This window comes from Balaenoptera physalus, assembly GCF_965194825.1.
Source record: "Balaenoptera physalus genome assembly, chromosome: 5".
NCBI lineage: Eukaryota > Metazoa > Chordata > Mammalia > Artiodactyla > Balaenopteridae > Balaenoptera > Balaenoptera physalus.
Window position 1 is genome coordinate 30207101 of NC_138884.1, and position 72089 is coordinate 30279189.

The following is a 72089-nucleotide window of genomic DNA, read 5'->3' on the forward strand; positions in this document are numbered from 1 at the left end:
ACATACACTTGCTCTTATGTAAGATGATGAACTTCGTACCTAAGGCAAATATCAGACTTAAAAAAATAGTCTCAGGAAATGATTTGAGGTTTAATATTTAATTTAAATGTCCTCCATCCGTTATCCAAGATTTTAATTTTTTTCTCTCTTTTTTTTTTTAGAGATGGAGGATGCAGGGGGAAGTGGGTTGCTAAAAACAAGACAATAAGGTTGCTGAAAATGATTCCATGTAGCTTTAAACTGTGATCATTCTATCCTCTGGTGTTTTAACAACCCTTTTCCATCTTCCAGGACATCTGTGGCTGTGTTTAAGTTCATAAGGACTTAACGACATTTTGCACCATTTTGAAACCCACAACCTATGTGTTTTTTGAGGCGATACACCTCCACAAATTTACCTTCAGAGAGGGGTCCACCCAAGTGAGTAGATAGTTGTAAATGTAAGTAAACAGTGCAGTTAAAAAAAAAAATCCAGATTTCTCTAAAGAATTCTAGAACCCTTTGGGTAGCTTCTCATAATCTATGTGAACCTCAAATAGTTTCCTGACTTTGCTTTTGAACACCAGCAGTAAGTTTTGGTTTTCTAATAATGAGATATTGAGAGTATTTGGCTGTCCTCTCTTCCCAAATCTGGGATTTCTGTCCAGCAGATGTTTCCAGTTGTGTTACTGGTGTTGAGTTGTGCATGGGGTATGATGATGTAGAAACCCAGAGAATAGTTTGAGACCAGGACAAACATTGTTGCTTGTTGCTTATTACAGGCCAAATTTGAACTCATGCTTCCAAAGATTCAGAAGTTAGCATGTTTGCTCTTCCTGGAAAATACAGACTCCAGAATAATAAATCACTCTCAAAAGAAAATTCAGTCATTTTTGTACATCACTTCATTACTACATGAGCCCACTCTCTTTTAAAAGTGGAAAGATGCTCAATGTATTAATCCTCCAAAACTCAGGAACCAAGTTCCTCTTGCAGACTGAAGAAAATATGTCCTAATGAGGCAATATCTTAAAAACACTGTCAGTGTAAAATCCACAGTCAAGAGACCTGGTAACGCATCCAGTATCTACAGGGAAGATGAAAAAAAATGTTGAGCCAAATGGTATCATATTTCTTCTGGGGTTTTCCTCTTTCCTGGTGTGGATGCGAGCTTGAGGTTTTATCATAAAGGGATAAAATGGCAAGAAATCATTTACTGGCCTGCAGTCATGGAGAAAAGACATTCACATCTGTTTCTGGTATTCTGTTGAAGAATCTCTCCAGTTGATAATTTGGATTGGAAGCAAACTGGTTTGTTTTCATAGGTCCTTTTCTTCCAAGCTCAGATAAAACAAACCTATCCTGTGGGTCCAAGGGTTTGCATTCTAAATTCTTGGTTTACGTGGCACAAAATCCCTCTATTATATTGCTAACACATTATCCATCTTAAAGAGAACAAAACTAGATGAGTTTTAGCAGGATTTATATTACATAAGCTTGCGTGACTGACAATACACTGTGTGTGTATGTATGTGAAATTAGAATTCTTATGGATTTTAAATGTAATTCTGTCTTTTAATTTATATTTGCTTTAAAATAGCTTGCACCTGTAATAGTTACTGTGACTTCTTGTTTGGAAGACTACCCCAACATTAACCTAGCAAGGAAAAAGAAAGGATGTTACCAAGTGATTAAAGGTGATGGTAAAGTTTCTTGTGATAAGGTGGGTGGCCTTTTCCTTGCTTGACTTCTGCTAGTTGAAGAATATGGAGTATTTTTTTTTCTTTTTAAATCAATTAGTAAGGGAAGTAGAGAACACCATATATAGACAAGTTTTTAAGCTGAAATTTTTAAGGTCAAGGAAAGATGAAGTCCCTTTTCTTCACAGAGTATAAAATACATGAAAAGAGGACAGACAGAGAAGTAAATAAAGAAAAAGTGAAAAAAGGATGTGAATGTGTAAACACAGAAAAACATGTAAACACAGAAAAACACATATACACATGTTGAATACGGCTGTTTATTAGGTTTGGTGATAGGCTAAAATGACCGGATCCAAGGAGAAGCAAACTAGGAAGATAATAGGAAGGTATTAGAAAAAAAAAAACATCTGTATCACAGGAAGAGAGAGCAATATCTTAGATGAAAGATGCTTTAATAAGTAATTAATCAGAAAAATTACTTGTCCATGATTTCACTTTATTTCTGCTGGAATTCTGCTATAGTTTTCTCCTGAAACAAGTGTAGAATATTTTCTGAAATTATTATGAAATTAAGTGAAACTCTCCAATATGGCTTTGGTTCTTTCAACTAGATTTCTTAAAAGAGATTCAAATTGGGTTAACGACTATTCTTTTGAAGTGACGGAACTTTTAAAAATATTTACAAAGGTAATTTTTAGGGAGTTATAATATGAAACTGAAAAAAGTGAAATTGTTTTAGAAAAGATGTTGTCTCTGTCTTTTCCTAAGGCACAGCAATATAAACAAGTAGCAGATTTCCTGTAAAGCCTAATGAGACGTAAACACAGATAGTAAAAGAGAAATGAACACCAGAACACAGTGTTTAAAAAAATTTTTGAAACTGGTGACATTCATAGATTTATTGAGACATATTGTTTGGATTTTCTAGTTAAAAAGAAATGTTAAACTGCCTCAGCCAGAAGCAACCTGGTTGACGGACTCCATTTTTTTTTTCTTTCTTTAAAAATTTTATTGAAATATAGTTGATTTACAACGTTGTGTTAATTTCTTCTGTACAGCAAAGTGACTCAGTTATACATATTTTTCATATTCTTTTCTATTATGGTTTGTCACAGGATATGAAAATAGTTCCCTGTGCTATACAGTAGGACCTTGTTTTTTTTTTTTTTTTTTTAACATCTTTACTGGAGTATAATTGCTTTACGATGGTGTGTTAGTTTCTGCTTTATAACAAAGTGAATCAGTTATACATATACATATGTTCCCATATCTCTTCCCTCTTGCGTCTCCCTCCCACCCTCCCTATCCCACCCCTCCTGGTGGTCAAAAAGTATAGAGCTGATCTCCCTGTGCTATGCGGCTGCTTCCCACTAGCTATCTATTTTACGTTTGGTAGTGTATATATGTCCATGCCACTCTCTCACTTTGTCACATCTTACCCTTCCCCCTCCCCACTCCATTTTGAAGCTGGTTACCATCTCATCAGCCACGTGATGCCTCGGTCTGAGCTGTCCCCATAACCTCTCTCTTTCCTGTATTACATATCTCAGCGGAATGTATTCTTCATTCTATTGCAAAAATTCATCCTCCATTGGAAATACATAATTTTGCTTTTAGATCTCTTAAACTTTGGAGTCTAAAGAACTGAAAAGATACAAAACCAGTTAAAAAAAATAAGGATATTATTTTTATATAGTCTTTTGACAGACGCCTACCTCTGGGCAGAACTTACCAATTCCACTTTTCGTAAAATAAATAAATAAATAAACGAAATAAAAAAATTAAAAAAAACCCAACAAACTAACCAACTAAAGCCTAAATGGACCAAAGAGTTATACCATGATTTAAAACCCAACATTTCTGGGTTGAAATAAAAGCGGTTGGTGCTTTAAACAAATTTTATAATATTTCTGCCTTTTCCCACTCCCTGTCCTCAGCTCATGTGAATTATTTTATTATTTAATATGCTTTAAAAGTTGATCGTTGAGTCTGGAACCTTGAGTAATTATTTTTCATCACTTGGCATTTCAGAGAAAGAGGCAAATCATAGACAACAAGCTGACATCGGGAATTTATTAGATAAAAATGACAAATTCAAAATATTCCCTGGATTTAGTAAAATCATAGTATGCAAGGGCCGGAAGTAATCACAAAAAAAAGAGAATCTCCCCTGAAGTGAACAGGCTTTGCACTTGGACAAACTTGGGTGAAAATTCCAACTCCACCACTCACTTGCTGTGTAGCCACCTTTTAGTTATTTAATCTACTGCTTTAAAAGTATAAAAATGTTATTAGAAATTTGTAAATAAAATCAAAACATTACAGATTTTTTAGAAATAGGAAGGACTTTGGACAGCAAATAGATACTCTGAAGTCTCAAGTTATAGGTTTATCTCTGTGTTGCCTTGATCTGAGGAGGAGGGGAATTAAGTAGGGAGAGTATCTTCACTGTCTCCAAGGCTGAGACCCAAGAGTTACATCCAGGTGGACCCCACCTTCCTCAAGTGCAATCATAAGGTCCCTTACAGAGGAAGGGATCCACTGTGAAAGCCACAGTGTGTGTGCTTTATCTTCTGAAAATGATCTTATAATTTAAAAACGTATGATAAGACATATGATAAAACTATGCTAAAACAAAACTGTCCCCAGATCCATCATTTTTGTTATTAGAAGTGGCATTGCAATAATTACTAATAAGACAATTTCAAAAGGTCAAAAAGTCAGAGGGAGGGTAATTGTCAGTGTTCAGACAGGTCATACTCTTCCAAATTATTTCTGCTCTTAGGTATAAAATTTAATGCTGAAATTCTTAAATTTATAAAATATTTATTAAAATTATGTTCTTATATTTCAAAAAATAGAAAATATTATGAAATTAGAGGACATTTTCAGAAGAAATTAAGAAAGCCTAAGGAAGAGACTACTTGTGTTTTTTTATTCTTTACTTTTTCTCCAGAGTGATATCCATAAAAGACAGTAAGCGGTATTTCCATCATTTCTTCAATTACCGTGATAGAGTAATACTTACCAAATTTTAAAAATTATTTTAAAGCTTTGGATATTTGTTTCAAAATGATGCATTGAAGTGAATTTGCCACGGAATAGGCCTATTTGCTTCAGCATTATTTTACCTGCAGTCGAGCAGTCCTTGGCACATTGGGAAGAATAAAGGCTTTGGGGTCATGCAGACCTCAGCTTGTGGTCCAGCTGCTTCCCTCCCTGGTTATGGGAGTTTAGGCAAGTTGTTTAACTTCAAATACTGGCTTTGAACATCAGTATTTCTATCTGTAAAATGGGAATAAGTAGAAAGTTAGGGTGTTATGAGGAGAGTTATTCTATGTTCAGTGTCTGGCTTTTGATATATGCAGAATTTTTTTAATTGTGTAAAAAATATTATCCACTCACTATTTTTTATGGAGTGCATAAAAGGTGGTCAACAAATATGTCAAAATTCTAACACATAAGGATGTAATTTCAAAGTCAAACAAATGTCTTTAAATGAAGTCTCTAACCCAATAGGTTTTAAACATATAAGAATATTAAAGTAAAAAAAATTTCCTCCAAAGTGATTTTGACAAGCTTTCTCTCATGCTCTAGATTTCTAAGAGAACTGAACACAATGCATGATTCACATTCCTATAAAGAGAGCAGATTGTAGTAATGAAGAATTTCAAAATTGATTTAGGAAACTCCTGCACATTTAGAAGAGATACACTTTTCCTTCCTGTCTGAGGTCAGTTGTTTCATATTTTTATTACTTTTCCCCTGTCAAGACCAAGGGTACATTTTAACCATTAAGAAGCATATCTCTAGGAGGTATGTATAGCTGATTCACTTTGTTATAAAGCAGAAACTAACACACCATTGTGAAGCAATTATACTCCAATAAGGATGTTTAAAAAAAAAGAAAAAAAAAGTAAAAACTAAAGAAAAAATAAAGAACACCTGAAAAATAAATAAATAAAATAAAAAGCATAACATCAAATTAAAAAAATGTAGTAAAACTACCCTGAATATTGTTGAAGTTTACAACCTGAGTCACTCAGAAGAGTGAAGATGGGTTTTGAAAGTTAAAAAAAGTGGTATTACAAATCCAAAATATTTGGGAAATGTTCCAGATTATGAAATATTCATGTATTATAACAATATACGTGAGGCGTGAAACAATTTTTGAAAATGACTGTACACAAAAATACATGTAAAGTGAATCCTTACTGCTGTTACTGACAGATACATTTATTTGTTCACATAACCAATGTGCACCTCCTTCACCAGGGGAGAAACTATCTTTGCGACTTTGTAGAGATAAGTGATGCTTCCATGGTGGCAGCATCTCTAATGAATGGGATGGTGTTCTCTCTGGGGGGTCTGCAGTACAGTAATATTTTATCCCTAATTAGAGTACAGGGAGGGTCCTGGGCAATATCACTTTTTATAGTTCTTTTAAAATGTTTGACTCATAAGTAAATTAGCCTGTGGCAGAAAAAGCCCCACCCTTCTCATTCCTCCCGTAAAGATAACGGTGGTAATAATAATCACAATAATAATGAGGAGGGGGAGAAGAAGAAAGGAGGAAAAAGAGAAAGAGGAGAAGGATGGAAGAGATGGCCAAGGGTCAGCCTACGCACTCACTTTCAAGGGTCACCTTGAGGATAAAATCTCAAGATTTATGCTGCATGAGAATTGCCTGGGAGCTATATTTTTGAAAGGCAGATTTCTGGGTTCCACCCCAAGATATTCTGATTCAACGTGTCTGAAGTAAGGGCTAGGAATCTTCAGCTAAAGTGTAAGTCCCCAGGTCTGTAGACAGCCCCTTGAGAAATGCCGCTCTGTGTGTTTTAGGAATGAAAGAGTGTCTCTGGTGAGCTCTTGGAAGCAGCGACTGACAGCTGTCTATGGTTCTGGCTCTGCTCACCTTGTCGCCATGGACCACCTGGCCATCCTGCCACTCGTTCCCTATGTGACATCCATGCAAGGGTGGGCGTGGAGCGGTCCACGCATTCCCTTGCTGCCACTCTTGCATTTTTACTCCTTTGTCACCCAATGCTAATGTAGGAGCAGTCTCAGACTTCAGTGAAGGGCTGGGGTCCCAAAACAGTTGTAGGTGCAGAATGATGAATTTGTGGCTCTTCAGCGCATGCGCACACACCACAGACACCACGCAAGCTCAAGCACACACGGCTCACAAAGAAACATGTTAATTCATACAGACGTCACAGTCTAGATTCTAGATCCCAAGTAAGAAAAAAAAAATTCCATAAGTAATATGATCTGCACAAGATGGCAGTGCACAGTAAACATGACACATGGGGACTTGCCGATAGGGTAATACGAGTCGCCTCTTAGATTAGGCTTTATTAGGGGCCGATCAGCATTGGAAGTTCACAAGAAATGGCGCTCATTACCTAGCCATCTGCTTACAGACACTAACACACAAATCCAGGGGAAACTAAAATTATCCATCACGGCACATCTCTGGGTTTGTTGCGAGTTGGAGGAGATGCAATATGAAGACTTGTGATCTTCCCATAGGAAGCAGTCCCCCAGGGGTTGAAGTCTGGCTGGAGGTGTTTAGTTTATACTTCCAGTGCTAGTTATAAACATTTTACATTTCTTTATTGTTTTAAATTTTATTATTTTTGTTGTCTTACTATTATTTTTAAATCAATGTGCAGTAAAATTGAACTTTATTTTCGGTGTAGAGCTCTATGAATTTTAACATATGTATAGATTTGTGTAATCATTAGCTGAATCAGGATACAGAGCAGTTCCATCACCCCAAAAATCTACCTCATGCTAAGGCTTTATAGTCACACCCTCCTCCTAACCCAATCCCAAGCACCACTGAACTATTTTCTGTGATATAGTTTCGTCATTTTGAAAATGTCATATGAATGGAATGATGCAGTATGTACTCTTTTGAGACTGGCTCTTTCACTCACATAATGCCTTTGAGATTCATCCAAATTTTTGAAGGGATCAGTAGTTTGCTTTTTTACAGCTGAATAGTATTCCATTATGGACATACCACTGTTTATCCATTCATCCATGAAGGATATTTTGATCATTTCCACATTTTAGCTGTTATGAATAGAGCTGCTACAAATATTCGTGTATAGGTTTTTGTTTGAACACGAGTTTTAGGGAAATACACGAGAATAGGATTGTGAGGTCATATTAGAAGCATATGTTTAAATGTATAAGAAACTGCCAAACTGTTTGCCACAATGGCTGTACCATCTTGCAATTTCACCAGCAAGGTATGAGAGTTCCATACTCTCCTTGTCATCTCTAGGTATTGTCAGTATTCTTTTTTTTTTAACATCTTTATTGGAGTATAATTGCTTTACAATGGTGTGTTAGTTTCTGCTTTATAACAAAGTGAATCAGCTATACATATACATATATCCCCATATCTCCTCCCTTTTGCGTCTCCCTCCAACCCTCCCTATCTCACCCTTCTAGGTGGTCACAAAGCACCGAGCTGATCTCCCTGAGTATTCTTTATTTTAGCCATTTTGATAGGTATATAGTGATACCTCATCATCATTTTAATCTGCATTTCCCTAGTGGCAGTAGATACAGTTCTTTTCTTCTATAGTATTTTTGAATATATCTTTCATTGCAAATCTTGCATTGTCCATTTCAGGGATACCACTCAAGAATGAGTGAGGCACTGGGCACAGAAGGATGAATAAGACACAGTTCCCGTCCTGGGGAAACTCACAATACGGTGGTAAGTACAAATGCTGATCATGATGGCGTACAGATATGTACACAATGTAAATTAAAAACAAAATTATTAAAAGATGACTACATAATTCTAAAGTTTTTTCTATAGAGTTAAAAAATATTGACCCTTCTCTCTGTTGTCCACACATATGTTTAATTATTATTATTTATAGATAATTGAAAATGAGAGAGAGAGAGAGAGAATTTTTCCCCAAGTTTAAAAAGCACATGGAATTATATTTTCATTAAATTATAAATTATTTGCAAATAATTTTAGGAAAAATTCTATTGAATATAAAACCTCAGCCATTAAAATTGGCTGAGTTTTAAGCCCAAAAGAAATAGACTCATTTTAAAAGATACCAACCATGTCCAAGCCATGTGACCTAATGCCAATCAGTGTCTGAGAGCTGTTCTGTTGTGTATAAAAAGAGAAAAATGAAAATATTAGAAACATTTGTTGTCACCTGTCTATACAAGAATACCTTGACTTATGAACGCTACGTTAGAATCACCACGTACATATATCACATACACGTACAGGTATTTCCATGTATATACCCCAGCTAAGGGCTCACTTTCCCATTGGTGTCCCAGTGGTGACTCCTGTGATACTTCTTCTCTACCTGCCATTCTTGCTCTCATATCTCCTCTTCCTCTTGGCCTGTTAACCTTGCCAGGAACTCTATTGATCATTGCCAGCCCTGCCCCAGAAATAGGCCCATGGCCAAGGTTGGTCCCACTAATACAACTCTCAAGTTTCTGCCCTGGACTCAATACTGTTCCTATTTGTCCAGTCCCTGTTGTGCCTTACTCTGAAAGCTTGGGAAAGATATTTAAAATATGGGAAATAACAATAGAAAAATAGAGGGAAGGGAAGGAGAAATCTCAGGCCACTACCTATTATTATAATTTCTTCCCCTTATCCTGTTTCTCAACTTGTAAATCTTGCCCCTTATCACTCCTCTTTCCCCATCAGAATACCTAACCTGACTCTCCACCCCACAGCTCCCATCAGAGCACCAATCCTGACTCTTATCACAACGCAGCGTTAGTTGTCTGCGTAATGTGCAGTGTTGGATAGTGTTGACTTGGAGTGGTGGTAGGTTACGGGAATGGATGAAGACAAGAAAGAAAAAACATAAGAGAAAGAAAAGCTCATTCTTTCATAATCTCCTTGGATTTGTTTCAATTTATATATTTTAACTTATTCTTTCAGACCCTACCTCCATTCTTCTCTAGACTCATAGAGATTAACAGTCCCATGTTCACAGCTTGTAAACCAGCTACCCAAGCCTTCTTGTTCTAAATTATATGTCCCTAGATATCATTTATCACTACATCCTGAACATCTAACAGAATGCCTGACATGTGACTGCTTGGTGGACAACTGAATGAGCCAAGACTTGAGATCCCTGAGTTCTTACTTTACCTGCTTACCAAGAGTATCTGACCACACTGTGGGATTGCTGTCTGGGTGGGTTGTCCCTGAAATCCTCAGTTGGAGTTATGACCCCGTTTGTCCAGAGAAATCTTATGGTTCTTGGAAGACACGCTTTGAAAAGGGCAGACTTACTCAAGACATGTAAGATCAATGCTTTTGAGACTGAGATTACAGGAAGTCATAGGATGGTGATGGTGATGGTGACCATCATGAAGCTTCTGCTGTTGATGAATTCTCTGCCAAGACAAAATTGTTTATCAGGCAAAGTTAATTTTGGAGGGAATTTTACCCTCTTCCATTTCCATTCCATGCTGCTCTTTGACAAAGTTGGCGAGACCTCATGCCAAAGAATCTCCTTATCTTCTCTTCTGCCCATCAGCATTTTAACAATATTGATCCTATGATCTCAGAGCTCATATTCTTAGGTTTCATTGAAGCCAGAGTCTAGTAGGAAACAATGCTGTGTTCATGTGTTCCAGAAACTATTCTGCCTAAGGTCATTAATGACCTTTTATAAGATCAGAATCATTTTAAGTTATTTATCAAGCCTTTATTTTTTAAACTAAGGTATAATTTACCTACAATGAAGTGTACAGATCTTAATAGCTGGATCAAATTTGATACATCAAGAGTAACCTATATCCTATTTCCATCACTCCAGAAAGTTCCATCGTGCCCCTTTCAGTCAATCTCCCTTGCAGAAGGAAGCAAGGTTATTTACTATTATTATTGTTGTTGTTGTTATCATTGATTATTTTCTATTACATGTTTTAGAACTTCTTATAAATGGAATCATATACTACATATATTTTTTGTGTCTGACTTCTTTTACTCAGTATTCTATGTTTGAGATTTAATATTCATTGAATACTCAGTAGTCTGTTCTTTTTTGTTACTAAGTAATATTCCATAATATGAATACTCCCTAGTTTGTTTATCGATTCTCCTGTTGATGGATACCTGGGCATAAAGTTTTTGACAGTTACGAATAAAATTGGTATGAAAATTTATTCAGAACGTTTTCTATAGACACATGTGTTCATTTTTCTTCATAAACAACCAGGAGTGGAATGCTGGTTCACAGGATAGATGTATGTTTTACTGCTCAGGAAACTGGCAAACAATTTTACAAAACAGTTTTAACATTTTATTCCTATACCAGCAGTATAAAAGAGTTCCAGATGATCTGCATCTTCACTAGAATTTAGTACTGTCAGTCTTTTAAACTTGCTATTACTTGATGTAAAATGCTTTTGTCATTTTAATTTACAGTTTTCTGACAAAAATGATGCTGAACCCATTTTCATACACTTATTAGATATATGTATTTCTTTTTTGCTGTCTTTCCTTTTGTCCTTTTTTCTTTTTAAAAAAAGACTATTTTTTCCTCATTTTTTAAAAAAATAAGGTTTTTTTGGTCTTTTTATTATTGATTTTAGGAGTTCTTTATATATGATGGATACAGGTCTTGTCAGATGTGTATTGGGAATATTTTCTCCCACTCAGTAATTTTTGTGGTTTCATTTAATAACCAAAAGTCTTAAATTTTGATGAAGTCCAATTTAACAACTTTATTTTGTATATTTAGTGCTTTCTATATCTTTTCTAAGAAATTATCATTGATCCCCAAGGCTGTGAAGATAAACTCCTTTACAGTTCTAGCTCTTACATTTAAGTTTATGATCTACTTTGAATTAATTTTGTGTATGATGTGAGAAAGGGATAAAGTTATTTTTTCCATATAAATATCCAGTTGTTTCAGCACTATTTGTTGAAAAATTTGCTTTTCCAGATTGAATTGCTTTGATATTCTTATGAAAAATAATTTCACCCAAAATGTATTGTATACTTTTCTGTGTACTCCGTTCTCTTTTAATGGCCTACTTGTCTGTTCTTTTACCAATACCACACACTCTTGATTACTGCAGCTTTACACTAGGTCTAAAAATCATGAAGTATAGATCTTCTGGCTCTATTATTTTTCAATATTGTTTTGTGAATTCTAGTTACTTTGCAGTTGTATATTAAATTCAAGTTGTCACTTTCTAAAAAAAAAGTGTCTACTTGGATTTTGATTGGGATTGCATGAGATCTATAGGTCAATTTAGGGGGAATTGCATCTTAACAATACTGACTCTTCCATTCCCCTCAATTGTGTCCCTCCAAAAGATATATTGGAGTCCTAACCCCCAGCACCTCAGAATATAAAGTTATTTGGAAACAGGGTCATTGCAGATGTAATTAGTTAGGAGAGATCATACTGGAGTAGAGAGATCCCTTAATCCACTATACATCTGGTGTCCTTATAAGAAGAGACAGACACGTGAGGTGCTGTGTGATGACAGAGGGAGAGAATGAAGTGCTGCTGCTACAAGCCAAGGATTTTTGGCAACCCCCTAGAAGTTATAGGGAGGGAGACTGTTCTGTGATCTTTCCACCATCTTGAAACCAAAAGACCATTTCTAAACTCTCTAAATTTGGAAAAACATTGTCACCTAAGTGGAAAACTTAGAGGTCATCCAAAAAGAGAAGCATTAAAGATCTTTTTATTTGGGGGCAAAAATTTTAGCAAACAATAGTTTTGTTCCATGAGCACTTCTAAGGTATGAATGTAAATTGATCAAAGTACTTTATAACCTGGAGAAAATCAAGATATTATAATAATGTTCAGCATATAAAAATTGCTTTATAATTATATGTATATAAATATTATATAATAGCATGTTAATGAATGCAAATTAATCATTTCTTTCCAAGGGATAATGCATAAGACAGCTTATAAAATAAAAATTCTAAATTTAAAGATTTTCTATATTAGTGATGATGAGAATTTAAGCCCTTATTTCCATAAAGAATAAATAGGACAAAGTTAATTGATGCCTGATCTACTCTCAGTTTATTTTTTCTAGTGCTTTCTTTGATGACTTTTAACCAACATACTCCTTTTAATTCCTTCCTTTCTGATAGTTTAGCTTGCCATTTTGTAGTACCTTCATTCAACTTTCTTTTCATGTAGATCCTGTCATATGACATTTATCTATCATGATCAGTTACTACTCATTGAGTGCTTACTGTTTAGAACAATACAGCCCAATAGTAATAATGATGATAATAATAGCAACTTTATTTATTGAATGTTGACTGTGTAATAGCTACTGCACTAAGTACTTCACATGTGACATCTGATTGAAATCTCACAAAGGTTCTTCACCTATGACCGAAAAGGAACCTAAGGCTAAGAGGGTTTAAATGACTTGCCTAAAGTTATAGAGACAGTAATGGCGGAAAAAGATTTGAACCTGAAACTTTTTGACTCCAGAGCCTTGCATATAGCAGATGTTTAATAATTTTTTTTTATTTCTTATTACTTTTTCTTTCTTTATCATCTAAGTTCCATTTTAGTTCAAAATGTCTGCAATCATCTTCATATACTTTTCAATTTTGTGTTTTCTTCCTGGACAAATTTCATTCCAAGAAGCATATATACCTGACAAAATTTCGAATGAAACACTTTTGTGAACAATCATGCTAACAAAACTTCAAGTTATACCCTAGATTATCTTTCCAGTTCTTCAAGGGATAAGACTTAATCCTCTAGGCTAAAATTACACATCTATGAAAAAGCTCATGGGTTGCTCTTAGGGCAAAGTTTCTTGGTGAAAATAATAGTCATATTGTTTTTAATACACTTTCATTTATATTCTCTCTTCTCTTACAACCAGACTGTGTAATGATTGAAGAGATTAAACAACCTGTCCAGGAGCAGGGAGTAGTAAGTGATAGACCCAAGAGGGGGCCTCAGGTCTTCCTACTTTTGTCCTAGTTTCCAGTTCTTTCCAGTGTGTCATCGTCACTGTGATCCCAAGGCTCATGTTGGGCACATTGATTTGTCTTCTTTGAATCATCTCAGAGCCCAGAGATAAAAGCCCATTTTGAAATGAAAACACTACTTTACTCATGTCATAATTCATCTCCATCTTCTTTTTGATGAAAAATACATGCTTAGTCTATGTTCTGTGCTGTTAGTAGTTCCAAACAGCACCAAAAGTGTGTCCAATATATATGTCCTGCTGACTATTATTTTCAAACTTAAAGGATATATTTGGTATGTTTGATATCAATGTTCTCAGTGTTCCACAGACTGTTGAAGAGCTTATATTACTCTGTATACTTCCCTCCATATAAGGCAGACATTCCTTCGGGGAAATGAGAGGGAGGGGGCACTTTTCCATACTCTCTGGAAATAATAGGTACAATTGCCTGTGAAACATACTTTATCAAACAGTGCTGGACTAAGGTGAAAGCACATTTTGCTTACAGTTAAATTTCTGGTTCAGTGCTTTCTACAAACTAATTCATAATGGAAAACAAATGTGTTTTAAATGGAAAACAAAGGGGACGTTACAAACTCTTCTCCTAATTAAAGAATGGTTATCAAACATGTGCTGTTTTTCATTGTAAATAAATCTAGAAGATACCTTACTGAGTTGCATTTGTTTGGCCCTGCAGATCTTGGGCGAATTTTTGACAGATAACGAAAAATTATGTATATGACTAAAGCGAGACACTAGTTTTTTCTTTTTTTTACACAATGATAATCATGATCTTTTCTCATTAACATTCCTACAAACTTCAAACATACAGTGAGATTCTGTTCCACTTCATCAGAGTTTTTCTACACATGAAAAGGTCTTTGAAGTTAATTGGAGCCCTCCATGTTGAAGCAAGATGAGGGTAAATGTGGAAGCCAGCCCTGGCATCCACCATGGAACTTGTGATAACCTCCATTGGAGAACCAGACCATTCTAACCACTGTAGAGAGAGCCCTGCACCCAGGTGAGGCTTGATGGACAATGCATTACAAAGACAACAGAGCAGTCAGCTGCTGTAGATGAGTACAATGATCTAAATGTGGAAAGTAGATTTTTTGTTTCTCTTATGAGTCTACTATCACTGAATTTTTGACCTGGAAATAGAAAGAAATAGAAATAGAAAGAAATCAGAGGAATTTTATTCATAGATAACCTACTGAAGAAATAATACCCATTAGAGCAGTGGTTTAAAGCTATAAATAATTGATCAGCCCTTCTATCCATTTCTTAATTAAATATTTGCTCAATTAAATACTATCACATGTTCCTTTGAGGAAATGTTACAGCCTCTGACTACCTGAGTATCTTTCTGATTCTTTTGTTCTCTGTTTGTTGATCATTTGTTTGTTACATGGATGGCTGCTGCCTCATTATAAAACAGGAAGGTTTCTTTCAGCTTGGGCAGTTCACTCAATAATTCTTCAAAAATAATTTATTGAGCATATAATATATTCTGAGCACTGTCTTAGTCACTGGGGATTCAATGGGGAACAAAGTAGAAACAATGCTTATAGTCTATCGCCTTGAATGAAAAGTCAGTTAGTGGCTATATTCATTTATTTTATATTAGAGTATAGTTGACTTACAATGTTGTGTTAGTTTCAGGTGTACAGCAAAGTGATTTAGTTATACATATACATATATCTATTCTTTTTCAGATTCTTTTCCCATGTAGGTTGTTACAGAGTATTGAGCAGAGTTCCCTGTGCTATACAGTATGTCCTTGTTGATTATCTATTTTATAGTGGCTATATTCTTAATCAGAAGTTATACTGGGGTAATTTTTAGTAATAAAAATATGTTTTCTAACACTTGGTTTATTAAGGTCCAATTTATTTTTATTATTAATTTATAGTGCTCATTATTGTGAAGAATCTTCACGATTATCTTATTTAATTCTTTCAACAGCCTTATAAGATAAGTGTCTTTCTTCATTTTTAGCTTCTTGAGAGACGGAAGCTTAAAGGGTTAAATATCTTGCCCAGGGTCAGGTAGTGAGTGGAGAGTTCAAACCCAGGTCTGCCTCAGAAGTTTAAAAACAACAGGCTAAAAAGGTCTTTAAAATGAGAAGTGTAATTGGCACATAATATCCAGAATCTTACTGCAACTGCGGCGTGACTAAGAAATGCAGGAAAAAACTCTTTCTCAGAATCTCTCTTTCTTCTTGACAATCAGTGACCCACACTTGACAGTGTGTGAAGAGATACGTAGCACCAATGTACACATTTTCTTTTCTAAAGGCGTTTAATGAAGCATTGCATTGGAATCCGTTTCTATTTTGGATGTTTTGAGATGGGCATTGTATAAAATAGATACTTAACAGGACGCACGTAAGTAGATGCCACACTGGCACGTACTTTCCTCCCCGGCATTGTCACGTGCTCTGTACAGTTCTCTTCCCCAGCAGCTGGGTCTGCCCATCTCTTTCTCCACAATCCACATGGTTTCAACACTGGTCGCAAAGTGTCTTCATTCATGTGTTTAAATGTTAAGAGAGCTAAAACTTGTAAATGAGGTTGAAGAAAAACAATCCCATGCACCTGGTTCTGGATAGGAAGTTAGATTAAGCCATTGTCAAGCTTATAAGACCATGGAGAGTTTCTTCGAGAGAGTTGCTAAGGGGAATTTACAATTCAAAATGATTTCATAAGAACTTATTCTGAAGACAGGTCCGAGATAGGAAGATTCTCTGAGAACCCGGCCCATGTAAAATTCATATACTCTGTGTACAGTAGGGCAATATATTTAGAAACTAAAAAGTATTGCTTTTAAGCTCCTGTGCTTGAATTTTTTCCTCTGCTGTTACAATGCTTACCTTTGAATAAACAGCACTGGTTATAAGGTAATGCTGTTCTAAGGAAATTCATTTTAAATGTGAGCATGTAGGATAAGATCCATTTGAGCATCTAACTAACAAATAAATTTAAAAGACATAAATCTGCTTCTTTGTCCAGTGAACCCAAAACAAACTGCTATCTCATGAGCACGTTGTAAGTTTGATGGTATCATCATTTTATTTTCTGGAGGAAAAAATAGAATAATCTCTTTCCTAGGCTAATGGGATGTTCAGTTAAATGGACTATTCACAGCCACTCTGAAACCCATCCACTCTATTCTGAAACCTGAAGCAAAATGATCTTTTCAACACAAAATCTGTCAGGTTCTCCAAGACTCAGTCAAATTTTACTCTCTTAAGGTACAGGATAGGTATGTCCAGTAGCAGAAATCTTAGTTGGAATTTTACATATAACTGTTTCCTTATTTGATATTCTGTTTCCTCATTGTTCTTATTCTTAATTATTCTGAAATCTCTGTGAGTTGAGGCCAGTATGGTTTTGTTTTTTTACAGCTGATACCTAGCCGAATACGTAGCATGTATTAGGGGTTTAATAAGTATCCACCGAATAAATGAATAAATTAGGACAAAGAAACGGATGAAATATGGTTTTTTTTTTTCTAAGTTTAAAAGATTTCGTAGCCTGGGAGCTATTAGAAAGAGTTACTGAGTACATGCCAAGCACCATGCCACACACTTACACACCATCTAATTCAATCCTTACAACAGCAAGAATAAGTAGTTATTCTTGTCCCTATTTTACAGATGGGGAAACAGGTTAAGATAGGTCATACAGCTAGAAAGCAGTAGAAGCACTCTTCCTGATAAAGGAGGCCTGTCTGGGTACTAAGACCATGCTGACTCCTGTGCAGTACCCTCTCTTACACATTGTTCGATCAAGAGGTGTCTGAGGGTTTTAGCAATATGGGAAAAATAATAATGTTGATTTAAAAATTAAAACATCAATATCATATGATATTGCTGATATTTGGAATCTAAAATAATGACACAAACAAACCTATTTTCAAAGCAGAAGTAGACTCACAGACATCAGAAACAAACTTCTGGTTACAAAAGGGGAAAGGGGTGGGGAGGGATAAGTTAGGGGTTTGGGATTAACACATACACACTATTATACATAAAATAAACAACAAGGACCTAGAGTATAGCACAGGGAACTATATCCAATATCTTGTAATAATCTACAAGGGAAAAGAATCTGAAAAAGAATATATATATATTATATATATATATAACTGAATCACTTTGCTGTACACCTGAAACTAACACAACACTGTAAATCAACTATACTTCAATTTTTTAAAAAAAGGAAAAAAATTATAACATCAAGATTGAAACTGGTCCAGTTAATTCGGGAGGCGGTATGATCACTAGACTGATGGCCAACCAAGTGAACTAAGGTTTGCTTTAATTGCCTTTCGATTATCATAATCTCCCACAGTTCATCCAGCGTCCCCCTTCACTTATTAGTCAGGGAAACACAACAGAGTTTTGCTGAGACAGTTCCAGTCTACATCTATTGTCTTTTTTTTTTTTTTTTTTTTTTACATCTATTGTCTTGATGAGGTTATTAGTAGCACCCACTTTTGCTGTCAGAAGTGTTGTACTTTAGATGATGTATCTCCCCATCCCACCTTTCAGGGCTCTCATGGCCTCTTCTGCCTTCCCAGGATCCACTGTGGTTATGTTGCTTGGGACTGAAACTATAGTACACTTGCTAGGAACTTTGTCTTTCCTCACACTCTTTATCAAAGTGACTTGCTCAAAAAAATCATTGCTGTCAGGCCTTACTCTCTACCGCCAACTATTCTATGCCATACTCTGCTTGACTTAAAGTTCCACCCCTCATGGGTGACACAGGCATAATGTAAATGGAGCTTATTAGATACACAGATATTTTTAAAATCCAAAGTAAGTTGGCCCTTCTAATTATGCCAGGTTATATTGCCTGCCTGAGTCTACTTTAACATGGGAGCTGCTTGGGACTTGTCTCCAATTTTCAGCAATTCTGAGTTTTCTGCTCCTGATACTAAAACTTCATAAGCCAATTTTCACTTATAAGGATAGGGGCTACATTTCCTCTCCTCCAATATGGTTACTTCCTTGGAGTTCCTTCCGTTTTAGGCTTATTGTAATCTTGTAAAAGTCATAAGCAAATATTGGGTTGAAATTTGGTGAATCTAGTTACTGAGAATGAAGGGTTCACCAAATTCTATGAGAAGTCAGATTTGCATGTCTCTTTTGTTCCCCTTTCCCACCGATGCTCTATGAGACTGAATGCTATGGTTGTTAACTTGAATCATTTAAAATTTAAAATTTAAATTTTAAATGACTCAAGTGAACAGGCTCCTATCACAATTTCCTGTGACACAGCAACTCATCTGACCCAGAAATCTTTTATCATTTTACTCAGTGTCTTTCAGAAAATATAAGGAAGACAATTAATTTGTTAGAATTTCAGAAATGTTTGGTCAGACTGAAAATGTGTTTATCATTTTAAAGAGAAAATTACGCATCCAGTGATACAGTTACTTTTCCCAAGAGAAAACATTGTTGTATGGGATAAAACAGTAATGAGTCTATATTTGAAAAACATTAATTTAAAAAATATAACCAATATTCTCTGTCACTTCAAAGGACCTGTCATTTTTCTTATTGGAAATTTTGTAGTTATCATGACAAATAACAATGATCCAAAAGAATCATTTTTCTCATAAATTTATTGGTATTTTCTCTTCCTTTCCCCAGGACAAATTTGAGGAGTTTTAAAGTTAGATTAACACCTTTTAACTGAAGTCACTTTTCAAAATGGAGTTTAAAATTCTTCCTTTTTTGTTAAATCCAACTTTGCTTTTTAAAAAAAGAAACAAAGCCAAAAGTTATCTGCTCAGGCTTCTCTGCACTGATAAGATGGGTCAGAAACAAGTGCAAATAAGAGGAACATGCAGGAGAGAGAGAGAAGTAGGTTAAAAAGGTAGCATAAGCCCTCCTACTACTAAAATTTCAGAAGTGTGCCCCTCGCTGGTTCTTTTTTTTCATTTTTATTGGAGTATAGTTGATCTACAATGTTGTGTTAGTTTCAGGTGTACATCAAAGTGAATCAGTTATACGTATACATATATCCACTCTTTTTTTAATGTTCTTTTCCTATATAGGCCATTACAGAGTATTGAGCGGAGTTCCCTGTGCTATACAGCAGGTTCTTATTAGTTATCTATCTTATATATAGCAGTGTGTATATATCTGTCCCAATATCCCAATTTATCCCTCCCCCGCCTTATCCCCTGGTAACCATAAGTTTGTTTTCTACATCCGTGCCTCTATTGCAAGATCAATTAAGAATTGGTATAATCTAGGCCAGCGGTTTTCCAACATCACCCGAATCACCTAGGAACTTGCGAGAAATGCAAATTTCCAGGCCCTGTCCTAGACCAACTGAGTCAGGAACTCTGGCGCTGGGGCTTAGCAACCTGTTCTATAACAAGCACTCAGGTGATTCTGTTGCACCTAAAGCTTGAGGACTGTCGTTTCAGAATAAACCTTCCAAGCTAAGTACTGTAGCCAAGGTACAGGAGACCATAAAATATAGCTGTTATTCTCAAAGAACTTAGAATCTAGTTGGAGAAAAATGCTATTTGGGGGGAACGGTCACTCATGATTCTAGCACAGCTAAATGCTACCCCCAGGATGCACAGGACCAGAGACAGAGAGATCCTGTCTGGCTGGGTGATGGGAAAGGTAAGATCTGACGTGGGGTTTTTGTGGCTGAGACCACTAGCTGTTCACAGAAACCCTGCTTCCTTTCTTCCTTGGCTCATAGCAAGGCTATATGCCCAGCTTCCTTTACTGTTACATGTGGCCAAGAGACTAATTTTTCTCAGTGATATATGAGTAGCAGTGATATGTGCTGTTTCTGAGCCGTGGCTTTTCAGAAGTGGGTATTTTCTCTCTTTGAGCGCTCTGTCATTCTGCAGTCTGCAAGCAAGTGGAAATGTCAAGACTCTAGGAATAGTGAAATCCCAAGATGGAAGAAGTTTGGTTTCCTGATTTATTACATCAGAGAAACATCTTTGGGCTATTAAGCGAATAAGAAGTTAACTTCTATGGAGTTTTATCAATTATATATTTTTTGTCTATTTATATAGAAGGTTAGTGTGCCCTAAAAGATAGGATTATACTGTAATACTAGAAGTAAAAGAAGACGTTATTTCACTGAGGGAGAAAATATTAGTAGATTTATGGAGATATCACCAGAGGGTAGCAACAGTCACAAGTGGCTGTAGCACCAGTGTGTGCCTATGTGGACACGTTGACTGGGTTTAGAGGATGGGGCAGGGAGGATTGAGTAGATCCTGGGATATTGTATAAGTTAGGATGCTTTGGTTGCAAGAGACAGAGGACTGAAACTGGTTTTTTTAAAAAGGCAATTTATCATCTAATGAAACAAGAAGTTCTGAGGAGTTAGGCTCTGGGCACCTTTGCTGAGGCTTTGTACAATGAAGTCTCTTGTCTCTTTTCTCTTCCATGTGTTGACTTCATCCTCAGGTTTGAAACAAGAGGGCTGCAGCCCTTCCAGATGAAATATCCAGATCTAACAACATCCTGGGGGGAAAATATTCATTCCCCATGATCACTTTTTTGAAGTGAGGGAAATTTTCCTGGAATCATGTTCCCATATATACAGACATCCCATTAGGACGCCCATGCCATATGCTCCTTCCTAAAGCAGTCATTGGCAAAAGGAAATGAGATGACTACATATGGCTTAGATCACTGGGTCTTAATCCTGTTTGCATATTTGAATCCCCCAAAGATGCCCAACAACAGAGATTTGATTGACTGGTCTGACTTAGGCCTTGGTATTTTAAAAAATCTTCCCAAGAAGTTCTAATTTACATCCAGAATTAAGAAATACTAACTTCGATGAATCACTGGAGATGGAATAGATGTTGGGAAGTAAATAACAAAAAAACACTATAAATTCCTCATTTTAATTTTAATTTTTACTGTATTTTTTAGGCTGAGGGGAGCCATAAAATATTTCTAGCCAAAGACAAAGACTGCATTATCAAAAAGTAACTCTGTGAGGCCTGGACCTCCCCACCTAGCAAAGAGCCTCCTAAGTCCTCAGGAGGTGTTCAATCAACATCTGCTGGATGGATGAATGGATGGAGAGTGATGGGGACTAGGACGCTGGTGTGAAGGTTCAGCCTTTGCATCCACAGAGCATGTGAAACATTAGAACAGGTGAAAAATCCACCAGACATTTTGTTTTTATCTCCATTATAAGCAAAAATATAGGAGTATTTTGGAAATCTCTGGATACATAACCAGATTTTTCACTTTCCAGATAATCACTTCATGTCCCTAAACTCAGATTCTGAGTCTTTTTAATCTGGTTCTGTTCTCAGGGCCTAATACTCCTCAGAGCTCCTTTGATTGCACTATGGAATGAAGCAAATTTTCATAATCCTCTGAAACAGTGCTTCTCAACTGGGGTGGTTTTGCCTCCTAGAGTACCTTTGGTAATGTCTGGAGACATTTGATGCAGTCTCAACTGGGAGAGCGCTATTGGCATCTAGTGGAAAGAGGCTAGGCATGCTGCTAAACATCTTGCAGTGCTCAGGACTCACAAGAAAGAATGATCTGGCCCCAAATGTCAATAGTGCTAAGGTGGAGAAACCCTGCTCAAGAAGATATTAACGAAGCGTATTTTGGTAAGCACCCTATAATGGATGCTGCAGTTATTCAGACATCTCCCGGGACTTCAGGAAGTCTTAAAGACAAGTTGGTTGGGCTTCCCTGGTGGCGCAGTGGTTGAGAGTCCGCCTGCCAATGCAGGCGACACGGGTTCGAGCCCTGGTCCGGGAGGATCCCGCATGCCACGGAGCGGGTAGGCCCGTGCGCCACAGCTACTGAGCCTGCGCTCTGGAGCCCGCGAGCCACAACTGCTGAGCCTGCGTGCCACAACTAGTGAGGCCCACGTGCCTGGAGCCCGTGCACCGCAACAAGGGGTGGCCCCCGCTCGCAGCAACTAGAGAAAGCCCGCGCGCAGCAACGAAGACACAATGCAGCCAAAAATAAATAAATAAATAAATAAATTAAAAAAAAAAAAGAAAAAAAGACAAGTTGGTTAATAATAGCAAAGACTCAAGAGACTAGATTTTGACTATTTTGGGTAGATCTAGCTTTTGTTTAAACCTTCAAATAAGCTGTTCCAAGCTTTGAAGACCCAAGACAGGGGACCTGGGAGGCTCCCCTCAGGAGCTGGCAGCCCTGTTGGTGATGTACACAGGCGATACCAGCCAGATGATTTTACCCTAATCAAGATTTGTATGAACATGACATTTTGTTTATTCTGTTGCCTTTTTTCCTTCTGATTCATAAACAGCAATAGCAGAGCTGAACAATTATCCCTTCTTGTTGCAGACACAGATGTGCAAATGCATGGAGGCTTTCGATGAGGCCAGTGATGCCAAAACAATTCAGATTATACCTCATCTACTGCACTCCAGGATCTCAGACTACAAAAGTGTGCAAAACACTGTATTCGTCTATATTTATATTCAAACGGTCTTAGGAGTGGCCCCATGGAATTCTGTGTAGGCATGCACTTTCAACACTTTTATTAAAATCATCGAAAATGGGCTTCCCTGGTGGCGCAGTGGTTGAGAATCTGCCTGCCAATGCAGGGGACGCGGGTTCGAGCCCTGGTCTGGGAAGATCCCACATGCCGCGGAGCAACTCGGCCCGTGAGCCACAACTACTGAGCCTGCGCGTCTGGAGCCTGTGCTCCGCAACGAGAGAGGCCACGATAGTGAGAGGCCCGCGCACCGCGATGAAGAGTGGCCCCCGCTTGCCACAACTAGAGAAAGCCCTCGCACAGAAACGAAGACCCAACACAGCCATACATACATACATACATACATAAATAAAAAGAATGTAAGCAGACAAGAATAGCATTAAAAAAAAAATTTAAAAAAAGAAGGCATTAAGAGAAGTAAGGATGAGTCCTGAGCACACAGTTCTATTTAAAAAAAAAAAAAAAAAAAAAAATCATCGAAAATGTTCTCCATAGGCCCAGATGAAAACTTTTTGATTCAACCCAAGGGGATAATGCCCCATCAGAAAGTGAAAGTTCAAAGGTTTGATCCAAGAAACTTCATTTCTTGTACTTCCACTTCTCCCTTTTCTGAAGCTACGGGGGAAAAATAGGTAACACTTTCAACATTTAACTCGAACAGCTAAAAATATTAAGTGTAAGAGCTACACAATGCAACATTGTGGAGATGCATTCCTACCTATTATATAAGATAAGGGTCAAACTTTCCACAAAGGGCCAGACAGTAAAAATATGGTTTTGTGGGTCATACAGGTTCTTTTGAAATTATTCAGCTGGGAACTATACTCAATATCTTGTAATAACCTATAACGGAAGAGAAAGTAAAAGAAGAATGTATTTATTTATATACATATGTATAACTGAATCACTTTGCTGTGCATCTGAAACTAACACAACATTGTAAATCAACTTTATTTTAATAAAACTTAAAAAAAATAAGAAACTACTCAGCTCTGCTCTTGCAGCAGGGAAGCAGTCACAGACAATATGTAAGTGAATGAATGCAACTGGGCTCATTCTTTATTTACGGACTCTGAAGTTTGAATTTCATATAATTTTCATGTGTCACAAAATATGATTCTTTTTTATTTTTTTTTCAACCATTTTAAAAATAGAAAAACCATTCTTACTTCATGGACCACAAAAACAGACAATGGGTTGGATGTAGCCCACAGGCCATAGTTTTCTGACCCCTGATCTAAAGAACACACCTGTTTATATAAGAAATGTATAAAATAAAACACCTAGCAGGAGGAACATGGTTACGAGAAAGACAGGAGACCTACTTCAAATTTTCATCTTTAGCCTAGAGATGTTGTAAATACATCATTCTAAGTTAATAGTAAAATAATTTGATTTAAAAATGGTATTACAGTAAATCTGCTAAAATACTCTTTCATTAAAAGGAAAAATTTTTCAGAAGATTTAAATTCTCTGACAATATTCAATTTTTTGTGGAAATGATGATAGATGACTTTGAACAATTATCAGAGAAATTCAATCAGGAACATTCTTTACATACTTTAAAGTCTTTCCCCCGTATTTTCTTTATGCATCATTTTCAAGGGTTCGATTCATGGTACATCTATTATAATTAAACATGGTAGTAAATTTATTCCTAAATCCATTTTACTTAAGTTTCATGGTTACTTATCATTAAGAATAAGAGGAAATTCAGTGCAGATATTCAGTGTACTTAAATCAGATACACACATCTAAAAATGTAAAAATATCTAAGGGTTCAAGAAATGGACTCCACATAATGGGTTATTCCCTTTCTTCTCTTTAAAAAAGTCCTGAATATGCATCTCAAAGATAGCTACTTGGATGAGTATTCCATTGATCTGTATAGACCTGCCCCCAAAGGAGCCATTAAAATAAGTGAGATTACTCCTTCCCTCTATAGATAACCATCTGATGAGTGTCCATCCTTCTTTGTCTCCTCAGCTGAATCATGAAAGTAGCGGTTATTGGAAGCCAATACTATCTGATTCCACAGTTTTTGATACCCACCATATCATTTGAAGTTGTGTTGGTTCCTATCATATTTCATCCTGCTGCTACTTCTGCCTGAAGGCCCTTTGTCTCTTGTTGTTCAGGAGTAACAGGAATACAGTCTCCTCTAAGAAATGTTTTGGGCACCCCACTTCCCACATTCAGTCACTGCAGCAGTGTCTATCATAGTGCTTACACTATGTCATGCACACATTGGTTTACATATTCTGCCTCTTTATCTTGTGCTATAAGCTGTAAGGGCAGAAGTTTTGTATCTTCAGCACCCAGCCTAACGGTGGGTGTAGAAGTTGAGTTGATATTAAATATCAGGTGATCAGAAGGTTGGTCTTATTGAATCTCTCTTGTATCATTTTGGATGTTTACAAGGAAGTAGGTGTCTCCACTGAAGCGAATCACTTCCTGTGCCTTGCTGTCTGAACTCTGCTGAGGGGTCAAAGCCCCTTCCCTGATGGAGCCCAGGAAGAGCATGGAATACATCCCTAACCCACAGGCAGCTCCAGAATGTCTGTACTGAAGAGGCTTAGAGATAGAAATCTGATAAGAAAGTGGAAATGGGAAGGGGACCTGGAAAATATGTCTCTAAGTGACAGTTGCAGAGCAGGAACTATATTTTTATTGTGTGCTTATTTGGAGTGGCTTATGGGGGCTTTCAGAGACAATAGGGAGATGGGCTAAAGCACCTTCAGCCAACTCTTGCTTTAAACTTTTATGTTTTAGAGTGGCTTGTTATACAATAAAAGATAACTGACGCAGGGTGTAGGTACCACACACTGTTCTTGCCTCTCAGTCCCTGCTACGTCTACCGGCATAAGACTCTGCACTGTAAAACATAAACATCTGTCTTCCAAGGCAAGTGAAATATCAGAAGGAGATGAAAACATAAGTGAAACAAAATTTGTAGCTAATTTGGATTTTCCCTTGCATTGCACCAGGAGGCCTGAAAAATTAGCAATCAGAAAGAAGCTTCTTAACTTTCTCTCAACCAAATCTTTACACCCACATCTATACTTTTGGTGGATTTCAAATTTCTCCAAAAATCCTTTGAGATTCCTCCCTTTAAGAGGTAGACCTTAATTCTTTACTCCTTGAATATGAGGTGGACTTTGACTTGCTTCTAACAAACATGATATCATGGAAGTTACAGTGTATGACTTTGGATTTGGTCATAAAAAACACTGTGGCCTCCTTCTTGCCCTCTCTCTTGAATCTTTTGTTCTGGGCAAGCCAGCTGACATGTTATAACACTCAAGCAGCCCTGTAGAGAAGTCCATATGGAAAGGTAGTAAGAATTCCTCTCGCAAATATGTGAATAAGCCATCTTAAAAGTGGATCCTCCAGCCTCGGTCAAGCCTTCAGATTGACTGTAGCCCTGGGCAGCTGCTTTACTGCAACCTCATGGGAGACTATGAGAGGGAACCACCCAAATTACTCACTCATTAAAACTGTGAGATCATATGAATCACTATATTGTACACCTGTAACATACAATATTGCACAGCGACTATACTTCAATAAGAAAGCTGTGAGATAATAAATGGATTTTTAAGCTATTAAATTTTGGGATAATTTTTTATATAGTAACAAATAACAAATATAGTACTTATATTATCTGATTTTTCTATGCAATGCCAAAAAGAATAGTAGTGTTACAAGGAGAAAAGATAGTCTGCAAACAATATCATTTGATTTAACAGATCAGTAACTGAGTTTGTACTCGGTTTTTGGATAACTACTTAGCAATAAAGTCATGCAGGTGAGTTGAAACTTCTCCTTTTAGTTCCAGACTCATATTTAATTGTCTACATGATATTTCTACTAGGATGTGCCGCTGGCAGATTGCTTTCAAAGATGGCAGCAATAGTTTCTCCCAAGATCCTTTGTCCTGTAACCATGGTGCTCTTCCCAACAAGAGCAGCAGTCTATTTCTCCTTCCCTTGAATCTGGCCTGGTCTCTGACTTGCTTTGACCAGTAGAATGTGGTAGAAATCTAAGGCCCAGGCACTAGTCTTGAGAAGACTTGCAGCTTCTGCTTTCATTTTCTTAGACTGCTAGCCTGACAGATTACCAGGTAAGGAAGCCAGTCTAGCTTCCTGGAGGCTGAGAGCCCAAGAGGAGGAGAACTGAGGTTTCCCAGCCAACAGCAAGGACCAGCTGCAAGATGTGTCTCCTAGATCATAAAATCCTCTAGCTGAATGCAGCCACATGAGTGAGGTCAAGTGAGACCAGCAAAAGAACCAGCCATTCAGCCCATATAAATTCAAGAAATAATAAATGTGTTGTGCTAAACTATCAATATTATGTTTTGGAGTTCCTTGTTATACAATAAAAGATAACTGACACAGGCTATAGGTGCCTCAAATTAATATGTAACACATGGAACTGTTTTATTCCCCCACCCAAATCTGATCCTCATCCTGTATTCTCCTTCTTAATGCTACCTAGTTGTTCAAGCTAAAAACCTTGTGTCATCCTCATTTCTTCCATTTTTTTTTCATATTCCCATACAATCCATCAGCAATTCCTATCAGCTGTCCCTCCAAAATATGTCTTAAATATGTCATTTTTATAATCCTGAATTATTTGGACTACTATGATCCTAGCCTAAAACATCATCAACTCTTGCCTGAATTCCCAAACTAGCCTCTTAGGGGATGCTTCTGTTTCTCTCTGTCCAATTCATTCTCCATACGCTAGCCAGTATGCTCTTTTGAAAACATCAGTCAGATCATGGTACTTCCCTTTTTCATACCACCTGATGGCTTCCTGTCATGCATATTCTAATATGCAAATCCTTTGTCATGAGTTGGTCTCTACCAACCTCTAATCTCATCTTGCATAAGAATGTTGTCTTTTTGATTTCCCAACATGCAAGATCCTTTAGCCATAGGATGTTTGCACTTGTAGGTCCTCCTGCATGGCATGCCCTTCTCTTGGCGCTTCTCAGCCTGGTTCTTTCCAATTCTTATGGTTTCAGCTCAAATTATCCTCAGAGAGATGACCACATGGCTCAAGGAGTCCCTCATCACAGTCAGAGTTCAATTGTAAACATGAAAGATTATTCTTTCTATATTAAAATGAAATCCATTAGATACTTACCAAATTGTTGGAATGGCCAGGGTAGGAGATTCTATGCTATGTCCTCCAATGACTATAAAAACAACACATAACAGAAAAACAGGGTGGAGGGTCCTCAAAAAACTAAAGATAGAGTTGCTATATGATCCAGCAGTCTCACTCCTGGGCATATATGCAGACAAAACTATAATTCAAAAAGATACATGCATGTTCATAGCAGCACTATTCACAATAGCCAAGACATGGGAACAACGTAAATGTTCATCAATGGATGAATGACAAAGAAGATGTGGTACACATATACAATGGAATATTACCCAGCCATAAAAAAGAATGAAATAATGCCATTTGCAGCAACATGGATGGATCTAGAGATTATTATACTAAGTGAAGTAAGTCAGAAAGAGAAAGACAAGTACCATATGATATCACTTATATGTGGAATCTAAAATATGACATGAAACAGAAACAGACTCACAGACGTAGAGAACAGGTTTGTGGTTGCCAAGGGGGACGGTGAGGTGGGTGGGGAATGGATTTGGAGTTTAGGATTAGCAGATGCAAACTATTACATACAGAATGGATAAACAATAAGGTCCTACTGTATAGCACAGGGAACTATATTCAATATCCTCTGATAAACCATGCTGGAAAAGAATATGATAAAGAATGTATGTAGATGTATAAATGAATCACTTTGCTGTATAGCAGAAATTAACACAACACTGTAAATCAACTATACTTCAATAAAAAAATTTTTAAGAAAACAACACATACCAACAGAACTGTTATTCTGTGGGAACAGGATGCACTATCATGACTGCTGGCTTCAGAACCGTACAGCCTTAGCCACACATCCAGGGAGTAGAAAGCAGGGGCTGTCAATGTCACCTCCAAGAACATACCTGAGATAGCTGCTGCCTCAAGGGCCGCTCTGCATCTGCTAGATCCTTACCAGAAAAATAGGTGCCTCACAGCCACTGTCTCCCACTTAACTCACGTCTGAATTCAAGTCTTTCATGTATACATATGGTGGGTGGAACCCATGTCACATCCAGAACTCTCGTTCAAGGGACCCTAAAATATAATTTTGAATTTTTGGTCTCTGCAGTTAGAAAACCCACTAGAAGGAAGTTGGAATGGATGCTGAATAGGTTAATCTGCCACATCTGTCATTCTCCCTGCCACACTCCTGCTACCTCCTGAAGCTTCCTATGAATTCCTCCGTGAAATTGTATCACAATTTAAAGTTACACATGCATGTGTGTGTGTGTGTGTGTGTGTGTAAGATTTTCCATTTCCTTGCACTTGTGAAAGAAACCTGCCCATGAGTGCAGGGACATTGTCTTGTTCATTGAAGCACTTAGAATGGTGGCTGGCACATGACAACTCCAACCAATATTTTTAGAATGAGAAATGATTAAATATAGAAATCATAAATAAATAGTCATTTAAAAAATAATAGTCATTTTATGATGCAGACAGTCTGAGGGGGTGTCCCTAGAGGTGCCACTTCCCGTTCTGACATGGCTGTTCTGACCTCAGGTGTACCCCCAGCTTGCAAGCACTTTCTTCTTCTAGTCTCTTAATTTACAGCCCCACCAGCATCTCCATCTTTTCCACTTTCAAGAAGGTTCTCTCACTCTTTAGTGAAAATCTTTTAAAGCCTGGTAGCATCGCAGGCATTAACTGGATATGGAATAATGTCCGCCCGTATTCCATTTTAAAGTTGTGTGTAAGCGAGGAATAAGGTGGGGAGGGCTTGGCTCCAGTTCATGAACAAAAATGAATATGGCGCTCCCACTTCTGCTTCAATCTATCTTTCCACCAGTGAGAGGTGTGGGCATTCTGGATCCTTGCTGAGATGTATTTAGTAATTATATCTTTTAAATATAAGCATTACTTATCATCTTCATTGACAGCTTATTGAAGAAAAAATATTCTTCTATTTGAAGAACTCTGTCCCTTCCCAATAGAATCCATAATTCCTGATAATTGGACTGAAGGGTATCAGGTTCTTTCCTCCTCTCTCTCGGAAAACTGGTGGCATCAGCCAAGAACTACACTGTTAACGTCTTCTTTCTTTGTTTCCCAGGGCATGATGATAGTTCTGATTGAATTCTTTTGATACATTCTGGTAAATTTGTGGAGATGGTAAAATTGTGGGGATAGGAGGAATGGGGTGCTGGTCATTTCTTACCAGAACACCAATAACGGAGGTCAGAGGGTAGTTTATCTAGAATTTATCCTCTGCAGACTATGGTTGACCATTCGTCCCTTAGCCCCTGGGATTATGTTTATTATTGCAATTTTCTGTAAAAGAAGCAATAAGAGAAGTAAAAGCTGATGAGCAACCTCACATCTGCATCTAATGTCCATTGGGCAAGTGAGTTTTACTTTGTATCCTCTTTCCTACCCCTAATCACAGGCCCCATGTCATCTCAACATATTAGACAAAATATGTTCTTTCGTCCCTTGAATCTCTGCTTAGTGTCTAATGAACATTAACCTAACCTTCATAAACCTAATCTATGAATGTGGTCCTACCCTAGGCCATAGGAAAAGGAAAAGGAAACAAAAGTACGGTAACAAAGTAGACGGCTCAGAAGAAGTCAAAGGGCCTGAGGTTTTAAAGAGGGAAGATGAGACTTTGAAAGCACAAGCATACAACTGTTGCTTCAGACTCAGGAGAAACAAAACCAGCAATTCTATATTTGTTCCTAAATTATGATCAATCCCAGTTTGCAAATAGGTTCAAATGAAAACGAATCTATAATGAGGGATAGGAGAAAAGAATCAAGGTGAGCAATTCACTTTTCTAATTGGTACAGAGGTGAGGATGTTTATCTGTCCTTAGGGACTGAGTGAAAGAAGGTTATGACAGATCTAATAGGCACACCTTTAAGAAAGAAAAAAAGCTGTTTAGAATTTCCAGACAAACATAGGATGTTCATTAATCTTGGTAAAAGTAATGTTGCTGCCCAGAGATATTCACTCTAACTTCATGCGAAAACATTAGGTTGAGTGCATGAGAAGGCTCATGTTTCATGGTGCCATCTTGGTGGACCTGTCCTAGGTCTCAGAGCTTGAAATATGACAAGGGAACTCTCACTGTACTATGAGAAGCCAAGGCCTACAGCGCCATGCAGCTTCAGCCTCCTAAAGCAATCCGAGAGCACCAGGAATGAGAACTCCCAAGACAGGCTTTGGTCAAAGTGGGTAGATGTTAAAATAAATGTTGATCTTTGGGGTTAAAGGGAAACTCGGGAGCTCACTACCCAAAACCAGGAAGAGACCTTGAAGCTTTTAACCTTCTTTTCAGAGTCTAGAAGTCACACATATGAGGCTTTAAGTTTATTCTAAACTCTGCAGTCTATGATGGACAATAATGTGGTTTCTGTTTTTGCTTGCTAGATTGCCTGTCTGTGTTTATTTGTGGGTTGCAGCTAACTGATCACACACCATATCTGTTCCATTGCGGTAGACCAACGCTATTTGCTTTGTTATTTTCCTGGAGGTTGTTTGTAAAGTGTTTCCAGACGTCAAACAAATGGGTTATTCCAAGCACTCTTGTTTTCTAAGCATTGAGTGCACCTCCTCCCTTGACTTGGGTTGAAACTGGGATCTGTTGATTTAGGTGGTTAAAGTATTTAGATGCAAGATGGATGGATGGATGGATAGTTTAGATAGATGGATACATAGATGGATGGATGGATAGATAGATGATAGATAGTAGACAGATAGGGATATACCAATGATCTTATTTTTTTAATAATTTGTTTATGAAGTCTTGAGAATTAATTCTGGGATTGTATATTAGAAGAGAGTGGGGAAAAAAGGATAACAAGTGCAAAAGAACATAAAAGGGAGAGAGAGACAGAGACCAAGAAACAGAGTGAAAGTCAGTTCAAGTGGGTGACTATAACCTCTGGCAAGAGATCAGACAAACAAGTTCAACACAAAGTCAATTTAACTTTATTGGACCACACTGTCTCAGGCAATTAGAAAAATATTTGTAAAACATCAGATGAGAGAAAGGAACGTGGAGCCCAATAATGCAAAACAATGTTTATAAGAGAGAAATCATGAAGTGGGCAGAGTAAACACAATTATTCTATCAGCACCTCCTGTTCTTCTAAAGATTACGTAACTTACATGTAGAGAACGCCTCCGAACAAACAGCCAAAATAGTTTCTTTCTAGCATACGCTTACCCACAAAGGAGTTAGTTTTAAGACCCCTACCCCCCCCAAAAAAAAAACCCTGAGGAATTTTCAGTTTTGAGGAATTAGAAATAATTACAGACTAGATTCCATGGGATTACGGATTATTTTTAAATCAACTGATAACCCCAAACAAAAAATAAAAATAAAAATTGTCTTTATAGTTCCCATTTTGCCTTTGTATTTCACTTTAAGTGAAAAGGTAATTGACAGCACACACAAGTGATAGTCCCAAAGCTGAGACTGTAATTATAAGTTTATTTGGAGAAGAGATGGCACTGAAACTCTTCGTCCAAATGGGCTTTCAAGGTTCTTCATAGTTCATGTCAAACTGAACTCACCTCAGTGTATTGGATAGTTGAGCTGATTTTACCAAGTCTTACAAATTGCAGCAGCTGAGTATCTCATGAGGCTGGAAAACATGAAGCGCTGTAATTTTTGTCATCTTCTATCACACACAAAACACACACACACACACACATACACATACACACACAATTCATGGTCTGCACCTAACTTATGTCCAATAAATGGTGGTTCTGCATATCTGTCGCTTCCAAATTCCTCTTTTCTACCAGTCCTGCTCTCTTTCCAGAACTGTCCTCGTTATTACCTATCCTTTATCTTTATCTAATCCTTCCAAATCACCAAATTCTCTACGCACTATTGAAAAAAAATTGGTCATATAGTTTCCTTCTCAGATCACAAAAATATGCTATCTATGTAAAAACAAAATGAGGTTGATGGTGTGATCTTCCACTTCTGCCATGGACATTCCAGTTAATAGGTCAACCCTCAAATCAGTTCTGCTTCTCTGGAAAAGCAGTATGCAACAAAATCTATGCCAGGTTCTCTTTATTTAAAAAAATACTATTACAAGATGCACACACAGATATATTTCATATAGTGTGACTCAGAGAAATATTAGGTAATAAATATTCAGATTTCTAAGATTTCTAATACTAATTATATTCTTGAGTATTTCTAGTCTGGGACTTCGTACGTAACCATCGTTTGCTCTTTGAAATCCAGTGATCCTCGTGACTTTTTCAAAATGTTTTAAAAAGAGAGAGAACCTCTTTCTATGTGTTGACTATGATTATGTATAACAATTAGTAGGAAAATTTGGAGGCTAACAGAAGGAATGGCTACATGCCTATAAGTGAGAGAATACTGGAAATATAGAAATACCAACTAGATGATACGTTGACATCTATACATATGTGTGTGTGTGTGTGTGTGTGTGTATCCATGAGTTTGTGTGTGTGAGTGTGTTTTTTTCCCGTATCGTTCTACTTTAAATAGTTTTAGAATTTGAGGTATTTATTATGCCCCCCAGCCAAAACAGTGGAAGAGGGAAGCTTCCATGGGCATCTGGTCACTTTTTAAGTACTATTATTGAATAAGTATTCTTGGAAGAGGCTGATGTGGTAAAACATTTCTGTTAATTTCCCCTGAAGAATGTCACATTGGGTAATGTTCTGTGGGTGGTCATGTAATGAGACACTGGTGTCTGTCTATGACACATACTGTATATGAAAGGAGGAATAGATAAAGGTAACTTGAATTCCATCCCTCTCTGTTTATACGATGCTTATCACCATGCTCTCTAGACACCCAGACGAGAAGCTTTACAACAAGGAAAATTTCCTCCAGCATTCAGCTGAAATCAATAGACAATGAGTCTGGGCAGGCTCTGGAAGGGTTAATAGGCACACATGCTTCTGGGTAGTCAGAGACGAAAATGGATTGACCCAAGTGGCAACTATTTCTCCATTTCCAATAATGTAAGCAACTGCTTCAGTGGAATACCACTGGAAATGAATGTTCTATATTATAAACATATTCTAAGTGCATTTGCAGGCATCTAGCTATTTAAACTGTTTTTTACCTAAACCAGTGACTTTTGTAAAGATATAGCTCTTCGCAGACCTAGCCATCCTAGTTTATTTTGCAGAGTAATAGCATGGAAAATTTCAAAGGAAAATATTGGGCTATTTTTTTCTGTAGGAGAGAGCAAATTTTCTGAGTGTATGTGTTGTGTGTATGTATATGTATACAGATAATATATATATTACTGTTAATTAAAAAGTGTTAAAATTATATATTCCTTTTTTGTACCTAAATATAACTTTTAATAAGATTGGCCCCAAGATATTTCCTTTTCCCTGGCCCATGATGGAATTGACACAATAGAGCATGTTGTCGACTAAGACCAAACATCAGTAAGTTCAACTGGACTTTTTACAAAGTCAGATTATAACAATAATGAGTCTCTTAGAACATCTGTATTTTCTTTTGGAGAGTCTTTCACTTCCTTCCTTTTTCTAGCCTCTAACTTCCTTTATTTTCTTTTAGTCTTGAACTGTAACCGGGACATTCTGGAACATATATTTATTCATCTTGACCTCAGCTGTGATTAATCCACCCGAGACAAAGATCAACTTCTGGCCAACACTGGTTCCCTCTGCCTTACATAAATAATGCAAATTCACCTTCTTGTTTGTAGTATCTGCCCTAGGTGTGGTTGAAAAGAAAATCCAGACAGCAAAGATGCAAGAATTATCCGTGACTCATGTAACAAACACGTGTTGGGTACCATTTATGTACAGGCACTGGGTAGGCAGTGTTTTTAATGAATGAATATTAACTTTACTGTACTTGAAACTCAGAAATGCAAATGAGGTTTAAGAGGGTGATGAATGGCTTACAGTCCACATTTGTAAGTCCTGTTCTTGTTCCTCCACCATATGGTATAGAAGCAAAATTATCATTTGGGTGGGAGGAGGTACTCAGGTAGATTAATCAAATACGCTGGCAGCTAGGATGAATGAAACCTTAGTTAATACTAAAAACCTCATTGGAACCATTAGTTCTGACCTGTTTATCAAAACTTTTACCCAAGCTGCTAACAATTAACAAAATTGATGAATCTGAGCTTTAGCTTTTGCCTTTTTCTACTGGTCATTTGTCAATCAGTAGCATTTATTGAGAATGCATTACACAGAGAATATTGTGCAGACTTGGAGCCTCCAAACTCTGTTAAGGAAAAACTACTTAAAGGAGTATTAATAAGCTTCTGGAGACAAAGTTGTCACTTTTGCAAAAGTTAGTTCAGTGGTTTGGAAGTGGGTTTCTTAGAGAAAGAAAGAAGCCTTCTTAGAGAATCTAATCTTCCAACACATTGTCAATATAAAAGAGGAGGATTTAGTGTTCCACATTTCCCTTTGTTATTTGTTATCCAAGAACCAATTAATATTTCCTGGAAATAGCATTCTGTAGATCTCAGTAAATAGGAGCTGTGGTCACTGCTTTCAGAAAGGGAGGTTAATATCTCTATTGTAGAGGTGATTTCAGAACCAACATTTTTAGAGTAAAAAACATCAGAGATCACTTAACCCAGGGATACCCAAGCCAAAGTGACTATTAAGTTTTCCTTGGAAGCCATTAAAAAATAAAATTCTCGAAAGCTGGCCCTCCCCCAAACTTACTTAGAATTTGGGTGGATAGAACCAAAACTTTCAAGGTTCTATGTTGATTCTGATGATGAGCCACGTGTAGAAAACACTGTCCAGGCCAGTCCGATCAATGTGCAAGTGCGGGTGACATGCCTTTCGAAGACTCTCTACACCTCATTGCCCAGGCATCACTGTTCGATAGCAAATGACTATATCCCCGTCCTCTCCCCAGTGTCAGGGAGGTGCCCTGGACCCACAGCCTAGCGATAGTAACACCAACAGCAGTGCAAATGGTTCTGCAAAGATGTGCTACGCCCATCAAGGACTCTCTCAGCATTTTGCGCTAGAAAATACAGAGATGATGGGATCACTGGGTCAAGGTAACTGGTGCTGAGGCATAAGAAAAATTCAGGAGGACAATTTGGAACCATGATGGGTTTTGAAGTTAAAAAGAGGCAGAAGCTAGGAGGAAACAGCTATGAGATAAGAAAAATAAAAACAGTAAACAGAATATATGGGGAGACTAAACCATCCCAGCATTTCTAAAACTGTGGTTGGGAATTTGGGACTGACGTGTACACATTGCTATATCTAAAATAGATAACCAAGAATTAGGTAGAAACTAATTCTTACCTATTGGGAAGACTTCACAGAGCAGGTAGGAAATAAATCATCTTTGCAAAAAAGGGTAAAACAGGTTTGGTGAAACACAGGGGAGGGGACTTCAGGGAAGGGCATAAACTTGGTGTAATAAATGCTCGTGCACACAAGGATGAAGGAAAACTAGGAGAAAAGAGCCGTCAAATCAGGAAGCATTTGTTGGTTGGTGCCCTGCCATAAAATCCATGACCTAGATCTTAAATATGGTTCAAGAATTAATTAGGAAAAAGATTGCCATGTTCAAATGTCATTATTTTAAAGCTAACATGTATTAAAAACTAACTATGTTTAAGATAGAGTGCTGAGTACTTTCTACCCTTTGACATTTAATCCTCTAGCACATTCCCGAAGCAGGGATGAACACGTGTGCCCATATGCTGGGGAAGAAATGGAAGCCAAGAGATGTCAAGGGTTTTGCCCAAGACTGGTAAGAGTTAAGGTTAAGATTTCAACATGGACCTTAATTCTTAGGCTACCCTGTGAGTGTTATAAATATTTTCTGTAGGCAGAATAGATGTGAAGCCAGCTTCAGAGGGAAAGAGAAATCAAGGGGCCTCATTAATCCACTTGGGGGATCCTGAAATTTCTGTTTTGCAAGAGTTAATTTTTTCTCATTAAAGTTGATACAATAAAAATATGTTGGAGCAGAAGTTCGGAAAAGACCCTACAGGTTCTGAAAACCACACTAGAGGAATTTAGAGAATCTGAGGTGTTGCAATGATTAGAAATTTGTGTCTTATAACACATGTATTAAAACTGGAAATGTTTATTGTTTAGTTAAAAATGAGTACTTGAAACTAATAAATTAACTAAAACGCCGGCATGAGGTGCTATTTTCAGCGCATTCCTAGAAAAACTTTCAAAGACTATGTTCTCTCTGAAAATATATAACAAAATACTAATATTGTACAGGAAAAAAAATGACTAAAGGATGCATACCAACCATTTTTCAAATCAATCTATCTTTTTCAAAGGCTTCACATATATGTCTCGAGGAAACTTACATGTTTAGTAAAACTCTCTACTTTCCTAAAGGACTTGTAGAGAATCTTACTGGGTCTTACAGCAGAAGAAACATAGATTTAGTGGGCAAACACCCAGGATGACCGAAAGTATTGTTAGGTTAGGAACTTTTTAAGGATGGGGGCGATAAGCACCCTCCTGGCTAAAGACATGAAGGACAAATACAGGAGAAGAACAGTTTAGTTTAAGCATCTATGATTATGTCCCACTTCTATCTTCACTAGTCTATTCTGACTTCACTGATGTTGTCTTAGCTTTTGATTAAGTCTGTAGCATGGAAAAGAAAAAATGTTAAGTGTCTAGAAGCATTTTTCAAATCATATATATTTCTGCTAATTTTCATGTTTTTGTCAATGGAAACACACAAAGATCCAGAATCTTCCTTCTCTTTTTGAGTTAAGGGTACATTTTGCAGACATGTTTATTCTGGGTTATAGGAACATGAAAAAAATAAAGGAAAGAAGAGAACATAAATTCTCTGAGAGTCTAGGTCACATGAATTTGGATCATTCCAATTACCTTGCCATGCTTGAATTTATCTATCTATACTAAAAAGCCATGTGCTTTTGGAAACCTCTATAATAATATGCCACATGTAATCACAATTACATAATTATACAATATAAAAACGATTACTTAAGTAACGTTACCGGTTAACCCTGGTAATTACCTGTACATGTAGGTGGGCAAACAGGCAATTTGACTACGGAAGACCGCTCCGTTTGAAATTGTTTTTATAATGAAATTGTGGCAGTTCCAAAAAAACACACTCGAAGCTAAAAAGGCCCAGCTTTGATTGCTTGGCCTGTGAATAAACTTTCCAGAATGCTTTTCAGATTTGGCACAGAATAATGTTGCAAGCCAAAGAATCAAAGACAACTTGTTGAAGAAAATGTGTGTGGGGTTGGTAAATTATTCAGCCAGACATTTTAGAGTGATTTGAAACTTTAAACAGGAGGTATTCTAATTGAGGGTAAAGTTGAGGAACTAGATATGTGTACAAGTGAAATCATGCTTGCCCCATCTAATAATAGGGTGACATTAGCCAAATAAGGTCTTCTAGAATCCCTGCCTCCCAGACACTGAAACTGGAACGAGAACAGGCACTGGGAGGGCCAGACACTCAGAGTTGTTCTCTGAGGAGGGAACATCTCACTTAAACCTAACCCCGACGAGCAGCTCCCTCCAAAAATATTTAAATGTTATGAGTTGCACTCTAGGTTGTGTGATCCATTGGGTCAATTTAGTTGAATGAGTAGCTGTCTTTCAAGAAAAGAAAGAAATGTAAGCTCACCAATTTCGTGAAGAATCGGTTTAATGATTTGATTGAACTGACCTTCACTTAGTCAAAGAGGACCCAAAGTGTTGGCGGGGGAAGTACAGCAAGGGAGTAACTGAGGTGACTGCACGCACGATCTTCTTGATGCTCTGTCAGTGACTTACCATTATGGACGTTGCATAGTGTAAGTTATGACAGAAGTCAAGCCAAAGGATGAACCATCCATTGGAGCACAAAATAAAATGTTAATGGTGATTACACCAATACATATTAAGAGAGGACGCATTCAGCAGAAAGGTTTTTATTTTTTCCTGCTTTATTTTGCTTTTCATAAATAATCTTCCTCTTGGCATCTGGCTCAAAATTTAATTCAACGTGCTTTTCTCTTTGCTCCTAAACTTGTTAAGGAGATGGACTGCTCCACCTGTAATTGTCCATAGAGATCAATACACAGTATCCCAAAACTTTATTTACCTGATAGAACTTGACCTTTTTTTCTTATATATATCTTTGTCCTCTCTCACTGTGCTACACATTTCTCAGCATTTCTGAGCTAAAACATGCATAGTAATCTATATTTATTTTAATGAGAATATTTCTTTGCAATGAATGTTGGAAAAGTAAAGATAAGCTAAGTATACTAAGCAGCAGATAAATCAAGTTAAATTTGGCTGAAGAGAAGTTTAGAAAACTGACATTCACCCCCAAACCTGCCTTTGAATTAATAAAAAGACACAAATGCAAACATCACGTACAGTGAATTTCCAACACTGAGTGTCAGTTCTTTCCAGCTGTTTAGGTATGTGGCAAGGAAATGACCCATGGACAAGAAAAATACACTCGGTGGTTTTGCAATGTGCACTAAATAATCTGAAGCAGAGGCAACACACAAGTTCTAACACTTATGAGCTCACATAGGGATTCCACGGAAAGGGGGTTAAGAAGGCACAGGGGGATAGATCTTTAGGGAGGAAGAAAAAAAAAATCAAAGAATGAGGTTTGAAATTCTCCAGATACCAGCACATAAACTCCATAATTTTTTATCAAGGAACAAAAGTCAAATAAAGACATCTTAATCTTACTAATAAAAGCCTCGCAAAACACAACCAACTAAAAACAGAGGTACATCCTAAAAAGACAAAGAAAACCAACAAAAACTTATCTGAGATGTTAGGATTTAAGGGATAATCAGTTTTCCCTTTGATATTGGAATATTATTTTCTTTACATTTATTTTAAAGAAAAATGAATACCTGATTAAGAGGTACTCATTTGCAGGTAATTTTATCCTTGGACAAATGATAAAACTTTGGTGGGCGAACTAGTGTTTACTTTTTCCAATGCTGTAAGTCACTCAGCTATGACTGCAACATTTTGGGCCAGGTCTGATTTTGTAAAATTGATGTTCAGCAAGATGATGGCAGAATTTAAGTTTAGCTTAAAAGGGAAGTCTGTGTTTAGTAGAAGTCCAGAGCAAAATCAAATTAGATTCACAAAATGCATTGCACATTCATAATTATAACTTGGTTGTTAACAGTGCTTTATAGCTTTCAAAGGATGCCCCATTGGTTACCTATTCTGATGTTCAAAAAACTCTTATATCACAGAAAGTGATTGTCATCTCTACCTTACAAATGAATTAACAGGTTCAAAGAATCTCAGTGGCTTTTCTCTGTTCTCTCAGATCCCTTCTTGGAGCCCAGTGGCCTGTGGTTGAGTGTTTGGGGAGGGTGAACCGGAGCCATGGACCCTCTGTGGCATCACTTCAGGCCTCTGACCCACTTTAGTCATTTGGAGGCCACTATGGGTTATAGTTTTGTCACCTGGCCTGTATTGTATGCAGTGTGCAATACGAGTCTAAGTTCATCTTTCTGCATGTGACATCCAAATGTCCTCCTCTCCTAGTGCCATTTGTGGAAAAGAGAATTATCCCTTCCCTATTGAAATTGCCTTTGGCACCTTTGTAGAAAATCAATTGATTACAAATATAAGGGTTTATTTCTGGACTCTTGATTCTGTTCCATTGCCTATCCTTGTAACTTGGTTACTCTTTAATTTTGTCAGTAGGCGTGCATGATGAGGGAACACGTTCTGCTTACATAAGTAATTCCATGTCACTTTATCTTCTAAAGAAAATAAAGTAAAATAAGGCAGAAGTTAAACTAAACATTGTAAAGTGAGGCACAGGTTAAACTAAGTGATGGACTACTAACTAAATGAAGGAAGAAGAGCCTTGGAAATCATAAGAACTGAATCTGAATTTGAACTGACAGAAAATTCACAGCTGATAGCTTCCCATTTTTGCCAAATAAAGAAAGAAGATGGATAAGAACCATTGCAAAAAATAAAAGGTGACCGGGCTGGGGTTAGGGTAGGGGCTATATCAGTACTGATAGTTGTGTCACAGGCTACACCCTTGAAATTGATTTTCCTGCCACAAAATACCTCTTTATTATTCCCTTGGCAGTGGGCTAAATTAAAGAGCTGGGGAAAGGAAAGAATTGTTGACAGAATTCTACATGCAGTCAATGGTAGCCAGTGTCCCGGGGAGGAGGGCTCACGGAACATTACCATTCTTGATGCAATGCACATGTTGTACTCAGGAAGGAAAGCAGAGAAAACTCTTGACAGTCGAAATAGGATTTGCATGTGCTGGCTTCGCTGATGGACAGTACAGGCTCCAATACCTGCCTCAGACATTGAGTTCTACTAGTGGTCAGCCTTATGGAATTCTGCCTACGAGATGTAGGAGGCTTTAAAAAAGCAAGCTAAAGGAAATGCAGCAGGGCCATATACTTCTCTCAAAATCAGATCTGTTTGGATATAGGGAACGTTGGGAGAAACCACACAGAAAAGATGGGGAACTAGAGTTTTTGTTTCAGTCCTGCCTAAATTTCTAGTCATTGTATTTAATAGTGTGATACAAACAGAGGATAAACATACTAGAAGATATCATAGAGTTGAAACTACAAGTAGAAACATGTTGGTTCAGCAACAAAAAACAATGAGTAAACAAGAGAGTCATTTTATATGTCAAGGGACAAGGTATCGGCACTTGCTCCCATAAGGAACAGGTCTCAAGAGTCTTGTGACTATTTAATAAATATTACCCAGCTACTTAAAAAAAAGTAAACAAACAAACAGACCTAAACTACAAGAGGTAGAGGAGTGAAGTGGTTAAGAGGATGGATGCCAGGACAAAACTCCCTGAGTATGATTTCCAGATCTGCCACTTACTACTGCCTCTGTGAACTTGGGCAAGGAATTTAGCTTCCCTCAGCCACTGTAGCCTCTTCTGTAAGAGGAGTGAACATTGTAAGTACCTCACAGAGTTGTAGTAAAGATTAAATGGGTCACTACTTGGAAAGCACTTATTAATACCTTATTGAGTCCTTATTAAGTGCTCTGTAGGTGCTTGCTGTTATAATACCTCTTATTTCCTTTTATTGTACATCCTTTTCAATTATAGCTGAAAAGATGAGTCATTTAAAGCTTAAAATTTCAGTTCATCTCACTTTTGTTATAAGGTTGGTGTATAAGGTAGCATTAATATTATTTGATGATAGGTAGTAAGAAATCGAATTTGATGGGTTTTTTAAATTATTTATTTATTTATTGGCTGTGCCAGGTCTTAGTTGAGGCACTCAGGATCTTTTGTTGTGGCGCGCTGGCTTCTCTTTAGTTGTGGCGTGCAGGTTTTCTCTCTCTAGTTGTGGCGTGCGGGCTCCAGAGAGCGTGGTCTCTGTAGTTTGCAGCATGTGGACTCTCTCGTTGAGGCACGCGAGTTCAGTAGCTGTGGCGCGTGGGCTTAGTTGCCCTGTGGCATGTGGGATCTTAGTTCCCTAACCAGGGATGGAACCTGCGTCTCCTGCACTGGAAGGTGGGTTCTTTACCACTGCACCACGAGGGAAGTCCCTCGAATTTGATGTTTAATGGAGTATTAAAGGTACTAAGTACATGGTGTCCTTGATTCATAGTGAAGTCAGCACTTTGGAAAAGAAGAGTAAAATGTAGATAAAAATCCTTCAAAATGAAAAATATATCTAGCATTATGGAGGTAGTAAACACACATTATGTTTGAAATTTTTGCCTATAAATGACTATGTTTTGTAAAATAGTTTTACTTAGAAGAACAGAACAAAGTCAGGTTTACATTATTTTCATAAAAGATGTGCTACTGAAAAGTTAAGTACAAGCAGGATATTTGAACATTTAATAGAGTTTTAATGATCTTTTTTGTGAAGTGACAAATCCTTTCTGTAATGTGAATTGCTCTGCTAATTTAATATATATATACACACACACACAAATGTTTAAAATTTAAAGTAGAATCAAGAAATATGAGCTTCAGTGGAGGTTAATGTATAGTTTCTAGAGGCCTTAGCATCTCTAGGTGATCAGGAGAAGCAATATCCCTTCTCTTTGTGGTCATTGAAGGGAAGTGCCACATGAGAAATAGACGCTCTCCCAGGCTCCAGCCAGTGTTAAGGTCAAGGTCTGGCATGGGACTGCTTAACATGGCCTGTGGAGTTTGGGACTAAATTATATGCCCTTTTACGTATGATAGAGGCAAGCTGCAAATAGCTCCCTCATGAGATGGTCCATTTCATTCAAGTGAATGCTGTAACTTCAGATGAGATCTTCACAACTCTGTCTCAGCCTTAACTTTACATGGAGTTTAGTCTTCCTGTTTTGCATCCCTTTTCTCCCCCTCTTATTTCTTGTTCTATCTCAATCTGCAGAATTTTGTGTTTAATAATGCTTCCTAAGGTAGTTTTAGCCTCACTGCTTTCCTTCTCCATTTCTGACCATCCCCCTATTTTTTCCATAAAATCAATTTCTATTCACCACCCTCCTCAACCGGCCTGCTCTAGTTTCTCCAGCCATCCTGTCAGAGTTTTACGGTTTGTTTGCACCTACAGTTTGTAATACTAGACTGTTCGCTGTGGTTGCCAAGCAATGGCATGTCATTAACCCCCAAGGGAATTCCTAAATTCCCAAACACACTCATTCAAGAAGGTCACCCTCGAGACATCTGTCTTCCTTTCTGACCTGCTGCCGATAGGCAACAGCTGTTGGGCCATACTTAACTCGTATCGTGTCTATTGTCTACCGCAATTATTACACCCTGAGACATTCATGCTTCCTACAGGGTGATATAATTGTTCTGAAATGCTAACCCTACCAGCTGGCTATGTTGGTGGGCAGAGTAATTCTCCCTGAGGAGTACTGGTTACTGTTCCCAGGAATGCAGTTATCTAGGGAGACTATGTACCACCAATAAGGAAACACTTTATGCAATCCAGGGGTCACCCTTGTCTACAGTACACATAACAGTTCACAGCTGTCCTTCCAGCCACTCTCCAATGCCAGGCCCAAGGGAGTATCTCAAAACTCTTGTTTGGTGTGCAGTGCCCACCTCAAGCTCCATTCTTATCAATTACTGTCTTAGGGGAATAGATGCATTCGTTTCTTAATTCTCCCTAATACCTTGCCTCATGTCTACTTTTGCTCACAATCTGTTTTCCTGTGTAGAATCTCCTCCCTCAATTCTCCCCCACTGGCTTCAGTCTACTCATCCTTCAAGATCAATTTCAAGTCTCACCATCTTCCGTGAAACCTGCCGCCAAGTGATTTCACCCTGTGAGATTCAACCCCTCACAGTTTTCTTTAGTACTTTCTTTTTCTACCCCTGATTTGACCATTGTCACTTTTCTTCTACAGAATTCCAATATTTTATAGTTGGAAGGGACCTTGGATAATCTACCTGTTTCCTCTTTTAGACAAGTGATTAACTGAGGTCTAGAAAGTCTGAGTGGCTTTTTCAAGGACCCAACCTCTCTCCCTCTGAACCCAGGGGGATTTGAAGCTCTTCTCTTCTACACCTGGGGTCTTGACATTGAAGAATAAGGCACTGGCCCACAGCTTCAAGGTACAGATAAAAGGGAGCCTACGTCTGAGTCCTGGATGGAGGAAGGCTCAGGAAGACTGAAGGCTTTGATTCCAAGGAAACAGACCAAGACCAATAATCAGCCACGACATAAAGGGTTAACCATAGGAAGTAATCACATCTGAGCAACTAGTTTTAGGAGTTAAGACAGGCACTATCTACTATGGCCATTAGAAACCTTTTAAAAATAATGAGAAAATGAGACCTTAGGGCAGAAGCCACTAGGAAATGCATACCAGTTCATATATAAGATTGACAGGGTGGTAGTGTATATACACACGTATGTATGTATATGTATATATATACATACTGCCATGTATATATAATATATATTGCATTATGTGTATGAGTATATATATGCATATATATGTATATGTATATATATAAATATGTGTATATATAAATATGTCAAGTATCAGTATGGTACTTGATTATGACTTTCTTGAGGGCCATGACTATCTGACATGTTAGCACCTGGAGCACCTAGCCGTGCCTCATTCACAGTGGGAACACAATAAAAGCTGGTTGTCTATGATGGCGAGTTTTATCTGGTCCTTAGGAAACTTTTTCAGTTGAGATGCCAGTCTTAAAGTAACAAGATAAGGGCCTTCATGAGTTGTGAGCTCCCCTGGGACTTCCTTCCTACCTGCAAGTGTCCTGGTTGTGGCAACATTCCTACCCTACAATTGCTACCTGAATGCCACACTCAAGCACCAAGTTTGCAGGCCAAACCCTCTGACTACAAAGTGACGTCCCACATCTCCCTGAGGTTCCAGAGGACAGTCAGCCCAAAGGGCATATGAGCATCAAGGTCACTGGAAGCTCCATCTGCTGGCAAGAGAATTGACATGATCCTCTTAACAGACTTTCTGGGACAGACCCATGTTGGATTCAGCGTAACGAGTACAGACAAGTTTGAAATTTTTTTTTTTTTAAGAAATTCACGTTCTTTTTTTAAAATTTATTTATTTATTTATTCATGACTGTGTTGGGTCTTCGTTTCTGTGCGAGGGCTTTCTCTAGTTGCGGCAAGCGGGGACCACTCTTCATTGCGGTGCGCGGGCCTCTCACCATCGCGGCCTCTCTTGTTGCGGAGCACAGGCTCCAGACGCGCAGGCTCAGTAGTTGTGGCTCACGGGCCCAGTTGCTCCGTGGCATGTGGGATCTTCCCAGACCAGGGCTCGAACCCGTGTCCCCTGCCTTGGCAGGCAGACCCCCAACCACTGCGCCACCAGGGAAGCCCAAGTTTGAAATTTTTAAGGGCCATTTGCAATTACAATGCCAGAGCCATTCAGAGAGAATGATGTTGTCAGTTTCGGAGCAGGCCTGCCCCAAGTCACCCTCACCGCCTCACTCACTCCCGGGACCCCTCATCTTTTCCTCTATCTCCTTTGTCCTCCTGAGCACACAGCCCTGACCCTGCCTACGCAGAGCCTGCCTCGGTGGCCGTTCTCAGCTCAGATTCATTTATTCTCCTGCCAGACCCGGCCTCCTCCCAGGCTCAAATCTAGTGACAGAAATTCTTTGCATTAAGTGGGAAACACAAGCTGTCTGCTGCTCAGGAAGGAACGCCAGGACCAGACCTCTCCTGAAACTGGGTGAACTTTACTAGGAAGGGAAAAGTGAAATTTTAGCCCTCACACCTCTGTCAGAAAATATGCATATGAAGACATTCCTGCTCTGAAATACTAAGGGGGTGGAAATGGATCGTTAGGGAAATTTGATAGGCATGAGAAAGCACTTACACCGCCCCTCTGACCCCTGATGTTCTGGTGCCCCTCAGACCCCGGGAAGTGGTGTGACTCAGGTCAACAGTCGCTTATCCACGGTGACTGGGGCCGCAGGAGCATGGCTAATGGACGTCCTTTGTGAACTCAAGCCTTGTTTTAGTCATTAATTTCATCCTTCTTCCCCACCAAACCTTTTACCGGAGCTGCTAAGTGGCCGCGTTGGAGCCTCAACCCCCAGCCCACCCTCAAGAAAGGTGCTAACTGAACCGGGATAGAGGTCTCCACTCAGGTTCAAGGACCACAGTAAATTAACGAAAAAGAAACACGGAATGGTTCCTCAAAGTAAACAGATTCCCGGCTTCCTGGGGAAAGCTATGATCACGGAAAGTAGGGGAACTCTGCCTGCCAGAAGCGTATCACTTCATGTCAAGATGTAAGTACATGTCCTACTCTAGCCCTTAAGCATCCTGGGGGCAGGGAGGGCCCAGCAATTCGCTTATGGGCAGAAGTACCCTTTCCCTGATCCTAAGTCACAGTTAAATTCCTTCTTTGGTTAGAACTAGCGGGGATGGTAGAAAAGGAGTGAAAGTGTTCATTTATAGAAAGTAAAGAGTCAGGAAGAAAAGCTGAGCCTAATAAACAGAATCTAAGCTGAGACCCATGGGGAAACGGCATCCTTTGTATCATTGGCTTTGGTGTTTGCCAGGGCTGCTGTGAAGCAGGTGCCTCCAGAGTCTCCTGCCAACTGTTGGCACTGGTGCACAAAAATGCTCAAAACAAATCAACGAATTCTTGGCGCTCGTGTTTGGTTTATAGAGTCCTCAGCTATTACCATAGTGTCTGGTCCTCAGATATTACCAGTCCAGAGATATCAGAGGGTTTGTCTCCCAGCCCTCTTAATTGTAGATACTTTCCACAGGCAAAAATATGCTTACTAGGAATGATTAGAAAGATTTTTGCTTCTCTGACAGCTGCCTCTTGCTAAGTTTGTAGAAGAGCTGACTTTGTGGGGAACCAAATGATGTCATATTAGCCATGGCATCGTTTTTCAACTGGTGAAAAAAAAAAAACAACAACTCCTTCCACCTGCAAAAATAAAATCGATATCATTTTCCATACATTTTTATATCATGTCTTAGGAAAAAGAATCCACCACCCAAACTCTTCAATGGATATCACTTTATCCAGTGGTTGAAAAATGATGCTATGACTAAAGGACGATCATCCTTCCTCCCATAAGAGACTAAGATTTAAGGAGAAAGCAGATCGAAGGGAAAACATCAAAGAAATGCACTTCTCATGTACCTTTCCCAAAGCAATGACACTTTTATGTGAAATGCTGCAAATAATGATATTTAAAATTCCTTTCAATCTTAATCACAGTTTTAAAAGTTCTGAAAAGAATTGCCCCAAATATAAAATGGCTCCAAAATGTTTCTGTCACCAATCTTTTCCATATTATGTAAGTACATGAGGACAGGAGTGACAACTTTTCTTATTTTATATGCCTTCTATTATGTCAGCTACAAACTGCTAATCATTTTAATAGCACTGACAAAGATCCTGCATTTCACTTGATGTTAATTATTTCTTATGATTACAATGAATGTATCTCAAGTGGTAATACTTCTCTTGTCTTCCCAATCGAGTTCCATCTATTATAATATAGTAGGCGAGAAGGAGATTAAAAGACAGCCTTTCCTGGGATGTACATTCTTTTCTAGTTGGAAATTAACCAGGGACAGGCTACATCTGAGGGCAAGTAATGTTATAGTGAGATGCAGGTTGGCTATCTCGCTCTGGAAAATTGGCTAGATGTGGCCAACTTAATTTTGGCAAACTTAAGAAAAACAGTGGAAAACAAAAACAAAAACCAAAAAAGAAAGAAAAACTGTGAAACAGAATTTCAAAGTACTTATTAGACACTTTTCATTGTTCGTATGCAGACAAGGGTGGGTAAAAGAGTTCTGAAATTTCAAACCACCAGTATTCTTAAGTATGAAAACTGGATTAGAAAAAATAAGCTATGCATTTTTTAGGCAACCTCGAGTCGCTCCAGTTAAAAGCTCAAAACCAAACCACCAGAATTTTACCGAGTTCACAACAAATTTTCCAGGTTGATTTCTTTTGAAAATACACAAAAGACTTTTATTTAGACATTAAATATCATTGATTCAGTCAAGAACAAGTTAAAATTTGTAATTCCATAGCAAACCAAATCCAGATTTAAACCAGTTCACAGGTCTGTTCACAGAATAATTTTGGGAAAATAAATCAGTGTTTCTTTGTGTTTTTTGTATGTTTGTTGTTTATTTCTTTACTCAAGTTTGCTCCTAAATGACTCTGTCCTTGAATAAATTCCTTTTACAGTGTACATGCTGCCATTTTCTTGTGTTAGAAGTTTCCTAATTTTCTTTTACAACCTAAGCTGTGAGAATCAATTCAATTCAAGATAGCTGAAAGAGTTAGAAAGAATAATCTCATTATGAGAGGAAAATAATAGATTTAAACCCTATTCTGTCCTCAAACACAGCCAGTTGAGTTTCCTATTTTGGGGCAGTGCTATCAAAAATCTGATCAAATTACTCTGTAAGATCACAGAAGAAGGCAACAGTTTTTATTAAAATTATTCATGCTTCTTCTAGTTTGTGAGAAAAGTTAGAAAAAAATCTAGATCCGTTCAATGAAAATATGAAACAGTTCTCTCAGAGTATGATCAATGTTTTAAAATGTATGGAGAAGTAAAGCTTGGGTAGAGCCATTGGGTTCTCTCCTTCCCACAGATAAGACAACTGATCCTTGAGCAGAGTGTTTGTGCAAAGTATATGCTGCTGTCTCCTTTCCCACCATGGCTTTCATATGCGTAGTCTTTTCTAAATTCCTTGTCACTATTAAAATTCACCTGTCCTAGGTTTCCCTCTCTCAGGGTCTCAGAGAATTAAGGTTTTACTCTCATACTGCAGCACTAATACCTTCTGGAAGTCTGCAGATTTCTTCAGAAGGCACTAGAGTTTAGACAACAATGTATGACTTTGGGATTTTCCTTTCTCTAGGCTTCTGAGGGTGGGCAGTCCTCTTCCATCACAAACATTCTTTTTTAAAAAAATTAACAATATTAATAGATTCAATTTTGTTACAACAAAATCTTACAGATGTTGAGAGCTATTTATTTTATACCTACAGTGAATTTCCCAACCTATAGCCCAATCCACCTGCAGAAGATTTCCTCATTTAACTTTTGGAAGGAAATCTATTTCTTTTACTTGGGGAAAGGTCTCAAGTGATTCCCCCACCCGCCCACCACTTCTCTAAGAACTAACAATCAGGAGTATGTTAAGAATGAAATTAAAATATGGGCTATGGCAGGTAAGCTACTCAAGGTTAATATGTATTTTTCTACTGATGAAGAGTTTAAAACATCAACCATAGTTTGGACTTGATGAACTTTTAAGATTCTTTACAATTGTGAGTATCTATGATTCTAAAGTATTCTTTTTTTCACAAACATAAATCCTCAGTTAATAATTTCAGACATCGTAGATAATAAAATCTCAAGGCCTTAGGACAACTAATTCAAAATTTAACACCATCTTCTCATTTCGCAGAAAAAGTAATTGAATACTTAAAGTCTTATAACTAATAATTCAGCCCAGATATATTTCTGCCATTTTACACATTCCATCCCGCCCCTAGAAATGTTTACAGAAGCATTTGAGAAGTTAAACATTTGACATCTATTTTTTTAATGGTTACCATCAAATTTTTAGCATGCATACTTGACATAAGTTTATTGCATCTGCATTCCACTCCACTTTTCTGAGATCCATCTTTCTTGTTCTGAAATATATTTCTTAGTGTTTGTTTGTTGTTGTCTTAGTGAGAGTCTGTCTATGAGTGATAAGTATTCTTAGTGCTTATCTAAAAATGTCTTTATTTCACCCTCATTTTGGAATCATAATTTTTTGAGCTTAAAACTTAATTGAAAATTATTTTCTCTCAGAAGATATGATTACAGTGTCTTCTTTAATATAAAGTCTGCTATCAACCAAAAAGATACTTCCTTTGCAGGGAATTTACCTTTTCTCTTTGATTTCTTTTTCAACTCTGCATCATACTTATCCATTATCTTTTTGAATATTGCTTTCCCCAATTCTCTATGTTCTCAGCCTTTCTAAAGTTCTTCTTAAACATATATTAGATTTTATAATTCTATTCTTTATGTTTATTAGCCTCTCATATTTTCTATCGTTTTGTTTCTCTGGGCTATTTATTCTGTGTAATTTCCTAAGACCTATCTTCTAGTCCACTAATTCTCTCTTTGGCTGTGTTGAATTTACTTTATTCACCTGATAAATTTTTAATTTTAATGACTATGTACTTTTTAAAAAAAGTTTTTGAATGCTCAGTTTGTATTTATTTCAAATCTGCCTATTCATTTTTCATACAGATTTATTATTTTATCATGGGTTCTATTTTTCACCTTGATCATCATTAAAATTATTATTTTATAATTCTTTTTAGATTATTCTATTACCTCTAGTTCTTAGGAAAATGACTTTCTTGTCTATCGATTATGCTAGTTATCTCTCAGTAATTAATGTCTTCCTGCAGTTTATATATTTTTATTGTGAGCTTGCTCTCTCCCTCTCTCTGTCTCTCTCTCTCTCTCTCTCTCTCATAAATCTGTGAGAGTCCCACACTTTGAGTGGTGTGAATGCCCCTAGAAATTGGTTTCAAGTTTTATATTTTATCATAATTTCTTATAGATTGAATTTTATATTATTTCTTTAAAAGGTATCTGTATTAATTTCTTATCTAGGAATTCCACACTGTTAGGGTAGTATCTTCCCAAATCCCCAAGCTTTGTTGTGTGCTGCCCTTTGGTTTCTTGTAGGTACCATTTTTTTTCTTACCCACAATCCCAGATGGTTGACTTTATTCCTGAATTCCTGGGACATGGAAAAGCATTCTAGTTCCCTTTTCACAGGCTGAACAGCTTTTGGTTTTGTGCAGAGGGCTTAGTTCCAGTGCCCTACCTTCCTTGGACTCAAGATTCCATCCTTTGTTTCCTGAAGACTGTTTAAAAAAAACACAACCCAGTATCCAATGTCTAGGGGGCATATCTGTGGCTGAAGCCTTCATTTGGATTTATTATTTTTTTCTGGCACATGAAGATTTCTTTTTTTTTTTAATTTCAAGTTTATTTTAATTTTATGTTTTATTAATGTTTACTTCACTTTTATTTTTTATAGGATTGAGAAATAAAGTGGTCATCTATATTAGTGTTGTCAAACATCCTAAAGCATTTAAAAAAAGATTTTCTGCAGGTCTAGTCCATACCTTTTCTCATTCTATTTTAATTGTGATTCCAATGTTCAAGTTCCCAGAATTTAAGAAAATGAAGGGACTTAAATTAACTGACTCAATCATCTCTTCAGTTCTTTTAATATTAATTCTTAAACAACACCAATAACATAATATCTTAGAAAACAGCTCATCCCATGTTTAGCTGTGGTCTGTTTCTCCGTGGAGGATCAAAAACTTTGTAAAGTCTTTGTTTGAGTCAAACCTTGAAAGACAAATAGATGCCCTCAACAGGCAAAAAGGAGTATTCTTGGCATAAGAAGGAAGATGAGTAAAGGTCTGAACATGAAAGAGCATAGCAAGATTAGAAAACTGCGAGTGGTTCTGTAGACTAAAGCATAAAATAAATTTGAGGATAGAGACAGGTGGCAGCATTGAGAATTGAAGCCAGAGAGGCAAGTAAAGATCAAATTGTAGTGGTTCTTTGTATCAGGCTAAGGAATTTGAACTTTGTTCCTATGGGAAAGAATAAACAGAGCTTTAAGCTTATCTGCTTTGTGCTTTAGAAAGATTAGTCTTAAAGAACAGTGTGGAGAATAATCAGAAAGGGAATAAAACTGGAAGTAGAAAACGAATTAGGAATTCATTGCAGATTAGGAGAAATCAAAATATACAAAGAATAATAAGGAATGAAGAGGAAATAGACAAATACAACAAATATTAATGGGCAAGAACTGGTCAGATTTAGTCATGTTTGAATGGTGTCATCCACCATGATTTGAAATAGAGAAACAAGTCTGGAGACATGTAATGAGTGCATTTAGATACGTTAATTTTTGAGGCACCTATGGAACATAGGCAATTGGAGATCCTAGGACATTTATCTGACTTAGATATACAGATTTTGATATAATCATAAAGTTCCTTCTTTATTGGGCTGAAATCTCTCTTGTAGCTTTTGCTGATGGAGAGGAAGAGAAGAAATTGACTCTTTTTGTGATTTCTTATAGGGCATTTATTCTTCCTTCATGCAATCAATCAATATTTATTTAGAACCTGCTCTGTGGCGGACACTTCACTCTGCACTGGAGATTCTACAGTGCATAAGAAAGACATGGTTCCTGCAGCCCCCTTCCCCTCCATAAAGCTTATGTTCAAAATGGTGAAGAGTTAATAAAGCAGTGGACAGATATATAAACAAAATAATTACAGATTAAGACAAAGACCATAGAGTAAGTAACAGGGAGTTATTTATAAAGAAAAATTGTCCAAGGGCTGATTTAGCTAGAGTAATTTTGAAAGACCTGTCTTTGAAAGTTCCTATAAAATGATTCCTGAAAAATGAGAAAAGGCCATGCAAAATGCCAGGAAGTTCCAGACAGAGGGAACAGCAAGAACGAATACCTTGAGGAAGGAAAAAAATTGATGTAGTCCAGGAAATATCAGAAGTTTAGTCAGCCTGGAAAATATAGGCTTAAGATAATGGTGAAGAAATAGGTCGAGAAAAGATCATGTAAGAAAAGATTTACAGATACCTCATCATTCTAGAGTTTATAGCAGAAATAAATTTCACAATCATAAAAATAAAAATTGGAACTTTCTTATTTTCTCTATTCCTGACTTTACATTCATTCTCAAGTGTTCATTTCCACTGATGGTACAAAATTTAATCTTGACAATTCAGGTCAAATTTTGTCAATTTGGATTTTTCTTCACTTCTTTTGGGTAAAAGTTAGTCACTTTAAGGTTATTTTTTTGCCATTCTCATTCTCTTTTCTCTGGTAATGATCTAGATGATTGAATAGGTAGGAGTAAGAATGAGAGAGAAAGAGAGAGAGAGGGAGAGAGAGAATTAATTATATACCCTGATTTGCCTTCTATGGTCTTGGCTTATTTCTTTGTCCCGGGGTTCCATCTGGTTTAGCAGTTATTCCAAAGTTTTAAATTTTAATAAAGTATTATTAATAAAAAATTTATTAAAATAATTGGAATGGATTTGGTAGACTTGCCCTTTATACCTGTAGCCTCCACGTTAGTCTCCTCTAGTAGTTTGTAACCCATGTGCCTGGTGAGTACAGTTCTCACTGTATATGTGGTAAAGCTGAAGATGACCAGTGAAGACCTGCCTCTTTTTTAACCTTTCCTAGACTAAGGGAATTAACATTTTCCTCTCAAAGTCAGCACGTGAGGCACTTACCAATACAATGAAATGCATTGAATCGTGAGCAACTAAGGCATTCATTTATACCCTAAGTGGTAGTAGGCAAAGTATTTGACACTCTGCCCCTGCTGGTCAGTTGGGCACAAAACCTACCCCCCCACCCCCACCGCTGGGAGTGGAATGGAAACTGTGAAAAATAGACATTAGATATCATGAAACAGGTGCAGAAAGTAGAGGTTGAGAGTTATTGACATAGAATACATAGTGACAGTGCTCTGAATGTGCTTTCTAATGGTGGTTTTGCTATTCACTGTACATTGCAAATCTAAAGATAATTTTGCAACATATTCTCTGATGTGTCAGTCAAGAGACAGATATAGCACCGGTTATCTACAGAGGTATTTTAATATAAAGAATTTTTAAATAGATATAGATTGCTAACTAGGTTACAAAAAGAGTAAAACAAACAAAAACAAACATCCTGTAAGAGAACACTGAGATAGTCACTTCAGAAAGTAGTTATCTTCTCCAAGGTTGAAGGAACAAAGGGAAGTGACTGGAATTATAAAAACTTAGAAACTTAGAAGAGAGGCCCCCATAGAGCTGACACTCAAATCTCTGAGGAGGAGGCTCTTCTCAGCTGATACTGGTCAAAAAACACTCAGTTCGTAATGAGAAGCTCAGGCCACAGGGTTGCTTGATGTTTCGTGATTCTGTGTACAGTCTCACAAGGTCCTCATTATAAGCCCAGAGCTGCAAAAGGAGTTACGCATAAACAAAGCTTGGATTTGCTCCCGAACTCAAATGTTCGTGATGTGATATTCATCTTCGTACTTGCGGGAGGCTCCATCCTGCATCCTTCTTTGCCTCCGATACTCCTCACACATTCCAGATTTTGGAAGCGCTGAAATATAAGGCCCAGGTGGGAGAGCAGCTCACACTTCAGTCTGGACTTTCTGTAGCAGCTTCTCTTGCTCTGCTCTCCACTGTCAATATTATGGATTACTTCATAAATTCATCAAAGTAGCACACTTAAATATAGTATATGTAGACTAAAATTTTTTCTAAAAAATTCCAACCAAATACAGTGCCTCATTTTTAGAGTTAGGTGCACAAGTACAGCAAGTTGTTTTTCACCTTGAAGAGGATGTCTCAAAGTGGTCCAGACTCCTAGACTCCCACAGACTTCACTGAGGTTGAGAGCTGCTCAATTTTCTTGGAGTTGATTCCCATGCTCTGCATTGCATATGTCTTACAAAGGCACATAAAGTGCTTTTCACTTCCATCTCATCAGATGCAATCAGAAGAATGTCATCACTGTACTGGCCCCTTGAGATGCTGTGTGGAAGGCAAAGGTGGTCAAGATCCCTATAGACTACATTATGGTACAGTTGATAGAACCCTGAGAGGTAAGACCGGGAAGGCACTGTTGATCATTCCAGTTAAAAAAAAAAAAAAAGAAAAAGAAATGAAAAACTGTCTCTTGAGGTTCTCGCACACCAGTATGGAGAAAAGGGTATTTCCTAAGAAACAGCTTCATAGCAGGTTCCAGAGACTGTACTGATTTACTCCAGTAAAGACAGTAGACCTGCAGCATAAATGCAACTGAGGTTACTACCTAATTAGGTTTACAATAGTCACAGACGTTATCTAAGATTCATCTGTCTTCTTCCTAGAACGGATAAGCAAGTAAAATGAGGTTATGATGGACGTCACTACATTGCATCTTCTGAGTCGTAGATGGCAGTACTAATCTTTACATTTCCCCAAAGGATGTGATATTGTTTTTTATTTACTGTTCTGGTAGGGAGGGAAAGTTCAAGGGTACATTTGGCCCTCCTTAGGTCAGAGAGCTAATAGGGAAATTCTGCCAATGGTCAAGTATATCTATTCCAATTACAAATCCAGAAACTGGGGAAATAATCACAAAGTGGTTTTGAGGACCTACTGAGCTTAATGTGATTCACACCTGGGCTAAAACTTCATTAGTTATTTGACTACCATAAACCCCCATTGTGACTAATGGACCAGAGTTCAGTTTGGGGTTTTAAGAAATTATCATTATTTCAGAGTTGGTGTATAGTAATCAACAAGATAAATAAATAATAAATACATAAATAGATAGATATAGGTACAGATTTATATATATATCTTTCTTTTACAATCATTCTAGTAAATAGCTACAGTTTCCTTGGAAGATGATTACAGCATACATTTGTGGCAGTATTGAAGGTTCTTTCCTCAAGAATAAGGATCTGTCCCATCAGAGAGAAAGCTCTGGGTCTGTGAGCTGGCTTAGGTCTAGAAACTGGGTAAGAGACCACAATTCTCCATTGCAATGACTCAAGTCAGATTTTGGTTACTAGATCTGAAGCCTCTTCCTTGTTATATACATAAAGAAATATTTTTAGAAAGCTACTCATCCATACCATTCCTAGGGGAATGGTGACAAATTAGCTCCTCCCAAAAATTCCTGAAGGTCAAAACATTTGATTACACTACACCCCTGTTGCCCTTTATTGTGAATATATCCACTTTGTCCTTGGCTTTTAAGAGCTCTTGACCTCTGCTACCCCGGGATTGAAGTCAGGGTACCCATCTCAATGGCAGCATCCCCTACCATCACATTTAGGCAACAGAGGACTGACACCAGAGATGTCTTCAGACATACTGTTGCTTCCCTCACTAGTTTATTTCTCCAAGTTTGGGGAGAGGGGCAGCCGGTGGGCCCTCTCATAGGATGGAATTGAGGAGTGGGAGTACAGATTGCCTATAATGAATCCACTCCAAAATTTTCATCTCCCTAAGCCTTTGAATTCTTTTGTTTATGTTATGCCAGGGAAGTTGTTGCATAGGCCACTTTTGAGTCTAATGTTTTGTCAACTAGCCAGATAAATGGCTAGAGTCATTTCCATATGCATTAGTGTAACAGGCAGGCTTCAATAAGAGAAACAGAACCAGTACAGATGCTATAGAATATGAGATTTATTATAGAACCTTGACCTCATGCACTTGTGGTAGCTAATTAAACAGTTTATATGTGAATGTTGTTTCTGTATCTGGTGCTGGGCCTGAGGTCAATAGGGCAGGAAGTGGAAAGCAGAGGTTAACGCTGAAGCAAGGGAGTGCAGAAAAAATTGAATCTGTAAGAATGAGCTAGAACTTGTTGATGGTTTCCATTGGCATAAAATGGGCATAAGAATGGCACCCCAAAGATTGCACATCCTAACACCCAGAACCTGTGACATTACATGACAAAAGACAATTGAGTTTGTAGATGGAATTAATGTTGTTAGTCAGTTGATATTAAGACAGGGAGGCAGAATGGGAGAAAGGCAGGAGGGATGAGGTGTGAGAGCAACCGGACCCACTGTTTTAAGCTTTGAAGATGGAGGACGGGGCCCAAAAGCTGAGGGATGAGAGCAGCCTTTAGAACCTGGGAATGACTCTCACCTGGCAGCTGCAAAAAAATGGGGACCTCCATGCTACAACAGCTAGGAATGAACTATGTCCACAAACTGAATGAGTAAAGAAATGGATTCTCTCTAGAGCCTACAGAAAGGAATGTGATCCAGCCAACACTATGTCAGATACCCGACTTACAGAACTGTAAGATCATACACTGGTGTTATTTTAAGTCACTAAGTTTGCAGCAATTTACGAATGCAACAATACAAAAATAATACAGTCTCTCACCACTTCCAACATTCCAAATTTGATGTGTGGCCTGCCGAAAAAGTGGGCACCCTTTGTTATGGCACCTGGCCCGGAATCCAGAGAAGCTGAAGGAAAAGATGAAGGGAGAGGAGCTGTGGTCAGGCTGCTGCCCTACTGCCAGCAGAAGGACCCAGCAGGTCGGGGACAGTGTGAAGGGCCTTCCATAGCACCCAGGGATCTGTACAAGCTTCCCAGCATGAAGAGAACATGACTCTGCTCCACATCCACTTTACAAATCTCAGGTAACATGTTTCTTGTGGCCCACACTAACCTGGATCTATTCATGGAAAGGAATTCTGATAAATGTTGCTCCAGCTTAGTTAATGTAGTACAAACCTTCCAGAAAGAGCTGACGCGTTCAATCTGGAATCATTGGTAAGTAAACCTGTATCAATAAACTTGGCCTGATGTAGTGCTATATTCTGTCCTGCTTGGTCCAACACCTTGAGAATGTATTCCCATACATGCACTCATTGCTCAGTATTTGTTGGGGATTCCAGGACCCCCCAGATACCAAAATCCGTGGGTGCTCAAGTCCTTTATATAAAATGACACAGTGTTTGCACATAACCTACACACATCCTCCTGTATACCTTAAATCATCTCTAGATTACTTATGATGCCTAAATGATGTAAATGCTATGTAAATAGTTGCTAGCAAGTGGCACATTCAATTTTTGCGTTTTGGAACTTTCTGGAATTTTTTTTCTGAATATTTTCGACCTGTGGTTGGTTGAAAACACGGATGCAGATCCTGCAGATATGGAGGGCTGACTATATTCCCTAGGTTTATGTCAATATAAATCTTCCAGTTTTCTTGGAATATAAGCTATTTCCTCCTAGGTCAAAATTTATAATTTCTTCCCAGGAGCATGGTGAGATCTGACTGTAAACATGAGCATAGAGGCCAAGGGATGTTTGGACGGGTCTTAAGGAGATTAAACTTCTCCTTGCATGACAAATTCTCCAGGTGAAGTCATTACAGGATTTTCAAACATAGAGAAGGGTATTATTCTCATTCATGGGGGACAAGCTCTTTCCACTGACAAGAAAGGCTCAGTGTGACTCAGGGGCTCCAATTTCTCAGCTTCACCTGAGTCCAATCAGAAGTTCTTATTCCCAGTTTCAGGGTTCCACTTCCACCCAATCAATACCTTAACTCTCACATGACACATTTGGAAAAGCTGTGAATTCAACTGACATTGTAATTCTGCAAGCCACACAATTAAACATTGGGTTTAATTTTCCAGATGTGTTGGCCAAGTTGCTATAAAAAATGAGATATTTGCTATAAAAATAGAGCTTTTAGGGTTTCAGAAAAACTTTTTTTTTTTTTTTAATTTTGAGGTGAGGGTTTTAATTTTCAGGTAAAGATCTGAGCTCTTTTTACAAGTGCTTCTCTGCAATCAGAAGAATCCATTGCATGCCAAAGATCTTAGAGTCATCATTAATTGCCATAATGGTCAAGTAAAGCAGTTATTTTCCCCCCAAATATTTACTTTAGTAGGAATATTATTATAACTAACCGCAGGTCAATTAATTTGATTAATTGTGATGCCACTGCATGTAATGAATTCATATCATCTCATTTCACATTGGCAAGGGCTCAACACTTCATTCAAGTCCAAAAACACAGCCAGACCATTTACCAAATCCCAACTTCAAGGGCCTGCTTCCAGAGTCTACTCCTCATAGTAATGATTATACCATTCAGGGTCCAGTAAAGAGAGAAAAACCACACCAATTATTTGAACAGAGAGAATTTAACATAAAGAATCTGTGACTAGGTATAAGGATGTTAAATGAGTCATTGAATAGGTAAAAAGAGAACCCTAAACTAACTAAATAGGCAAAAGGAACATTAAGTATCATGGAAATAGCACCTAAAAGACGAAGCTGCTACCCTGAGGGCTGAGAAATGAATATGGTTCTGAAAATGTTGGAAAAACTAGATTCACCTGTGGCTGTAGGAGGGCCCTGCTCTACATGGGGTGAAGATGCCTTGGTGGAAGAATGTGCACAGACATCAAAAGCATACAGGTACAAGCTCTCAGCTATAAGATGAATGAGGTTTGAGGATCTAATGTAAAACACTGTATTATGTAATAGAAATTTTCTAAGAGAGTAGAACTTAAATGTTCTCACAAAATAAATAAATAGTTAACTAAGTATATTAATATGTGAGGTGATTGATGTGTTAATTAACCAGCTGGGGGAAATCCTTTCACAATGCATATGTATATCAAATCATCATGATATACAGTTTTAAATATCCTACAATTTTGTAGGTCACCTTATACCTCAAAAAGCCCTCCCCCCAAATCACACAGGTAGCCCACAGCAAATAAATGGAAAAGATCAATTTGCTTCTTTATCCTCCAAATTGGTAGTCTTCCTCTTACTCCCCCTGTTAAAAGATCCTGATAAAGAACCAACTGTCAAAATGTCAATTTACAGAATTCAGCTTCAGCATCACAAAGCAGAATCTAGAAGGGTGGATTTGAAGCTGAAAATAAAATTCTGTGAAAACTGGCACATTCTTTTGCAATAAGCCCTTTTAGCAACATGCTAATGCATGCTTAATGTATAATTAGATACTAAATTTCCATGTCTCAAGAGAGTTGATGGCAAACACGGAAATTGGACAAAATAGTTTTAACTTCACAGAGGCTGTAGAGATATCACTAATCACATAAAAGCTGGAAGAAACAAATACTCTGAAGATAGCAGCACCTGCTTAAGTAATTGATTAATTTTAGAAAATGGTGTCCAAATATATCACTTTCACAGGTGCATCTGCAGAAAGTGTGTTTATGTGTCACTCTGAAACATGAGTTTTCATTGAGATCAAATAACTTTCCTTCTAAACTGATCTCATTCATTTTTGGATCCAAAAGTTTCCTGCAGACCCATGGAGAGTGAGGGGATAGCTGTAATATGTTGGTTTCATTGGCAAAAATAATAGTAATACTAATCTTAAAGTTAAAGGATGCCTTTTTGTAAAAGTTTAATCCCATGCTTCATGTAGAAAACAGTTGTTTCTATTATTGATCAGATTTCTTTCATCAAATTCACATAATAAAGTAATGCTTTAGGGAGGTCAGTCTTTGAAGATGAATGAATTGTATGTTCAGTTAAAAGGTCCAACAGTGAATGGACAATTATTTGTCCTTCAGTATTGCTATGGATACAAATTTGGCAGAGCCCAGCAAATCAGGGATAAAATAATGGTCTTACTAAATTAAGAAACTTATAGCAAAAAATATTCGTAGACTTGGCTGTGGTAGACAAATAGGTTATAATAACTTCATCCAACCAACTACAAGAGCCTATCATTTGAAATAGACGCTGTAGATGTCTAAATTTATAAACACCAGAGTAAAGTAACGGTACTACAAAAATTTTTTCATGAAGCTTATGTTAAGTACCCCCCAAAAATATATTTGCAAGGCCATATATGCTTTCTCTCTTGCTATATATCTTCAATCAAATTTTAGATATGTTTCAGCCTTTCAGAGAACTACTTTGCAAATCAACCTACTAGCTCTATTATGGCATTGCATATTTTCTTTAATAACTCTGCATTTAAAAAAATGGTGGGAAATCTTGTATCAAAATATCCAGTGATTTGGAAGCAAGAAAACTTCAGGTTTTGCAATAACTACAAACAAAGGCAAATTTATCCCTACAAAAACAGGGAGATGAACAAATTAAATGATGAGACCTCAAACCGTGTACAAGATTTAATTTTAAAATTCTGTAAACGCTTTTGAAATGACTTTTAGAAAAAAATCTTTTGATCAAATTTCATTTTTTTAATTGGATTATATTTTTTCCTGGAATGGAATGAAATTGAAAAGACCTCATTTTGCTTCAAAAAGATGATTCTGCAGCATCTATTTGGCAAAACACTAAAAATAATTATGAATAGAGAATTTATTTTCCGAGTTTTGCCGTATAAAATATTTGTAGAAAAGAGAAACTCTAAACTGAGGCCAAAAGACAGTACCTATAAAAATATTCGAGCTAATAGAGCTACCATTTCATAAAAATTAGAATTGAGAATATCCTCTACTTAGTAGAATTTTCTCTGAACTTACTAGGTAACTCAGTACCCCTTAATATTTTCTCAAGTAAAATGCTATATAGTCTAAAGACAAAAGTAAATATGTATCCTTTTGAAATATATTCGTATAAAATGTAACTGAAGATTGAAGGCAATTTTTGAAAAAGTAAAAAGGCTAAGACCTTATCGAAATAATAATACATTCTCCAAAAAATATTAGTGAGTCAGTATTAGAGAAAGATATAGCTTGTGCTAATTTTAAATATTTAGACAATCAATATAAATAATTTCTTTATTTTGCTTTAATCTAAAAGGATACATTTTATTTTTTTGAAATAATTTTATTTTTCAAAATAATTTTTGCAAAGAACTATTTTGTTCATCAACCAATATAAATGATATAGCCAATTGGTTGTTCAATGAATAAATATCTCAAAAATATATTTCCAATTAATATTAATGTCCCTTTTTCACACTCAAAAGTATCTTGGCTTAGTGTCTTATCCTGCTCAGGCCGCTATAACAAAATACGATAGACTGAGTGGTTTAAACAACATACATTTCTGGAGCATAGAAGTTTGAGATCAAGGTGACAGCATGGTCAAGTTCTGGGCTCAGGTGAGAGTTCTCTTTCTGGCTTGCAGAAAGCCCTGTGTCCTTAAATGGTGGGGAGAGAGAGACTATGCTCTCTGCTGTCTCTTCATATGTGATCACTAATCCTATCATGAGGGCCCCACCATCATGACCTCATCTAAATGTAATAACCTCCCAAAGGCTCCATCTCCAAATTCCATAACATTGTGGACCAGGATTTCAACACATGAATTTTGCGAAAGACACAATTCAGCCCACAGCACTTAGGTGATAAATTTTGGGGCACAATCCTTATGATTCATATTATCTTGAAATAAGAAACATCTGGTCCATTGCCATTGGATTCCAGAGGCACAGTCCTCTTCCTTGCCTTTGGTTGTGTACATCTAGCGCCACTGCATCCAAATCAGAATGAACATATTTCCTTTTAATCTCTTTTCCAAGAACAGCTCATTTTTTTATCCTCTTCTCCCTGTCTGGGAAAGATGTCTACTCTTCTGTCCCTCTCTTAGCCACTTCTGTGTTCCTCTCGGGAATATAGTCCCTCGTTTCCATCTTTCTAGGGGTATGGCATCCTGTGAGGCTGCCTTCAGGCATCTTGCCTAGACAGCTCATTCTACTATTGCTACTCTACTGCTCAGATGTCATGATGAATGTTGGGTACCTCTATGAGGCTTGCAACTTCCTTGGGAAGTGATTCAATGGTTCACTGTGGTCTGGGATACCCTCAAAATAATCTGAGGTTTTTATTCTTCCTCCCCACTCCTGGCACGTGCCTGAGGAGATGAGCTCTGGGCTCCTGTTCAGGAATTCATCACCATTAAGGTGACTAGTCACATCCCCTCTTATTTCTCCTTCCCAGAGAGTTGATTTTATCTCTTTTTGCTAATGAACTGGCTCTTAAATCATTCCACATTATTTACATAGACACAGCTTAAAATTTGGCTCTCCTATTTTAAAAACTGCTTTTGGAACCCTCTATCAAATAACTTCACATTTGAAATCAAATGACTTGGGTTTCAGGATCATTGTGGCTAACATGAGTTTAAAAACAGCAATAAAAAATTAAATGACTTCATTGTTTACTGTCTCTACCCTTGTCCTAAATAATGAAAACTATAGCTCCATAGGGGAGGCAAAAACAAGAATGCTGGAAAGACAAACCTTAATTATTACTGCAAAATGTCCTGCCAAAAATGTTGGAATTTTAAAACTGAACAAAATCCTTATAAATGATTCATCAAGTCCACCCGTTTGTTTTATGGATGTCCTGTGTAAAGTGAGACCCAGACAGATTAAATGATCTTCTTCTAAGATACAGATTCTGTGCAGCAGAGGTAGGACCATAATGAACTTCACCTCCATCAAATACAGAACTCTTTCCACTGATTTACACCGTTTCCTTCTAGATATATTTAAGTTTTTCTGAATTTCTCTCAAAAGGTGGCATCAAGAAATAGACATGGCACTTCAAGCGCATTCAGAATATGGTAGAATTCTGGTCATACGCTGACTTCTGGACACTTCACTTCTCTAAGTGCAGACCAAGACTCTTTCCTTTTGTGTTTTGATAGAGTCTCAACTGAGTGTTGCTTTGTTGTAAGCACATGCATTTATGCTGGCAACACCGTCAAGCCAGGTCTCTTTCTGTATCATGTGTTTAATTTGTGAATTTGAATTCAAACTCCAGGACATCAGGGTGTCATGGAATAAAGTTGCTTTAATATTCATATTGCTATGGGAAGAGAAAAATGATTTATACTGTAAAAACAAAACCCTTTCCAATTAGTGTATAATCTAAACCTTAACTGCTTATTAAAAACATTTTTTTTTTCTCGCAGAGCTGAACCAACTTTTTTTCCAAAGGTTTTCAGCTTCAAGCAGAACTTTCCAGATTAGATTGCTTTCTGAACCACATTCTTTCTGGTTCTAGGATTCCAGTACTTTAACCTTTCCTATGAGACACCTTTGAATCTTGGCAAAACTGTGAACCATATCAGGATTTTTAGGGGAAGTAGTTCTAAACTGTCTTTTAATAAGGCCAATACTATACCTATACATCAGCAAGATTTAATGGTCTTTGAAAGAACGAATTTGTTTTTGCATGAGACAATTGTTCTTACTGGTTTGGTCGCAGACTACAGAATTTTAAGAGGGATTATGATCTCTGAATGTTACCATCTCCTTTCTCCTCGATTTGTGGCCCATAATGGCAATAAACAAGTAATAAAATTCTCATCTTAAGAAATGTAGGTCTCAGGGAGCAAATGAATCTTTACTGTTTTATGATCTAAATAGGAGAGTTGTCTTATTTATTCCACATAAATCGCGTCATTTTCTTTTTCTGCCCTGTGAATTCATTGAAACTTTCTAAAACAATAAGGTCTTAAGGTGTATGTAATGCACACAGAGCAGATTCTTCCATTTTCACAAACTTTTCATCCATAAGAGAAAAATAAATAAATCTGTCAGGGACTTTATTACAAGTTTAGAGCCTAAGCATAGCTATTTAAAAAACATATGGAAGTACAAATGAACAATACTAGAAGATTTAACGCAAATGTAAAATAACTTATATAATTATTTCCTGCAAAGCTTCATCTTTTGAAATACGGTATTTATAAGGGTGCTTTGCTTTCAAAAACAACAATACATTGTATATAAACCAGAGAGCATGCATAGCAGCTCTGTTTAGAAAATAGCAAAGTAGCATGTAAAAGGCCTCTGCTTAGTTAGCCCACCCACCAACTGGGGGAAAAGTTAAAATAAAAAAAGGACGATGGACTGCACGGAGCTGCTACCACTGTGTCAAACCTGGGATTTTATTTTCTAAACAGTGTCCGCCAAGTGGGGTCTTAGAGTGATTATTCAGTACATTTATTCAGTTAGGGACCTAATTTGAAAATTCAATCCCATATACCTTTCCTTGTTTTCTGTTTTGTTTTGTTTATAAAATGTGTTTTCTTCCCCCCTGACATAATGGGGCAAACCAGACAGAAAAATAGTAACAATAATCACCCTTTACTTTTGCACTTCATTTTCTAACTTCTACCTTCTTTTGTTTGATCCTGACTACGACCTTCTGTGGAAGAGATGATGAATGAGGAAACTTCGGCCTCAAATAGAAATGTCAAGATCAAGTTCCCACAGCTTCTTCGTGAGAGTCTGAATGATGATCTAGATTTTCTGCCTCTCAGGTTCCTGCTTTTTCTATTAGATGACACTAGTTACATAAGGCTTTTATTTGTTATTGGTGCTGTGGAAATTGTATATATTCAATAAAATTGTCATGAAAAGTTTATCCATTGCCATGTGGAAATTGGGATGCTGAGAAGTTCCCTAACCTTGATCTTGAGTCTTCCAGATTTCTGTCTCCCTGCCAGATATCATGTGGGTGCCCTCAAATAGAATGCATGTAAAACCAAACCCATTGTCCCCTTCCTGGCAGCCTGTTTCCTGTTGGTCACGCACGTGAACCTGGCAGGTCAAGTTTGCCCTTGCCCGGCAGACAGCCCCACGCGGAGGGCGCAGTTCAGCCCATGATTGCTGCACAGTCAGTGGAGCTCTGCTACCTCTACCAGCCGCCAGCACACACCCAGTTTCCCCTCTGCTCTGCCTTACCCGTGTGCTGTCCCACTCAGTTTACTTTAAATCTTGGCCCTTAGGTGTTCCTTTTTTTCTTTTTTAATTCAAGTATAGTTGATTTACAATGTTTTGTTAGTTTCAGGTGTACAGCAAAGTGATTCAGTTATATATATATAATTTCAGTATATATGTATATGTATATTCTTTTTCAGATTCTTTTCCATTATAGGTTATTATAAGATATTGACTACAGTTCCCTGTGCTATACAGTAGGACCTTGTTGTTTACCTATTTTATATATAGTAGTGTGTATCTGTTAATCCCAAGCTCCTAATTTATCCCTCTCACTCTCTTTCCCCTTTGGTAACCATAAATTTGTCTCCTATGTCTGTGAGTCTATTTCTGTTTTATAAGTAAGTTCATTCGTATCATTGTTTTAGATCCCACATATAAGTGATATCGTATGATATTTCTTGTCTGACTTACTTCACTTAGTATGAGAATCTCTAGGTCCATCCATGTTGCTGCAAATGGCATTATTTCATTCTTTTTTATAGCTGAGTAGTATTCTATCGTATATATACACATCTTCTTTATCCATTCACCTGTTGATGGACATTTAGGTTACTTCCATGTCTTGGCTATTATAAATAGTGCTGCAATGAACATTGGGGTGGATGTATCTTTTCGAATTAGAGTTTTCTCTGGATATATGCCCAGAAGTGGGATTGCTGGATCATATGGTAGCACTTAGATGCTTCTTTTGTCCTTCTAAGTTCCTACCTGCAGTGTCCTTCCTGGCCCAACTCTTTCTGGTATCAAAGGATTTTTCTCCATAGCAACCAACTCTCCTGAAGCTTGGGTCCAGGACCTCTCTCCTTGGATGCTCTGTATCCCTGGATACAGAACACTGTTTGGTTCTGTATCCCTTTGCTCCCGAGGGCTGGAGAGAACAAGACTCGGTTTCTCTCTGCTTGGTATCCACATTCAATTAGTTGTCTATTTCAGCTGTTTCCATCTCCGAGTCTACTGCAACCATTCTCTTCCCTCGCTCCATAGTTCAAACCTCCGTTTTCCCTTGCCCAGACTCTACTCCCGAGGATCAAATTTAAGTACAACCCAAAAAAATGCTTCATGACATGGAGATGAACACAGGTTTCGGTGCTTACCAGAAATAATCTAACCTTTCTTAGAGCTAATGATGCACATAGTTGGAGTTTAGAGGAAATAGAAAACATCTCCTTACTCTTCCCACTGGAAATAGAAAACATTTCCTTACTCTTCCCTTCTTTTGGTCCACATACAGGCTTCTTCGTATGGACACCTAGAATTCTCCCCCGCTTGGTCTCCTTCCCTCCTTCCTTTCCCACCCTTGTCACTCTAGCCTTTCACCTTCGTCTCATGCCTTACTTTGCTGGAAAAAGCCAGAAGCCAGAAAACCATTTTTATCCTTGTGGCCAAAGCCAACAAAAAGTTTTGCCCTGGATTCTTACCCTTTTCTGAATGAAGCTCCTACACACACATCTCCTTTGCCAATATGATTCACCACAGATGGCATAGCTTGGTTCTGCATTATTATGCTAAAATAATGGATATCCAACCCAAACCTTCTCTCCTGACTCCAGACTCATATATCCATTTTCTCCTCAACATCGCCACGTGAACATTGTGTCAGTCAGGTTTCAACCACAGAAACAGAACCAGTAGGAGATAGATATTAAGAGGTCTGTTGAAAAGAATTGGCTTATGTGATTGTGGGAGCTGGCTAGAGAAGTCTTCAAACCACAAGATAGACTGCCAGGAAAGGCAGGCTGGGACTCTCCTACATGGGCTGAAGCGGCAGGACAAAGGCAGAATTTCTTCATCAGGAAGGCCTCAGCTCTGTTCTCTTTTCAACCGATGGAATCAGGCCCACCCAGAATAATCCCCTTTATGAAAGCCTATCATCTATGGACTTGACTCACATCTACAAAATACCTTCACAACAACACTTAGACAAATGTTTGATTGAGTAACCGGAGGCTACAGTCTAGCCAAGTTGATACACCAAAAGACCATCCCAAACATTTAATAGATGTGCCTCAGAATTAATGTGTCTGTACTGAACCCCAGTTCTGCCCTCCCCAGGCACTCTCTACAAACTGGCTGCCCTGCAATGGCAATGCCGTCCTTCAGTTGTTCAGGACACACACTCTGTGTGGTAGGTTAAATATTGGCATCCCAGCTATGCCCGTGCACTCATCCCCAGAACATTTTATGACAAAAGGGACTATGTAGATGTGACTAAGTTAAGAATCTTGAGATGGGGAGATTATTCTGGGTTCCCCGGGTGACCAATGCAATCACAACAGTCCTTATAAGAGAGACCCAGGAGGAGGAGGAGAAGGAGAAGGAGAAGGAGGTGATGTGCTGATAGGAACAAGCATTGAAGTGATGAGCTTTGAAGACAGAGGGAAGGGGCTACAGGCAGCTTTTAGAAGCTGAAAAAGACGAGGGACAGATTCTCCTCTCAGCCTCCAGAGGATTCAGCCTTGCCAACACCTTGACTTTAGCCCAGTGGAACTGATTTCAGACTTCTGACCTCCAGAACTGTAAGAGAGGAAGTTTATGTCTTTTGAAGCCACGAAGTTTGTGGTGCTTTTCTATAGCAGCAATAAAGAACTAACGTATCCATGTCTGATCTGAGGTGACATCTTCTTTACTTTCAACATGTCCAGAATGGAACCACTTTTCAACACTTCCCTGGCTACCCTCCCGGTTCTAGCCTTCATCATCTCTGCTCTGGATGATGTCAATAGCCTGGCAACTGTCCTGGTCCACTGTTCTCTATTCTCCTGCCCCCCACCCCCAGGCCCCAAGCAGCCGCTGCTGGCTTATACAGCACCTTCGTGAGAATCAGAAAAACGTGCCCCTTTCTTCAGGCAGACGCAATCTCATGCCAGGGTTCATAGCGTGGCCAACAGAGTTGAGACTCAATGTCCTCACACAGGATATCACCTCAACGACTGTACACAGCAGCCCTGCCTACACCTTCTTAACAGCGGTCTGCATTACCCCGTTAAAGGGAAGTCGGATCCTATCACTGCTCTGCTCAAAACCCTCACGAGTCTCTCATCTGGCCAGTTACCTCTCGGGTCTCCTTTCTTACTATCCTCCCTCTCACTCACCATTTCCCGCAAGAAGGCTGCAGGGGGAAAGAAGGCTTTTCTTCAAATGTCCCAGACACCTCAGCGTTTTTACTCTCACTGTTTGTTCCCTCAAGTTGCAAAGATTTGTCTGCAATATCCAAGTGACTGGCTCTCTCACGTCCTTCAAGTGTTCGGTCAAATGTCCTTTTTTAAGTGACATCTACCCTGACTATCCTAGTAAAAATGTACAACCCACACCTCTACCCCGATGCTTCCTAACCATTTATACTGGCTTATTTTTCTCTTTGACACCTATAACCATCTAACATTCTGTATATAAAATGACTTAATTATTATATTTATTACAAACTCTAAGAGGGTAGAGATTTTTTGTTTGTTTTTGTTTTTGTTTTTTGGCCACGCCATGTGGCATGTGGGATCTTAGTTCCCTGACCAGGGATCGAACCCGTGGCCCTTGCATTGGAAGTGAGGAGTTTTAATCACTGGACTGCCAGGGAAGTCCCTAAAGCTTTTGTCTGATGTGTTCACTCCTGTATCCTTAAATAATATCTGGTATCTAATAGGTGCACTATGAAGTTTTGAATGAATGAATAAAAGAGTCCTTTCTATTCTAGTTTGGGATCTCCCAGAAGCAGACTCTAAACCAACAATGCAGATACAAGAAGTTTATTTGGAAGGTGATCCCAGTAAACACTGCTAGAGGCATGGGGAAGTGAGACAGAGGATGGAGACAGCCAATGAGGGGTAACTTTTCAAACCCTCTAGTTATACTGTGGGTAACTGGAGCTTCAGCTCACTGGGGGCCCCTGGGAACTGGTGAAGAACATACACCTCTGTAAGAGAGGAAAGATGATTTTTCTCTACCTTTTTCTGTTCTGTGGCTGGGCCTGAGAATTAAACTGGCAAATGACAGATTAACCGGAGAAAAGCACACAAGTTTCCTTCGAGGTTAATGTTTTTCTAAGGCACGAGAGCCTTCATACAAAAAAAGATGAAGACTCAAAGAAGTAGATAGACCTGAAAGCTTATGTTACCATTTTAACAAAGAATGATAAATTGTGGAGTTGTGACCAGACAAAGACAAAAGGGGTTTGAGCTTGGGGTGGGAAACTGTGAGAAAGTGACTAGGAAATATACAGGGGAAACTAATGGAAGACAAAGCTTGCTTAGTAGGGTTGTTTGCACAGATGCATCTTGGTATCAACTCCCTGTCTCTGGTGATAAGAGTGTTCTCTTCTTCCTGGTACAGGGAGAGCACATTTTTCCTGGGAAATTTATGTCTTGCTTTTAAATAGAAAGAGGAGGTCAGAGAGTACAACCTGCATCTGCTCTTTCTCAAGTGCCTTCCACTCGAAATCATCAATATGTCAGAGTGGCATATTTTGGGTTGTCATGTTCACCTCAGAGTCACCCCACCCAGGAGGCTAGGGATCTGGGGTCTTTATCCACCAAGTCCCAAAAGGGGCATTAATTCTCTGGCACTTCCCTTCTGTCACATGCACAGGGCAGAGCTGACTGCATCCTCGGAAATTCCCAAAGAGATCATTGTTAGCCGCAGAAGTCAAGCCTGTTGGCATGGAAACAGTCAGGCCTGAAGGCACATGAATGGGCTTCGATCGCATCTGCTCAGTTTCTCCTCCAGGAGAGAGAAGATGAACCTTTCCCGGCCAAATAAGTAAAGTTACAAATACAGTAACTTAATGATCTTATTATAACTGTCTTCAATTCCTGTTGCAGGACCCATCTTATCTGTCACCCTTGGTTGAGATGTGGAGACGGGGTGGGGAGTATTGGCAGGGGAGACAAGGGTACTCGGTGGCTATCCTATGATGTTCAAGTAGAGAAGGCCTTTTTCTGCAGGAACTGAAGGAGAAGACCGAGTCAGGATACAGTAGAAGACATGAAGTGATATTTACTGGGAACCCCCTGAATTGCTGTTCTGGTTGTTTATAGGCAACATCCTGATTGGTCAGTGCCCCTGGCCCTATGTGTTGTTCAATATTTTGAATATTAACCCCTAGAAGGACCCTACTCACCAAACCAGGGCTGGTATCTCAAAGGATTGCCAAAGCAATGTGGCAGCCCTGGGGCAAACATGGGGATCTGGATGGCATCAAAGAAGTCAAGGGAGTCATGGGTTGAGTGGATGAGTGGGTGGGTGGTCTGGGTAAATGCCTAAGATGAGAACCATTCTCTTTGGATGCTCTCATGTCTTTCTGCAGTGTTGATAGATAGTTGATAGATCAGGTAGTTTAAGGGGCCTGGGAAAGGGTCAGTAAGTCAGACATCCTATAGACAGGACTGCGTCATCATGAAGTCTTTCTGATATTTCAATCCATTAGAGAGTCAAGTACATCCAGAAGCTGCAAAGAGAAAACTTCCCTAGTGACTATCACAAGGCAGATTCCATCTACAACAGGTCAGCGAAGAGTGTTGGGTGCCTCAAGGGTCATACTGTTCTTTTGCCTGACCTACCAAGAAGCATCTCTTTGCCACATAAAGAGAGGGTCAGAGCACGGACTCCTCCCCCTTCCCACCCCCCCAGTTCTACTAGATTGTCTTTAGCCCTGATATTATTTTTCCTCTAAGCCTGTCCTCATCTTTCTTAGGTGCCTGGCTGAAAGCATGGACTAATTTGGTTGACTGATCATGATGACAGTCAATGCTGTGGTAATGGAATAGAGAGAAAAGAGGCAAAAAAGAAGCAAGTGAGTAATGAAAAACAGACCATTTGGGTCCCGCAAGGAGATGTCTACCGGAACGGCGGGAATTAGAGTTAGGAAGCCCAAGGCAGAAATAATGAAGTCCAGGATAAGGGCCTGTCACTTGGCTTTCCTTCTTGCTCCAGATAAGTTAAAACAGCTTCTAATGGTATAAAACATCACTTTGAAT

General features: G+C 38.0%; 1 long non-coding RNA gene across 1 annotated transcript; it reads left to right on the forward strand.

Annotated features, from left to right (window-relative positions):
- The first annotated feature begins 18138 nt into the window (after window positions 1-18138).
- On the forward strand, window positions 18139-28683 carry LOC309661408. The gene is made up of 2 exons (XR_014264030.1): window positions 18139-23243; window positions 23666-28683. It is a non-coding gene; the product is annotated as an uncharacterized lncRNA (long non-coding RNA).
- Window positions 28684-72089: the final 43406 nt, after the last annotated feature.